The 72,089-nt window shown below is 32.5% G+C and overlaps 3 protein-coding genes across 3 annotated transcripts; 2 read left to right on the top strand and 1 right to left on the bottom strand.

The window, feature by feature from the left end:
• Positions 1-3,760: 3,760 nt before the first annotated feature.
• Positions 3,761-5,374, bottom strand: LOC133174677 (E3 ubiquitin-protein ligase TRIM45-like). Its single transcript, XM_061309766.1, has one exon. It carries the CDS (start codon positions 5,372-5,374, stop codon positions 3,761-3,763), a length of 1,614 nt encoding a protein of 537 aa, XP_061165750.1.
• A 37,614-nt stretch (positions 5,375-42,988) lies between these two features.
• LOC133174492 (toll-like receptor 4) lies at positions 42,989-45,286 on the top strand. Its single transcript, XM_061309609.1, has one exon. It carries the CDS (start codon positions 42,989-42,991, stop codon positions 45,242-45,244), a length of 2,256 nt encoding a protein of 751 aa, XP_061165593.1. The 3' UTR covers positions 45,245-45,286.
• Positions 45,287-64,068: 18,782 nt separating this feature from the next.
• Positions 64,069-65,892, top strand: LOC133174491 (uncharacterized). Its single transcript, XM_061309608.1, has 2 exons — positions 64,069-65,505; positions 65,719-65,892. The coding sequence occupies exons 1-2, from the start codon at positions 64,069-64,071 to the stop codon at positions 65,890-65,892; spliced, it is 1,611 nt and encodes a 536-aa protein (XP_061165592.1).
• Positions 65,893-72,089: the final 6,197 nt, after the last annotated feature.

The raw sequence follows: 72,089 nt of genomic DNA, 5'->3' as shown, positions 1-72,089 counted from the left end.
TACTTGACATTTAGATATCTCGACGACGTATTGTCAATTAACAATGGTTATTTCCATTCTTATGTCGACAAGATACATCCCGGTGAGCTTGAGATAAAAGATACCACAGAGTCTGATACATCTGTTTCATATTTGGATATTTTCTTAGAAAAAGACGTTAATGGTAGTCTAAAAACAAAGCTTTATGATAAACGTGATGACTTTAACTTTTTCAATCGTCAACTTCCCTTACTTATGCAGCAATATACCCTTATCACCTGCATATGGGGTTCATATCTCTCAGTTGATTCGACGTGTAAAGGTTAGTTTTCTTGTGACGGTTGAGTTTATTTATGTTCAAATTGTTAATATAACACGTCTCTTACGTATATTCAGACATGTTTTAGACAAGATGCTAGTTGAAGTGTAGGCCGTCACAGGTTCTACATTTCACACGTTTTCCAGAATCAAAACATGAAGGCTTGCGAAGAGAAGTGGATGTAGGCTAAAGCCTGTCCACTTCTCTACAGAGAATAAGAAATTCCCTTGCTCTTTCGATTCTAAACATTGTCCGCAAATGTAAACTAGCAGAACAATTGTAATACTATAAGATAAATGTACTTTACCTTATGATTTATGTAAGGCATTTATCAGAACATGTTTTTGAAGGATCCGGAAAACATTCGTGTGTATGAGTCTACTTCCGGTGTGGTCAGTTTGAAAGAGGGGTGTTGCTAAAACACGGAAAGAGAAAAAAGAACAGAAGTAAGGGCGGAACGGAAACGGAAAATACTATTCACTTGGCACAGGAAACAAATTCAACTAGTAGACTAATTGTTCTCGAACAATTAGAGGTCTTTCCACCTTCTTTAAATTTCTTTAATTTTTATATTTTACTCTTTAAAGTTAATTTTTATACAAAAAGAATCCAGAAATGGCTTGAAAAAATGAAAAAAATTTTAAAAAAAATTTGAAGTGACCTTGACCTTTGACCTTTACCACACATTAAAGGTCAAAGGTCAAGAATCACATTACAATTGGTTTCATGCTTCTAGGACTAATACTTTTAAAGTTATAAGGTCTTACTATTAAGGTCTTACTATTAAGCGCAAAGACATTAAAGGGCGATAACTCATATAAGGGGTCATCAGATCCTTTCGCACTGAATAGATTGAAGTTGTGTCTAAAGACCCTGAAGACATTATTGAAGGTTTGATGTCTCTACGGTCTACGGTTTCAGAGGAGTAGCGATAACAAGGTTTTTCGCACAAGGAGCAATAACTTTCAAAGGGATTAAGCTTAGGGGACAAGAATGAAATGCTTGAAATAGTTTTAGAAGGATATATTAAAGATGCAAAGACATATAGTATATGTTGAAAGACAAGAGAGTTATAAATATCTCATAGTTTAAATGACCTTGACCTTTGACTTTGACATAAATTTCAAGGTCAAAGGTCAAAGAATTCAATGCAGTTGGTTCATGTCTCTACGGCTTATAAATTTGAAAATTTTTAATTTTTCGTGAACATCAAAAACTTTCAGGGGCAATAACTCATTGAAGTGGTCAACGAATTCTTTCGCAATGAATAGATTGAAGAGTCCCCTCAATTAGTCGCAGACATTGGTGAAGGTTTCGTACCTCTACGGTTTACGGTTTCGAAGTAGTAGCAATAACAAGCTATTCTTGAGAAAGGGGCAATAACTTCGTAAGAGGTCGAAGTTAAAACATGGGGGGTCGTTTTTCGGAATAACTTTTAATATCCAGTATCATGAACTATAAAGTTTTTCGATAAGTCTTGCGGTTTCAAAAGTCCGGGAAGAAAAATAATAATAATAATAATAAACATAAGCATTTCAAGAGGTCTTTCCACAGAAAGGTGGAAAGACCTAAATATTAAACAGTATCTTTTAATTTATTATTCATAACTATACAAAAAATATCTTTACAATGTAATATATTCATTATCTTTTCTCAAAACAAGTATATACATGCAATGGCAAATAGAATTTTTAGAGAGCAGGAATAATACAGGCCCATTGGTTTGATTGCCAATCTCAATATTTTGTTAAATTTAATTTGAGAAATTATAGTATTAAGCGATAGAATGTCGTTCATTTGATGTGCTATTGATTTTGTTCATTTATATCTCTAAAACTTTTAAAACACTTTTTGAATGAATAATTTTGATATTAATACTAATTCTTGCATTCAGATTTTTATTTCTTTTTCTTTGATTCTTTCGGGAATTGGAATACAATTACTTCATAGATCGTCGCCCGCGTGGCGCAGTGGTTAGAGCTTTGCTCTAGAGTCGCGGAGTAAGGAGTTGATCCTTACGTCGCGGGTTCGAATCCCACTGTGGGACGTGGAGAGCGGTCCTTCGGATGAGACCGTATAAACCGAGGTCCCGTGTCGCAGTAGGTGCTGGCACGAAAAAGATCCCTCACTGCTTAATGGCCCTGAGTGCCGAGTACAGGTCAAAATTTGCAGCTCTCCACCGGCAAGTGGTGGCGTCTCCATATGAGTGAAAAATTCTCGAGAGGGACATTAAACAACAAACAAACAAAACAAAAACTTCATAGATCAAAATTCAAAGATCAAGGAATGTTACCCTTATACTTTTTTTGAAGATAAAAAGAATTCCATTATTCCATTCTGTTCTGTAATTATCTGGTTCTGCCGAAAATCCTCCGAGTTATCAAATCCCTATGGGTCTAAACACTAGATGTTTTGATTTTTAGTAAGTTTGAAACATATATATCCTTCATCGGGGGTACTTTTTTTATGAAGTGTGAGCTAACCATGTCCGAAGAAAAAAATTACTAAAGAGTGGAGTTTTACGAAAGTTATATTTACATCGTGGGTTCGAATTCACTGCGGGACGTGGCGACCGGTCCTTCGGATAAGACGGCATGAACTGAGGTCCCGTGTTGCAGAAGGTGTTGGCATGAAAAAGATCCTTCTCTGCTCAATAGCCCTAAGTGCCAAGTATGGGTATAAATTTGCAGCTCTCCACCGACAAGTTGTGGCGTCTCCATATGTGTGAAAAATTCTCGTGAGGGACGTTAAACAAAAAACAAACAAACAAAACAGAAGGTATATGCTTTCAATTGATCTTTTAATATCTGATCACTCACACTCTTTAGAAAAAATATGCAGGTTAAATACATGTACATGCCAGATTGTGTCAAGGAAGGGAAAAAATGTGCTTTATTTTTTTTTTTAATTTTTCTTTTTAACATGCTTTAACCTGAATCATTTAGCTTGAATTCTGAATAAAGGTTACTATAGACCCATTACCAATGAATATTCTGGTAACAGGGCAAGGATGGGGGGTGGGTATGCTCGTGACAACGGATATCAAATGGACGAATAGATTGATCTCTTAGGACTCCCGCAAAGTGGAGACCAAATAAAACAACTAATTCATGTGTAATTCAGATATAAAATTTAAACACAATTCAATATTGATCTTACAATCATGATTTGTATCTCTCAATTAAACACATTAATGTGCAAGTGATTATGTATCAAGCCTTTTCAGCAAAAAGCAAGGCATATGGCAACGATACATTTTTTGCCAAACTCAATTATAATACTCGAAAACTAGTTACTACATCTTGCAATAATTTATTTTTCACTAATCCTGATCACAAGAATGAAAATAGCAAAGGTTATAGCAAAAAACGGTGTAATGAAAGGCAAATTAATGCCGGGTTTTCAATAATCATAACTTTTTTTGGGCGTGCATGGTCGTCTGATTTTTATCCTAAAAACAAATTACTCTAAATATTTGATAAATTGAATTTTTCCACTTTTTCTATCACCAATAACTAAATTGTTGTCAGCATCAATACTTAGTCCTCCATTACAGGAATGCTCCAGATAACGGACAAAGTTGCCATTACAGTCAATGATGTGAACAATGTTATTTCTGCTGTCACCTATCAGAATCTGATGATTGACATCAGCTGCAATGTGCATTGGCAGGAATTGTGTGTACTTTGATTGGCTGGAGAGATTTCCGTCGTACTTAAATCGCAGTCCACCAAAAGAATCCAAAACAACAACCGCACTTCCTCCATAATCTGCCACACAAATGTCCCCATTACCATTCTCAGTTAAGAAAAGCACAAAGGAAACGTCACAGGAAAACAAAGGCTGTTTGGAGTTACCATATTGAATCATCTGAATTGCTGTAGAACCTGAAAATCTTACCACTCTACTTTGCTTCTCATCGTAAGAGCGCATGCTTACCAACATATTTCTGTTCCTCAGACAACAAAGACCCTTCAGTAACCAACCATCACAATTCAAATATTTCTCTACTTTGTTGTCTTTGACAATATAGACATTGGAGTCATCATTTACTGCAAATGTTAAAGATTTCCAGTTATCATGGTTATCAAATGAGAAGGCTACAGGGGTTTTTGTTGTGTTTATGGTCTGCAAAGGTGCCCCATGTCTGTCGATTTGCTTGATTGAGTTCTTTTCTCCACTTACCCACAGTGTATTATTTCCTACACACAATATTCTCCAAAGAGATTTGTTAGAACTCTGAAGTGTACATGAATGCAATATCTCAGGGGTCTCTTTCAAATGTAAATCTTGTTTGACTGCTTTGATCTCCTCACAGGACAAATTACCAAGCAAACGAACAATTTGATCATTTTCAATTTCACTACATACCAAATGTGGGTATACACACTTTTCGAGATTTAAATCTGTTTTGAAATCTTCTTTAATATTCTCATAGTTCAGTATATCCTGTATCCGTCGAGACTGTAAAATGTGGTTATTCTTTTCTATCACTTGTTTGATTCTGGATTCCAAATTAGAAATTTTTGACTGGTTTTCTGAAATGACAGCTGTATTCCGTTTCTTATTTAGAACAACATTATTCCTCATCTTCTCCGCCATATTGTGAACTGCGGTCTTGATTTGGTTTTCTCTTTGGGTTATCTCATCGATGACGTTATCAATAACAGCATTGCTTGAAGAATTAATTTCTTTCATGAGTATAATTCTACACAATGCATTTTCCTCTAAATCTTTTATATCAGATTCAATTCGTTTCCGTTGCATTTGAACTATTTCGTCTATTTCCATGACGTCATGTCCTTTGTGTGAACCTATAACGCATTTGATACATATGGAAGCTTTGCAATCACGACAATAGGTTTCGCATTTAATTTTGTGAGACTGACACTCGGGATTCTCCATTTTGTTCTTTCTGCTCTCAAATGCAACAACTTCATGATTCCTGGATTTATCCATCATGTGTCTCAAAACACAGCTGCTACATAAATCCGTACTACACAAATTGCAGTGAAAATCTACGGGTTCTGGACACAACTTGCAGCGTATCACATCTTGACCTTGTGCTGTTGCCATTGTATTGATATTTACAACCTGAAAGAAGAAAACATTCAACATGCTGCAAACGTATTTTATTTAGTTTTAATCATGTTTGAATGCATTGCTTCTTGCTTACTAATTCAAGTACGGGCCTACTGTGGCCCCACTCCACCCCCAGGGACATGAAATGAGCAAAATAGAATCTAAAATATATAAGGGACCACATACGTTTCAGCTTTTCTTGTGCGACGGTTCTTGAGAAGAAGAATTTAAAGATTTTCCAATATACATGTATATCAATGTAAAACTTTGATTACCTATTGTGGCCCCACCTTACCCCTGGAGGCAATGATTTGAACAATTTAGAATCTACACTACCTCAAAATGCTTCAAGTTTCAGCTTTTCTGTCCCAGAAGTTCTTGAGAAGAATGACCCAACCCTATTTTTGCATTTTCTTGATTATCTCCCCTCAGAAGGAGGCTTGGGTCTTCATTTTAACATTAACAAATCCCCTTTACCCATGATGTTTTGTATCAATTTTTGTTTAAAAATTGGTCCAGTGATTCTTGAGAAGAAGTTGAAAATGTTTACATATACTTGCTCCACCCCATCACTTGGGGCCATGATCTGAACAATTAACAATCTACACTACCTCAGAAAGCTTCCAAATTTCAGCTTTTCTAGTCCAGCGGTTCTTAAGAAGAAGATTTGAAAAGAATTTTCCGATACATTTCAATGTAAAACTGATTCTCTATTGATGTCCCACCCTACCCCTGGCAGGGATCACTTTGGGCTGCGCCCTTGCGCCACTGGTGCACAACATTTGTAAATGATGCACTAAAAATATAGATGGGGTCGGTCTTACAAATATGGCACTATAAGATGCAAAAGTGTGGGCCCAAATTTTTATCTTGGTACATTTTACGACCATTCGGTAAATCTTCTTTCAACCCCACTGATCGTATGATGTAACTAAACAAACTTTTATGTTCTTGGTGTCTCGTTCAACCAGACTCTTTCTAGTCGTGTATGTTCTTTACAACACCATAGCGTCTGGTTGATCGAGACTTAAATGCCTTAACAGGGAATCGTACACGGAATTTTTCCTTCGTTTAGATTATACAAGAATCTGTTTACCGAATACTGAATATAAAACGTCATTTATTGTATTTACACTGTAATGATATAATTATCAACATATTAAAAATATATTCTAATATGTAATAGTGAATTTAGAAAGCTTTTGATTATTAATTCCGAAACAAAAATTGTACAAGTTACTAATTTTGCATACACACGCTCGCTCATAATTCCTCCAAGTCCAAAGGCAAAGAGCGGACCAACTGACCTCAAACAACGGAAGCTTACATTTTTTACTTCAAATAAAATTTCGTAAACTCTTTCATCGCCAGAGCTAAAAGTAGATCCTTCTAAGAATGTAACTCAAACTGCTTAAAATTTAATGTTAGATATTTCAAAAGTTACTTGAATGATATTAATTTTACAAATTTCTCTAAATAAAATTTCTCTAATTTCAGTTATTTGCATATTTTTCTCAGTCTTCTTTGAATACGAAATAGTCCCTACCATTTGAACAAAATTTAATTTCTGAAACTGCTCCAGGTCTGAGAATTGATTTACGATATTTAAGCTGTTAAGTAGAGTATTTGCATCAAAGTTTGCATCCTTTAGCTCTGTATTAGCAACAACTTTCAATAATTAACCCCCCCCCCAAAAAAAAATATCAAAAGGGTAAGGAAATTAGTATCCTGTTTATCAATACTCTGTAGTATGAAGTCTTTTAAGAAATTCTCCAATGACATTTTTTAGAACTGTGTACTAGAGAATCCTAATGAAAATAAAAATATTTCTATTTTACATTTATATTATTTAAAAAAAAAAAAAAAACTGAAATTAGTTGTTTCAGAAATGGCAATTAAAAGCCCTCAGAGACCTATTAATTCACTTGAAATTCACCACAAAATAGAAATCAATTTTCCCCGGGGGGCTTCGCCCCCCTTGACCCCCTACTGGGGCATTGCCTTTGGACCCCAATGGGGGCCTTACACGGCTCCCATACCCCCTGGCAATTGTCCCATGGATTTTAATGCTGACGGGCCATTGGCCCATCAGCATTAAAATCCAGATTGATCCCTGCCCTGGGGACCTTGATATGATTTGATCAATTTAAAATCTACTCTAACTCAGGAAGCTTCAAAATCAGTTTCAGCTTTTCTGGTCCAGTTGTTCTTAGGAAGATTTAAAATGAATTTTCCAATATATTTCAATATTTAACAGATTCCTAATGTGCCCCCACCCTACCCCTGGAGGCCATAATATGAATGATTTAGAATCTACTCTACCTCAGGAAGCTTTAGAAGAAGGTGTTTTAATGACCCCACCATATTTTTTGCTTTCCTTGATTATCTTCCCTTGGAAGAGGACCTGTCCCTTCATTTTAACAACTTAGAAGAATCTTCTTTACCCAAGGATGCTTTGTGCCAACATTAGTTAAAATTGGCCCAGTGGTTCTTGAGAAGAAGTCAAAAATGTGAAAAGTTTACAGACAGATAGGCAGACTGTGAGACAGCTAGACAGACAGATGGATGCCTGACAATAGGTGATCAGAAAAGCTGACTTGAGCCTTTCAGCTCAGCTGAGCTTATAAATTTGAAACTACACTATGTCAGGAGGCTTTCATATATGTTTCATCTTTTCTGGCCCATTGGTTCTTGAGAAGATTTTCAAATGACCACACCCAAGGCCATCTTTAAAAAATTGTTTGGTTGCCCTCTCCCGACCTACTGGCTAAAAATGGCCCGACTCAAAACTTTTTTTAACCTCCAGGAAGCAATTTTTTTTTTTTTTATGCATTCCTGAAAAAAAATTTTGAAAATTCAGCATTGATTTTGAAATTTTCTTTGAAAAAAAAAAATTTTTCACTTACCTACCAACTCAATTCTTTTATCAAGAGTCGGGAGAGGGCAAGCAAACATTATTTTAAAGTTGGCCCAATATTTCTTACTTTTTCAATTATCTCCCCTTGGAAGAGGGTGTGACCCTTCATTTGAAAAAAAAGAAAAAAAGAAAAAAAAAAAACCTTGAATCTCCTTTATTCAAGGATAAGTTGTGCAAAGTTTGGTTGAAATTGACCCAGGGGTTCTGGACAAGAAGAATAAATTGTAACAAGAAGCCCATGGGCCATTATGCTCATTATGACCCTGCTGTTCTTCGTCAGCAGATTTCTTCTCCTATATATTCATGTGTAAAGCTTTGATTGCCTGTTCTAGGCATACCTTACTCCCAGGTGCCATGTTTTGAATGAAATTGAATCTTAAATTTCTGAGGATGCTTCTATATTCATATAACTAATCATGGCTTTGCTGTTTTTGAAAACAGAATTTTAAAGATGTCTGCCACCCTAACCCTGGGGGTGGGGTGGGGGGGGGGGTCATGATTTTATCAAACTTGAATCTACACTACATGAGGATGCTTCCATATCAATATTACTAATCATGGCTTTGTTGTTCTTGAGAGGAAGATTTTTAAAGATATTTCCTATATATGTTCTTGTCGCCCGCGTGGAGCAGTGGTTAGAGCGTCTGCTCTAGATTCGCGAAGTAAGGAGTTGATCCTTATGTTGCGGGTTCGAATCCCACTGTGGGATGTGGAGACTGGTCCTTCAGATGAGACTGTATAAAGCAAGGTCCTGTGTCGCAGTGGGTGCTGGCACGAAAAAGATCCCTCACTGCTCAATGGCCATAAGTGCCGAGTATAGGACAAAATTGCAGCTTTCCACCGGCAAGTGGTGGCATCTCCATATGACTGAAAAATTCTTGAGATGGACGTTAAACAAAATACAATCAATCAATCAATATATATATTCTTTTGTAAAACTTTGATCCCCCATTATGGCCCCACCATACTACAAGAGAATGCCTTGAACAAACTTGAATCTACACTACCTGGGGATGCTTCCATATTAATATGACTAATCATGGCTTTCCTGTCCTTGAAAACATTTTTAAAGATTTTTCCTATATATTCCTCCGTAAAACTTGATCCCCCCATTGTGGCCCCACCCTACCCCAATGGGTCATGATCTGTACAAACTTGAATCTACACTACCTGAAGATGATTCCATATCAATATGACTAATCGTGGCTTTGTTGTTCTTGAGAAAATGATTTTTAAAGATTTTTCCTATATATTCCTATGTAAAACTTTGATCCCCCATTGCGGCCCCACCCTATCCATGGGGGTCATAATTTGAACAAACTTGAATCTACACTACCTGAGGGTGATTCCAATACCAATATGACAAATTGTGGCTTTGGTGTTCTTGAGAAGAAGATTTTTAAAGATTTGTCCTCTATTCTTTGATCCCACATTGCGGCCCCACCCTACCCTTGGGGGTCATGATTTGAACAAACTTGAATCTACACCATGTAATGAAGGTTTCACATAAGTTTCTACTTTTCTGGTCCAATGGTTCTTGAAAAGAAGATATTTGAAAGATGACACCAAATTTTCACCAATTCTTAATAATCTCACCTTGGCAGAGGGTGTGGCCCTTCCTTTGAACAAACTTGAACCCCCTTCACCCAAAAATGTTTTGTGGCAAGTTTGGTTGAAATTGGTCCAGTGGTTCTGGAGAAGAAGTAAAAAAATGTGAAAAGTTTACAGACAGACGGATGGACAGACGGACTACAGACAAAATGTGATCAGAAATCTCACTTGAGCTTTCAGCTCAGGTGAGCTAAAAACAACGACAAAAACAATGACATCCACATACAATAAACAAATTTTGATCAGAAAAGCTCACTTGAGTCTTTGTCTCAGATGAGCTGAAAAGAATGCAGTTTTACTTGACTTGTACAAAGTTTAAGATTTTGGAAATTAATATGTTCTTGAAAGTAAATATTCTGTTCTCCACTAGGAAGAATATAAATAATATGACATTGACTGTTTGTATCTCCCCATCTCCCCTCAGAATCAAGGGGATGGTCATCCCCTTACACCCCAGATATGTGAGGGGGGTTGGGGGGTTGGTTGGTCATCTTTCTAAATAAAATTTAACATGTATATTTGCAGATGGTGTGTTTCTGGGCCTGAGGAAGGGACAAAGACACTTGTTTATGGAATAACACCCCCTCCCCTTTATCATTTTGAAACTATTAAAACTATTGGGGAAAACTTTTATTGTTGTCAGAAGTAATTTGTCGAGAATGTCGAAAATAATCTGTCCTAATCCACCTCCATCCCACCCCCAAAATAGAAGTTTTGAGTTTGGGGGCTTTGCTTTCTGAAATTTTTTATGTCTTTTTATTTCTTTTTTCATTTTTCCTTGTCAAACTTTTTTTTTACTGAAGAAGAAATTTAAAAAATCTGTCCTTGATCATGGTGAAAATAGTCTGTCCTGGACTGGCCTGAAGATAAATAATTAATCTGACACGAAAATTTTTGCCCCCCCCCCTCCTCCTTTCAGTCCTTTTATTGTTCAACAAATCTGCATCTCTGCTCTCTACCATACTTCAATATTATCAAACATAAATGACAAAGTATTTACGAGTCTGAGAGCACTTAAACCGTTAAAATTAAACATATAGACTCGAGCAAGTCATCTATTGTTTGCTGCACGGGCACTGGAAGTTATGTAAATATTCAGTATGTGCATGTATACATGCACATACTCAATATTTCATAAATTACAGCGCCCGTGGCCTGCGGGAAGTGATTCGACATGTTGCAATAATATGATTTGAATGGCATAATGTTCAAAATTCAACACACATTTCTATTAATTCATGTGATTAATCTGCAAAAAAAAATTGTAAGCGCTAAATATTAGCTAAATTTCATTTTGTAAACGCGCTGTATTCTTCTGTACCTTACCTCTTAGTTACAGCATGTACACGTGGGTCTTTCGGTGGCAAATCGAAAGTAGAAACTGTTGTTATTTAAATTGTTAAAAATTCCAGTTAAATACCTGACATTCATCAAAAACAATAGAAAAAGTGTAAACAAACTAACCTTCTACTTTGGTTTGCTATAGGCCGACAAATCTTGTCGCACAAATATCACGTGATACAATGTAAATATTTGCTCCCTCTCTCTAAAGGCGCGGATGCAGGATTTTGAGTAAAACTAATAGATCCCGAGCATAGGGACTTGTCTTCCGGATTGTTAAATGTAAAATAAATAAATAAAATTTTGAATCTACTTTAAATACACTTAAAAAGTTGTTTCAATAAAGAATTTAACAATTTCAGGCAAGAAATACCATGTTTAAGGAAACATCCGATTATCAGCTATAGTTTCCGTAAGTGTGTGCTTGATTTCATAAAGCTTGTTCTGTACTGTCTTTCCTTCAGTAACATTCATCTCTGGAGGTAGCCTCGGGAAATAGTTTCCTCCCTTGGGGAACCATAATAATTATAGCTTTACATAAATCATGTTCAATATACAGCTAAAAAAAAGTTGTATTTTAATTTCAGAATTATACAAATATATCATGTGTTTATTGTAGCAGCAGAGCTCATCTAGGCAAGAAAATTGTGTCAACTAAATTACCCCCCCCCCCCTTTCAAAGACATCGGATATGATATAGACACATATTATACAAACATGCAACATTTTAAACATGTTTGTTAGATAAAAATTAAGATATTGAACCGGGGGTGGGGGGTGGGGGAAGCTACCCCCACCCACCCCACTTTTATTTCCATAGACCTTTTTTACTATTTGAAATGTTAAGTGAAAGACCGGTTGCCCCACCCCCTTTTGTTGTAGTATAGTCAAATAAGGGTTTTGTAATAGTGTATGAATAACATTTGGTTCGAAAGAACTGAAAGAAGTTGGAACCTACCTCCCTACCCCCCACCCATCCCCCCACCCCTTACGAAATAGGATTTTCGAGTTTGGACAATTGCTTTTTTTTCAGGTAAGTTGATATTTTTTCTTTGCCTGCCCCCCCCCCCCTTTCAAAAAGGATGGTACATCCCTGACCTGTTGCTACGTGCCTCTTATTCAAAATCTAAATTTTGACTTATGTCTGTTCTCAGTTTATGGTAATGGGGAATTTTTACTTTTCTCCTTTTGTGTCATTTTATTGGCTAATATTATTATTTGAACATTATGTTCTAAACTTTAAAGGGAAGAAAATAATAAATAACACGAATAAACGAAAGCCCATATCACCAGGGATGTAGAAGGGAAACTTCGCTATTGATGGTTAAAGAAGAGGAGTTGTTATATATAGCCATTCTTCCCCACAGATGGAGACTTCTTTAGGAGGGAAGTCTCACTATGGGAGAAGTCTTACTTTGGGGAAAGTCTCATTATGGGTAAAGTCTCCCTATGGGGGAAGTCTCACTGTACGACACATGGCACGACGTCCGAAACCGCAATTGTCAGAACCAGTACATGTAAGGTACTTCTCGGTACAGGTACCTAATTTTAAATGACATATAATTACAAATACGTAAGAATCGGGAAAGATCTCCCATCACGTTAAGTTTGCCAACATGTGCTATATATAATGGGGGGTGTGGGGGTGTGGTTATTGTTGTGCCTCCTAAATGACAACCTCTGATAAACGCCCCCTTTCCCTTTATTGTTTTTCTATTTCTAATTTTTTTGCCCCCCCCCCCCTTAAAATAAGTTCTTAAAAATGTAACCCTTTTGTTGGTGTTTTTTTAAAAATTTAATTAATTTTTTTTAACATCTCGTTTTCAACTGATACATATGTACCAAACAGATTATGTATCAATCGAAAACGAATGAGATATTTAAAAACAGCTTATAGAGACAAAAGGGTAACCGTCACAATATCGATTACATGTAATTTATAAGAATATGAATAGGAATAAAATGTGTGTCGAGCCCAAATTTAAAAAGAAAAAAATAGGGAAGTGTGTGTTGTCCGTGCCAAAAGTGTATGAGGATTAAAAGAATATCATTAGAAAGGTAATCCTAATTCATTTGATGACAATTTATTGCTTTTTCAACTGAAAAGTGTCATTTTTTTTTTCTTTTTTTTTAAAGGAGGCGGGGGTGTCCATGCGCCAAATACCCGTGATTTCGTCATTTTTGACAACCATCATGTAATCAATGATTTAACCAACCAAGGTAATTTTGATTCAATCGATTACATATTTCTAAAGTAATCGAACCAATAGCTGACATCGACCAAACTACCATGGATGATGATGCATAAATGTTAAAGGGTAACACTTACAGATTTCCTTTGGATGCTGCGTCTGACATATATATATATATATATATATATATATATATATATATATATATATATATATATATATATATATATATATATATATATAGATGTATGCCAGATGAGTGACTTAAAAAAATTATACTAGATGTCTTGCTTTTGATGATGTAGTGCCTCGTGTTTAATGGAGGTCCTATATTAATGAGCACAGTGATATTAATTTGATTTAACTACTAGAATTCTTTCATTTATTTCTTTTTGAAACAAAGTAACAAAAAAGCTCAAAGAATATTTTTCATAAAAATATCAGGTAGCAAAGGAGATAAATGTTAATGATAAAATTAGAAATAAACATGTACATGTATATGTATTATATAACACTGAGTTTTAAAGATAAAATAATTATTCACATTAAAAGCACATATATACATTCACAGCAAGGAAATTACTGTCGCGTACTGTGTAATAACTGCACAAACTTGAAGCCAAAACTTTAAAACTCTTGACCAATAGCACAATTGATCTGATCAAAAAGTCTCATGAGCACAACACTCACTTCAGTAACCTGTTCTTATTGAGATTTTTTTTTTCAATTTCCCCTCTTCGTTACCATTAGAATTTAAAACTCAGTATTGTGGCCCATTGGGGTAGTTCAGTATCAATATGGATAAATAGCCTTACTTAGTTCTAGAAAAGATTTTTAAAGATTTTTCCTGTATATCATGTTTAATTTGATACTCGATTTAGACAAATCCTACCCACAAGATCGATATTTGTGTGTGTGTGTGGAGGGTTGGGGAGGGGGGGGGGGGGTTAGGGTGTTTTTTAATATCATTTATATATTTTTTTTTAACCTTTTATTCACTTGTTTAATTTAAGACGTCCTATTCTTGTTCCTTAATTATGCAATCCCCCAAGGATCCGATTTGAACAGAATGGAATTTACGCATTGTGGGGATGCCTGTTTCTTAATATGAATAATGTTGCCCTCCTGCTCTTTACCAGACAATTTTTAAAAGGATTTTTCAGGCATATTCTTATGTGCATTAATGGTCCTTATCTTCTACCCTACTCTACTCTTCGTTCAAGGCCATAATGCGAGCAAACTTTCATTGAATTCTTGCCTATTAAGAAAAAAATTAATATAGGCTATGCTGTTCTTGAAAAGAATATCCACGTAAATAATTTATCTCATATTAAGGCTCCACTCTTGACCCGTATAAAATTTTCATCTCTAAATACGGTCCTTCCCTATCTATCGCAAAAATCTATGTTTTAAACAGACTTCCACCAATAAACTATGTCAGAAACTTTACATATAGATCTGTTTCTCCTGCTTGTTCGAAGAAAATATTTTAGGACAGTGATCCTTCTTTGCATTTTCTTTATGATCTCTCTACTTTAGAGGAACATATGACATTTCTTTTGAACAAATTTGTATTCCTATTACCCAAAGATGCTTATTGTCTAGGTTGATTAAATTTGCTCTGCTAATTCTGGTGAAATATTAAAAACAATGTTAAAAAAAAAGTTTATAGACATATAGACAGACGGACAGACAACAGAAAAAAAAAAAACACTCAGAAGAGCTCACGAACCTTTGAACAAAAAATTAACAGCATTGTAGAAAAATGCACTATTTTTGCTAAATGAGTTCACTCTATTGTTCAAAGGCTATTAAAATGTTTATTTACTGTTTTTAATACGTATATGTTATAAATAATATTAATAAACATCGGCAGAATGAAAGCATTTCTTTCATAGATTTACCCTAGCTGTACACCTCTACAATACTGCATATACTAAAGTATCATTATCCATTTATCATTTACATTATATAAAGTCTTCTGTCGTTGGTACATGTAGCTGATGTTATGCAGAATCATTTTAATCAAGCTTTACATACGTAGTGCTATGTATTCTTTCTACTGAATAAGCTCTTTGCAACTTTTTAAATATTTTTTTTTTAAAAATATTTCATTCACGATATTTAATGATCTTAACAAGCCCAGTCTTAATATCTCCAACGACCAGATTTTGCGAATCTATGCTGAGAGCCCCAATACTTGAGTGTTCTATGTGGCGAATCAGGTTACCATCTCGACCTATTATGTGGATTAAATTGTTTCCAGTGTCAGCAACTAGTATGCTTTGATCGACATCGGTACAGATATCATATGGCTTGAAACATTTAAGTGCTGTTTGTTCTGAAACATTTCCAGTATATCGAAATTGCAGTTCTCCAAGATCATTGAACACCAGAACTGCCTCCCCACGGCAATCAGCAACACAAATATCTCCGTCACTATTCGTTGTAAGGAAGAGAACATCATCGTTGCACTGGGAGAAATCCCAGGTCTTTTGTGTGGAGAAGAATGGGTTTCCTTGTTTGTCGTATTGAATACTCTGCACTTCTGAATCTCCCGAGAACCTCGCAACTTTACTTTGTCTCATTCCTTTAGTGCGCATGCTAGCTAGTAGATCTCCATTTCTAGCTAAGCAAAAACCTTGAAATGTCCAATTATTTACATATAAGTACGGCTTTACTTCTGTATTATCAAACAAGTACACACTGGATTCATAGGAGAAGAATACATTTCCATTTGCATTGATTGTTAAGGCAGAACATTCACTAAAACCGTATAGAGTATCTAAAATATTCAAGATTATTCCAGTTTTGTCCATTTTATAGACATGGCGACATTTTCCACCCACCCATGTTTCATCTTTGCTAGTACATTGTATCCTACTTATTTTGTCATGTGGACTTTGAAATGTAGTCAATACCGATCTGTCTTCGTTTTTTTGAATCTATATCTGTGCATTGTTTGATATCTTCAGATGACAAGAAACCGAATGACCTCAATATTTGATCATCTAGAATTCCTCCGGCTACAAGCCTTGGAACGTGATTCTCTGGGAATAGAACATCCTTTCTAAAATTGTCCTTTACAGGGATGTAATTCATTAAATCCACCACATTTTTGGAATGCAAAATTTCTTCATTCTTCTTAACAGCATTCTGTAGTTGTTTTTCTGCATCAGATATTTTGCTTACATTTTCAGTATTTTCAGCTATTCTTTCTATTTTTCTTTTTAGCACATCTGATCTTTTTTCGGCAGCTTGGCGGACAGACTCGATCATTTTTTTCTTCCCTCTGAGATATTTCACTGAGGACATTATTAAATTCATTCTCACCAGAGACAATGGTATCTTTGAAACTTTGGCATTTCTGTAAGGTACTTTTCTTTTCTTCAATATTATGGGTTATCACTTTTCTTTGAAATTCAACTAGAACTTCTATGTCTTCGAAGTAATGTTCTTTGTGTGAACTGATTAAACATTTGATACATGCAGGTACTTTGCACTCAAGACAGTAAATCAGGCAAGTTTTTTCATGTGAACTGCAAGTGGGGAATACAAATGATTCGTGTTTGCTGCTGAAGTCAACAACCTGGTGCGTTTTTGCTTTGTCTTTCAGATGAATAAGAACGCAATTTTCACATAAATTAACACAGCAAAGAATACAATGGAATTCCTCCTCGGAGCCATAACAGAGTTGACAGAGCTGTCTTTGTTCTGTTTCCATCATTCTTAAATGAGGAAAATGAAATTCAGGACTAAGTTTACAGCTGATAATTTCTTGACCCTAAAAAGAAAAAAAAAAGGCATTACTTTTTAAGAAGGAACTTTATGTTTTCCTTGTTTGCGCAATATTAATAATATCCCTCTACCTTTACAGAAAAGAAAATATTTTGCCTTTCCTCCTTTATGTTCCGTGAATTTTTACCTATTTTATATGATACTTGATAAAAAAAAAAAATGCTTTTTTAAAGATTGCGTGAGCGAATTCTTTGAGAAGTTTAAAGTTAATATTCGAAGACGGCTTGGAATATGAAAGAAATTTTATTGCAGTTAACGTAGCATCAATTGTTTGTGCCCATTTTTAAGGATTAGCAAATATTACCTATCATTTTGGCTGACCAATTGTTAGAATTTTGTTTTTGTACTAAAGGATCAGTGCACTTAAGCTATGAGAGTTGGGTCCCGATGCTTTGCCAAAAATAAATTTCCGAAATTTATAAACTTTTTGAATCAGAATTATTAAACAATATCTTAAGAGCAGGAATTGATATATTTTATCACATGGACAATTATTGACAAACAAGTTGATGAAACAAGAATATCAGCTGTCTCGTTTAAAGTCATCATTTCGTAAGTTCTACGGTCGATACAATGACCTTGTCGGCAAGTACAATTTATCATTGAGTCATATGCTGACTGACATTTTTCATACAAATTGTTAGGCCATTATTTACACACTGAATTGTCGACGGATTTTTCCGTTATTTCCCGATCATGACAAGGAGCACACGGCGGGTGTGACCGGTCGGCAGGGGATGCTCACTCCTCCATGGCACCTGATCCCAGGTCTGATGTTTGGAGGTCCGTGTTTGCTCTGCTCCTATTTTATATTGTTTGATGGACTTTTGAGCCTGGATACTATTCGTTATCTTCATATATTTCATGGAAATATTAAATAATGCAGAGCGACACTGGTTTTTTGCGACGGGGGTCTAGCAGTTTTGTCACATTTCTATTGTTATTCATATGCATACCAGTTTTCAACGACATTGTTTACATCGAGCCGCAACTTGTCCATTCGTCTCATTTGCAGAGAATGTGTATTTTGATCTAAACTTATGCATATCCAAAGAGCAATGTTGGACAATTTGCGGCTCATATTTAAATTTTTGAAAAATTCTCCAAACTTCGGTCGAACTACTAAATTAACAGGTCACCGAGTGTCAACCTATTTTGACCCGTTTGATATTAAAATCACTTTACTCACGTGACATTCCACTGTTCGATATGCTTTCATTATGTCTGTCAATCGAGGGCTGTACACACGGATATGTATTTAAGTACAAAATGTTACTAAGTATAGACTTTTAATACAATGAATCATAAGATTTTTTGAATCTTCTAAAACTGTATGAAGAATAGGACAATGCTCTATTTCTTATACAAGTCTTAACTTACCTTTCATTTTTAAACCAATCGAAAGTACTCGCATTGGAGTCATCCTATTTTCATCATAACAAAATAAATGCACATTGCATTTTATTACAAATCTCGCCGTGTGTATCCGCTTAAAATATTGAAGAATTTTGCGAAAATTTTGTTAAGGTCTTAAAGTTTACATTGTCTTCTTTCACTGAATTGTGTTTTTCGTTTTGAATTTTGAAGGAAATTCTGGTATTGACAGTGCAAATCAGGTGCACAATTAGTAGGTAGCTGTGCTAGCAAATGTCGCCACTGTATTATGGTCTGCAGACATCTACAGACACATCCCTAAACACTATAGTATCATACCTGACAATATTTGGATTGCCGAAATGAAACAGGTATTGAAGACATAAGCGAGTCATTATCGACGTAGTAACGTTGTAGAATTTTCTTTGACCATAGTTTTTAATATCAAATAAACTTCTTCCGTCAATAAAATGTTAAATTACATTTATAGTTTCTTTATTGCATAATACACCCATATGGGTCAAACAATACAAAAAAAAACAAAAAACAAAAAACAAAAAAAAAACAAAAACAAAAAAAAACAACAACAACAGAGAACAATGAATGCTTGTAAACAATAGGCGCAATTAAGTAATTTACTCAATATATGTTATACCGATGTGGACCTTTTATTTCTTAATTCTAATGATTGTTTTATAAAAGTGCAAACAGCCGGTATAATTTTAAGTGTTGGACTAAGTCAATCTAATTAAAATTAGATCCTTTACGCTCCCGTAATTTGTTATGTCGCCTTTAATTTTAATTGGGACTAAGTATATATTCAAGTTTCTTTATGGGTGATCTGAGATAGAATGAGGAACTATAATTATCTAGCATGGTTTTTATAAGTATATTCCTTGCTTGTATATTACAATTACATATTGTAAAAAGAAATGAAATTCATCATCAATAGCATTACATGAAGTGCATAATCTTTACAGATAGTTTGTATTTCTAGGGATTTTCATGTTAATTTAGCAAATCAAATTTTTAGTTAATTTTTTTTATTTCATTTCCGAATGTTGTTTATCTATACATGCATATAATAAAATATGTATCACCGTGAGTACTACATACATGTTTACTTTAATTTTTTCACTACACGTTTGTATTACTACATACTACATGTACAGTGAATTACGATTAAATGTGTGACATCGAAGTCATGTAAATGTGAATCTTTCCTAAAACATATATTCATTCTTTGAATTGAAAAGCATTCAGCATATAAAACGCAAAATGATAAAGCTAAAGTTTAAAAAAAAGGGGGGGGGGCATTTTTTATACATATATATATACGAAAACTTTAAGATTGAGCTGATTCGGTGCTAGGCAGCAAACATATGGACACGAATCATGAAAATGATCAATATGTATGGCCATGAATCATTTATTATTTGTGTGAATCATGAAACTACACAATCTCTCTCTCCTTCATTTAAATTCATACTGTGGAATCAATCTTGAAAGAAAGTGCAAATGTTTACATTCCACCTCAATGCGATTTAAATATATCCGCCCTTTTGCGGGGTACCTTAAATTTGAAATTGGTCCAGTTCAAATTTCCGGAATATAAGGCTTATACATGTTCTTTTCAATGACGTTGTGTGGAATTATAGAAATATGTTTAACAAAAAATTCGAAGTATAAATATCAAAAGCATATGTATGCACAATAATCATAAATTAACTCAGTAATATGGTCTAATTCAAGGCTTAAAATGGGTGTCCGAAAAGGTTCCAAGTGACACTCTAAAGTGCAATCATTCTTTTCATTCGGAATGTTCCATCTACTTGATAAATACATAGGGCTCACGGCAGGTGTAACCAGTCAAAATGCCTACGGATGCTTACTTCTCCTAGGTACCTGATCCCACCCCTGGAATTTCTAGGGGTCTGTGTTTTTGTCCTGTTCACAGATTTGTATTGTTTGAAGTTTTTATGAGATCGATCACTGTCGTTATTTTCACCCTTTTTCATTATTACCAATTTTCATTCTCACTTTTCACGTTTCATGCCATGTAACAACGACCACACGAAAAAAAATATTACTGCAATTTTCCATTGTTAGTGATTTGCCTAGGTTTTTTAATCCAACAAGTGACCTTTTCTATCGCCTTGACAGTAATAAGTTGGATAAAAACCATATCCAATTGTAAAGCATGGTTGATTAAAAAAAAAAGTTTAGCTAATTTAATGGTGATTTCAAATATTTCTTTTCACCGAGAACGTCCACAATATATAACACCTGTAAAAATAATGCGACAATGAAATAAGGACAAACGCATTTTTGGAAAGTATCACTTGTTTCTTCAACAATGCTATTAGAATTCTGATTCGATCTTCCATTTTTATTTACGAACACACATGAAATTGTTTATATTACATAATTCCAATGATAATCTAATCCAGATAATCCGAATAAAAACGATAAGTAACCTTTTTCTGTTATCCCAGTCTTGCCAATGATAACAAATTTTCAACATGCTCAGATTTGCTAATTAAAACGGTTGATTATGCTCGCTATAGCTTTGTACATTTTATGCTAATGTATTTAATTTTAAACTGAAAATATTTTGAAGTTAATTTTCCTACAAAAATAAATGCATTACATTCAGCACTAATTTTTTTTTTAATATTTCATTTCAGTGTTTATTGAATTCAACTAAATGCTTAAATCAATGCATTAAAAAGAGAGTTTTTTTAAACATCTCTTCCATCTTGTAAACTAATCAGCTTTGAAAGTCCTCAACTTGTATACAATTCAAGCTTATATTTTCTGAGATCTTGTTCGAGAGTATGGTTTTAATTCTATTTTGTATTTTAAAATACAGTTAAGAGTTTGGTGTTTTACTGACTGTAGATGATAAAGACAAACTATCACCTAAACTGTATGGCAAACGATGAGCTTTTCCATCCTCAACATTATTTATGTAGTAATATCCCGCTATCACCTGTATATTATGTTTATGTCTCCCAACTTGTTTAATACTCAAGGGCATGTTCTTATTACGATCAAGTTTTAAACAGGGACAGGCTACATACATATAAACTGATGTTACAGGAATTTCAACAACCTAATTTAAAGTCAGCATTTCATAAATTCTATGGTCGTTATAATTATCTTGTAAAGGAATAAAACCTTTTATTGGGTCTTATTATGACTGACATACGTACAATTATTTCATAACAATTTTTAAGCCTCTGTTTTTATAGTTTTTATATTAAATTTGAGTACGGAAAACGCTGTCTACCTGACCAATACAACGCGCTCATGGAGGATGTGTCAGGTAAGCACCTGATCTCACCTCAGGAAATTCGATAGGTCCCTGTTTTATGCCCTGTTTACAGATTGTATTAATTGTAGGTGTTTTGAGATGGATCACTGTTCGTTATCTTCACATTTTTTTCATAAAGGTAAATGAAAAAAATCCACTTTCTGAATGGATTCCGGAGTAGCGTTGATGAAATCTAATTCTTTTTACCATCGTGCACAAAAAATCTGAAATTTCGGATAAGAATGTAGCTCTGCAGGTAGGTTCTTATAGTAATGGATTAATTGTAACTTCATAGTTACATATAATCTTAATAGCCATTTTTTTAAAATTTTCTTTTGAATTCTTGATGTTTTCTTAACTTGTACCATGTTTTATATTGAAATTTGAATGTCTGGAATTGTTAAATGAATTCGTACCGAAAACAGTTGTTTCTTACAAAAACCACTGATCGTCATTATACCACTTTTAAATGCCCCACTTTTAATCTTATTCCATCTGGAACTCGGCTTACAAATAACAGAAGTTGATTTGCTATTTAAACGTATGCTATTAGGGTATTAAAATAAATCGTAAATCTGCATTAATGTATATTCTAGACATGTCATCACAAGAAGCGTAAACTTTTATAGATTTGTTATGCAAAAATTGACTTCGTAAGTCTAGAATTTAGATTGTTGAAAGGAAAGAGGAGATCATCAAAGGTAATTTTGCTATGTGAACAAAAGATTTTATTTCAATTTTTAGTCGTGAAGAAGGGTGGTGACCTCATTTTTGCTAAAAATGAATATACCAAGGATTCCAGATCTTCCGTTGGATCTGCTCATACCTTGTACTCTGTTCTAAGTCTCCATGTTTAATATGTTTCCTATTAGCCATAATTTTTCATTATCTATGTTTTTTGTTTTTTTTTGTTTTTTTTTTCTCGGTCGAAGAAGGACTACCTTCTTAGATACCAAGATAAAGACATGGCTTTTCATAATAACAATACTACATGTATACACTTTCCATTATGTCTATATTTTACATGATTCCTTTTGAAATATGTTGTGAGCGTCCAATTCCATCCGGAAGTTCAATAATGAGTTTTGCAGATTTGATGTTAATGCCTTAAGTGGTTTTATATAACAATAATACAGAGTGAAGTGAAACAAAGCTCACTATTACTTTCCTGTCCATATTATATTCATGATACATTCTAATTGCGACTTATTTGTATTATCATTCAAGACAAAAAAATTTAAAAACAAACATTAACATGAAACATACCTTTTGGTTTCAGTGAGCATTTTATCAGACGTCACAGAAGATCTTTTCTGACAGCATTGAGAGAAGTAGACTGCCCTATTCAGAGCATACAACTTTGCAATCATTGGCAATGAACCAATACAAAAAAGATGAGCCATGTGGTGACATACGATAAGACATTTAAAAGGCAGGACCAAATTATTACAAGTTTCAAAACCATTGACAAGTCTTAAGAGCAAAATCGATGTTTCATTTACCTGTGTAAGGAGAGGCAGGTTGTTTAAATGCCCAATTTCAACCATGAATTTTGCAATCAAAAGTCCCACATTTCAGCGCTCAATATTTTGAGATAACAGGAAAATTTTGATCACTAATCAAAGCAATAGTGCATTTTCACAAACTTTCAGATATCAGGGAGAGGTGATTTTAATTTTCAAGAGTAGAATATATTTATATAAACGACAACGCTGATTGAACGCTTGTATTTACATACCATGATTGCTGTATTGTATTTTTATTACAAACCTCTATGCTTAAGTGTCCACATGTAAAATGCATTGCACCCTGAAGAATTCTGTAGATGAATAAATTAGCTGAAAGTCATAGTGATTTCAAAATGACCGTTGCAATTTTTTTTTCTTACAATTTTTCCCATTACAAGAATTAATAATTTCAAAAAAGTTTTTAAATTTGATAAATTATTCACTGCAAATGAAGTATTGTAAGTAAAAAAAGGTCTTAAGTTACTATGTATTTTTGGCTAGTTTAAAGGAAATTTGAAAGAGATTCATTGAGTCATTGAGATTTTTTATGAAGTAGTGTATGTTAAAGAATGTCAAAAACCGACAATATCAAATTTCTCAAAACCAATGAAGTTGAAAAGAAAAAATCCTGTTTTATTGTAACATTTTACATATAATATGTTTATGTGCATGTTCTGTGATTAAGCACCCTATTTAAAATTAAACTGGCTTAGAAAGTAATAAATGCAAAATGATACTAGTAAAGTTCGAAATTAAGAAATTTTATAATGAACTTAACAAAAATAATAACAACAGTTATGAAATAAATTTTCCAGAAAAGAAAAAAATTAAGTTTCAAAAAAAAAAAAAAATCATCGAACGTTTTTGTAAACCATTAGAAACATAGAAAAAAAATACGTAGGATCTTGTTAGTTAAATTTGGTGTTTTACTCTATATTTCTGTAAGACATGTTATGACAACGTCCTGTACATTTAAAGTGGTATGGTCCGTTAGTTTGAAGATATATCAATATAAAAAAAACAAAACTATACACACCATTTTTTTTTCGAAGACAAAATGATGGCGATTCCTGCTAATGTGGTAAAGCAAAACTGTAGTAGCTTTCAAAACTCTGGTCATATACAATTCATGAATCAAAATATTGCGTGAGAAAAAGCATTAAAGAAATAGTTTGTTAGGAATAGAATATCATTGGACTGATAGGAAAACATTGTTTCTGATTCATTGGATTTTTTAGACTTCTGCATTAAAATAAATTTCACTGACTAAAATAAGAAAAATTACATATTTTTAAGTTGTTTTCCTGCATTAAAAATGTTAGATACGTTTTTTGGTTATTTTCTACTTCGTTTGCTTTCAAAGTACCCCCCCCCCCTCTCTGTTAAGAATTGTGTATCTTAAGCGAAAAAAAGATATTATACTCGTTAAATTCTCGTTAAATGCGGTTTTTAAGGTTACCAGGGTGAATAACTGAACTGAAGAAAGGGTTTTGAAACTTACCAAAACGAAAAAAAATGCCATAAACTCGAAATGCAGGCATCGAGATAACAGATTCATATTTTAGAGTGTTTTAAGTTTCAAAAAATCAGTAGGGAACTCTGAAAAATTTACAGCCAGTTGAAAAGCAACTACAGAGTAAGACATCTTCATACAATTGAAATTTTTTGATTTGACAACACCTCTGTCAATTAAAATGAAACTAGCATTTTTTTTATATATTGTCACTGGTCATGATAGTTAAATATATAACACAGAAACGGTTTAACTACTAGGTTTCCTAGCTTTATACATAAAAAGAGATGAAAGAAAAAAACATCCTTTTACTACAGGTTTGGTTGTACATGCATTATTATTATTATTTTTTTTTTTCATATTTTGTATCGGCTCAGTTTCTAGATATTTAAGTGACAGGAAAAATTAAAACTCTAAGAAATATTAGTAATCAGACATCTTAGAAAAAAATGTTGAAATAACGAAAAGATGTTAAAATATCAAACATGTATGTACATGTATATGCATATATTTGTACAGTTGAACACTTAGCCATATGTAAAAGATGGTTCGTTATTTTAGATAAAAACACACACACACACACACACATACACATATAGTGTTACTGGCAAGGTTAATACTGTGTACTGTATATAACAGGAATTAAGAAAAAAACCTTCTGTAAATTGGTACACAAATAATAAAATCATTTAAAAATATATATATAAAAAATACAGTGTATGAAGAATAATGAAATTAATTAGGAGAAAAAGTCATGAGCCACGAAGCACAACTGCGTCACTTAGCTCTGCTGTTCTTCAGAAAAAAAGAAAGATTTTTCCCTATGAAAAAATATCAAACTTACACAGAGGCCCCAACTTAGCTTGAAAGATTAATGATTTGACCAAATTTGAAACCACCCACCATTTATAAACTTTTGGATGCGTCATTATAATCATGATGTGGTCGTGTTCTAAAAAAATAGTTTTAATTTCTTTTCTTATATACATGTAATATGAAAATGTGATCCGCTAGTCTAGCTCCATCCTAGCCCAAGCTTAAGGGTTCATGATTTGAATTAAAAAAATCCCCACGAGTAATTTCTTAGTACAACTTTGATCTTTCATTGTGACCATACCCGACCCTTATGGGCCATAGTTTGAACAAACATTAATCTTCAAAACTTGAGGATTCTTGAATATGTTAATTAATTTAACTTCTTTTGACCTGTTTTCGAGCAAAAATTTTCTTATACATGTACATAAATGAACTTTGTTGTGGTACCAGCCTACCGCTGTTGTCCATGATTTAACAAACTTGTATTTGCATAATGTCATAAAGCAATAATATATAATTTAGCTTTTTGGGGTTGCAAATTTTTTTTTTTTGAAAAAAGCACAAGCTCTCCTTTTGCTTTCTATTTTCTATTTTCTTCTAGTTTAAGAGGGCATGCCCTTTTGTTTGAACAAATTTTAATTCCTTTTGCCAAAATATATTTTAGGTCAAATTTAACTGTAATTGGTATAGCAATTTTGGAAAAGTATAAGATAAGGAAATTTAATTGACAGACGGACTCACATAGACGGATTCTAACATTTTTTCTTCTATTAATGATATGCACTTTTAGCGTTTTCAAATTAATTTTCATGAGAGCAAATGGCATCCTTGAATGTTTGACACTTCTTTGATATGCACTGAAACCTGTCTAATCCGACATGCACTGGGAGACAAATTTTGTGTCGGAATAGACAGGGTGTCGGATTGCACAGTGTGAAAAACATGGAAAATAGTTAAATGGGAACGACATCTAACGTCGGAATTCACAGTGTGACGGATTACACAGGTGTCAGATTAGACAGTTTTCACTGTATTCCTTTCTTGTTCTGTTCTCGTAGGTTTTCAGTAACAGTTTCGATGTCTTCGAAATTGTGATTTTTTATGTAATCTGGTTAAACATGTTGGCTTTTTGCAGGAACGACAAAACGTTTTGCAAGTGCTGCCATGTATATTGCAGAATGAATGTACTAGAGATTCATTTTAGCTGCTGAATACTGGTGCTTTTTTTTTACTTGGTCTTTTATTTTAATGAGAACGCAGTTCTCTCATAAAACAACACAAGGAATGCAACGAAATTCTATGGATTTAGATCAGAGTTGACATCTGATAATATCCTGACTTTGTGTCGTTTCCATGCTTCCTGAAATTTATAGAGTATATCGTTATCAATTGACAACATTGATGTAGGTTTCAGTATTTCTGGTTTGTAGTACTATTAAATTTCCTTTCTTTTTTTATTTTTTTTTAAACAAATAGTTGTACTTTAGCGTTGCCTGATTCTACTCAATGAATTTCTGCGTCAATAAAATTAAACTAGCCCTAAGAAAAGATTGTTAAGATTGCGTTAGCTACTTAGAATTAAACATTAGTGCTTCAGATGGGATGGGATTTTTGCAGGATAAACGTGCAGTAAAACTAGGTGAATTCATCTAGGATTGATTGATTGTATGTTTTTAACGTTCTTCTCGAGAATTTTTCACTCATATGGAGACGCCACCACTTGCCGGTAGAGAGCTGCAAATTTTGTTCTATGCTCGGCACTTACGGCCATTGAGCAGTGAGGGATCTTTTTCGTGCCAGCACCTACTACTCGGTTTATACGGTCTCATCCGAAGGACCTGTCTCCAAGTCCCACAGAAGTATTCGAACCCGCGACGTAAGGATCAACTCCTTACTTCGCGGCTCTAGAGCAGACGCTCTAACCACTGCGCCACGCGGGCGACGAATTCATCTTGGAAGCTTTCATCTCATCCAAACAAACATTTTCATTTTTTTGACTCGAACTTGTCATATCAAAAACTACAATAATGGAATACTCTTGTTTGAAATTGAAATAATATGACTCTTCCCAGGAAACTGTACAAACATTTGTACATAATGCCTCACAACTATGGTATTTGATTATGAAAGTCTTCACTGCATAATTACATGTAATACCTTTCTTGATTATGTGTGAAGCAGCACAGACAAATCTGGTATCATACACATATACAAAAAATGTCCTGCAGTTCTGTGAAGTACATTTATAACAATGGTTTTCATACATGTTTACATCATGGTTGTTTCTTTAATTAACAAAAACATTTTACTAATATTTTTTTAAGGAAGCTTGGGGGTCAACAAATTAACCATCAGATATACTTTAATTTATTAGATATGATATCTTAAGCTGTCAACTATCATTTGGCAAACAAAAATTCATACATTTTATATTTAAAATTTGATCATTTTTATATATCTTTACATGGAACTCTTCTTCTAAAGGAGATCAATATAGTCTAAAAATGGCCACAACCACCCAGCCCTCTTAATCATCTTATTTTTCTAACACCATATATTACAAACATTTCGGCATTTCTTCTTTAATTGTGCATATAAAGACTTACAGGAGAGAGAGGGTGGTTACAAAAAAGTCGGTTCTACCTTTCCACTGATTGCCAATTTTTTTTTCTTTTTCACTATTTTTAAGCCTATATGATTTAAATTTGTTATGTATTGTAAAATCTACTCAAGTATGAAATCGCAGAATGCACATTTTTAGGTTTTGCAGTGCATCTTGAAGTATTCATATAACATTTTAACCATAGGGGTAAGATAATAACTATTTCATTATTTTTCCACCAATACCTTTAATAAATGATTTTTGTTATGATTAACTGGAGGTTTTTCTACTAGAGAAGATATTAGAAGTTTTTAAGGAGTGACTGTACAGATTCACATTCCAACAAAATATGTTCAATTGTCTCTTCTTCTCTTTTATAAAACTTAAACTACTTAGAAGTTACCTTTCTGATTTTGAATAAGAAAGATTTAGTAGCTAATATTTATTTAAAATCCTCTGCTGAAACCACTGAATTTTTAAGTTTTTTTGTAACTTTGAACTTTGAATTTTATGAAATTTGCATTCCCATCACCACCTGTGATAATGGCGCCATCGATTGATTACCGATAAAATATTGCTAAACATATTAAATTGTTTTCTCTTAATCAAAAAAGGCTTAAAGCTTTTATTGTATTTAACTTAAAGTTTTAAAAAGACAATATTCAAATCTGAATGTAAGCTCGAACGAAAGCACTCAATTTCCGGAGAAAATATGCAAGTGTTCACAAACTTCCAAATCTGCTCATAAGGGCGCCAAATGAAGTTTGGATTTCAATCAATAAGCATTTGAATTTAATTATTTTGTTGTATTTTTTAATTAAAGAAGATGGAAAGGTCAAGCATATGACTTTCACTTTAAATTTCTATTTGAACAAAGTGTCTTACACGACTAGAGATAGCTTTTCTGCATCGTAAACAATGCAAACACGATACTAAGTTGTATGAAATAGAGAGGGAAGAACGATATAAAGTGTTATTGATACATTCAAAAAATGTAGGAAATAAATTTTAGTAAATCAGTGGAAGGACTATATATCATACAGATCATGCATCACTTATTTTACTTCCTCTTGAAAAGTGGTAGTGGGGTGGGGTGGGGGGGGGGGGGTGTGTGCATGTATGCATGTACATTAAAGAGATTGGGTTATCTAGCTATTAGTATATCCTTCCGTATATCCGTTCATCTTATCCATATAAATCAGTATTTCCGTTACCCTCGGGGTGGACATCCCTTATCCGCAATTCCTCTTGCAAATTTATGCTATTTAATATAGAATTTTTAGTACAAAGTGCCTTATAATAAGCACCTGTTAATATACCTTTCCATCGGAATGATGTTTAGGATTTCCCAGTATCCATCTCTTATTCTGAATCCTCCTATGCAACTGAATAAAATTTAATTAGATTTTCAGATAATCTTTATTCTAAAACGTTGTGTTGTGCAGTCTTGATACGAAAGATATTTTGGATTTCTTATATCAAAACATGGACTTTGCCATTATTCAGGCAACGCAGTTCCTTTTTAGACTCTGAATGAATATCGGTGGTATTTTTAAAGAATCACCTTAAACTCCTATTGCAGCAGGAATATCATTTTGTGCGCTCAATGCTCACAGTCCTAGTACCTCTACTTTTCTTTTGAAAACATGTATGACTGCATGCAGATCATTCAATTTGTATATTGCGACGGAGAAACATTTTGCACTGTTTAATGACATCATTTTTAAAGTCGGCTATCATAAATCTTGGCTCTACTACAAAGTTTCTACTCTGCTTTTCAAATAAAACATATCCTTGTACAGTGATGTAATAATGAACAAGATAGAGAAATTACAGCTCTAATAACTGCATATCGTCATTAATTTAAACAATGCTTTATTTGTCCAGTTTCATAGAATACATGTAGCTACTATATCACCAATACAAATCTTTCAGCTCCTAAGTCCTCACAAAAGACGGGTATAATTTACGATTTCGAAATCTCATCAGATTATCTTGTACAATAGGACAGGCGGTAAATTTAGATTTTACTTTGATGTTGCTGTGGTGTATTTGCCAGAAGAATCACAGTTTTTTTTTAAGTCACGACCACCTTTTGGCATCAAGACACACTGTGACAAGACCTAACTGTAAATTTCCAGACCTAGGCAATGGCTGATGAATGAATTAAGTCAACATTTTTAATTTAAAAAATACTATTATTAGCTTGTCGATGTTCGCTTCATAAATGTTTCTCTATGTTTTCTCCGCATATCCTAAATCAGTAAATGATACGTTCTTCTCGAATTCTCGTCATTCTCTTTCCCGTCTCCAAATACAGAAAGCAATTTCACAACAGAAGTCCCCGCACTTTTTTTACTTCCAATACCATTTCAAACTTTCAAACTTTCATTTAAATGTCAAAAATCATGTCATGGTTTCTGTACGTCGATTGCCATATAGAAAAATTTCTTAAATTTATGCAATAAAAAATATTCCGCATTAAAACTTAAAAACACCTGCACAAAAAGAATTTTTTATGTTTCATGGAGTGCTCACTTTCTAGTATTTTTTAAAAACTTAGTGATTGGCCAATTATTTTTACGAACAACATTGATTAATGTATAGGTTCTTTATGCTTATCTCAGGAATCTATTGATAACAGACAAAGAAACAAGGCAATTGTACCATTGCAGTACCTAATCTTGATCACCAAGGCAACAAAATCAAAAAATTAAATCCAAGTTTTTCCATTAAGGTTTGTTTTAATTTTTTAATAATCTTAATCAACTACACAATAAAAAAAAAACTCTTATACTGGTATGAACAGTTTACATTAAAAAACGAAAATAAAATATTCAAGATTAGTAAGATAAGCCATAAGTATACAATTATAGAGGAAAAATCAAGCCAGAGAGACACATATGCTCTAAAAAAGAAATTCAAGCAATCACTAAACAAACTTAATTAAGCATTGAATTATTATTTTTTGAGAGATGGACTTTAATAACTGCAACTGTGTATGCAAACACGTTTTCATAGCGTTAAGGTAGTGCAATCCTCAATTTGTTTGCACACGCCATTGCAGTTTTGAGACTACATCTTTCAAGAAATAATTTATTAGTGCCTGTTTTTTTTTTTTTTTTTTTTTTTTTTTTTTTTTTTTTTTTTTTTAATCAAAGTCTTGTCTGTAAATATGATTTATATTCCAAAATCCATATTTTATCCTCGGGTAAGTTACAATCAATGGAAGAGCCATTCAAGCATCTACAACCGTTTAACGCTCAATGTTAGCCTGAATTTTTAATTTTTTTTTTATTATGGTGTTGCACTTGTATGACATTAAAAGTTTGTGACGTCAAAATAAAAATCATGAATTAACCTTTTGACCTCCCTGTCCGTGTTATGTTTTAATGCCGAAGCTTTCTATACATTTCATAAGCAAAATGCTTGTGGAATGTAAATAAATTGCAAAATAAATGTACAAAATATGATGAAAAGTATTTCATATATGTATCTCATTGATTTAATATATAAATTTCAAATACCTATATTTAGTTGATAACAAGGAGTTAAGTGTAATACATAAACGGTTTAACTAGTTTTCCTAGCTTTATAGATCCATAAGTATATTGAAAGAAAAGAAAGCATCTACATGTATGATTTTTGTTTCAGCTCCGTTTCTAAAAATGTATAAAAGTAACACAAAAAATAAATCTCCAAGAAATATTAATAACCAGATAGCGTAGGGGAAAAATGTTGAAATAACAAAAACAGATGTAAATAAAATGTATATATGTACATTTTTATGCATATATTTGTACAATTGAACATACTTAACCATATATAAAAGACGATTGATTTTTTTTTAAGAAAAAAAAAAAAAAAAACATACACCAAAAGTGTTAATAACAAGGTTAAAACGGTATACAGATATTTTGATACATGAAACCATTTTTTAAACTCTTAAGTAAATTGTCAAGGCAACTTTCCAAGAATGGATACTAAGATTAAGGCCATGCTTTTATAATTTTTTCATTACAGCTTAATTAACACAGGGTTCTCCATGAGCTGTTTTACTATGTCGGCCCCGACACAGTAAGTTTTTTTTCCGACACAGTAACGATTCAAATTTTATGCATGCGACACAGTAAAATTTTGCAACACAGTAAGATTTGTGTAACCAGAAAATCAGAACATTAATTCTCTCTAACTTAAACTTTAATCAAACAAATCTACTGTCTTTCAATTTTTAAGGCAGAACACTTAATTATCTCTTAATTAGGGCACTTTGTTATGCTTCACCTTGCATAATCAATTATCTCCTAGACCCTCGCTTGACTTTACGCATGAAGGAACAAAAACAAAAAAAATTGCTTTCACACTTCAAAGTTACCGTATAACTGCTAGTTGCATTTTTAAATGTTATTGAGAAATTAAAACATTATTATAAATATATGTCTCTATACTTCAGAACAACTTCTCTAGAATTATGTTGGCACTGTGAGTCAAACATCGTTACGGTACCGTAATCATTTCATTGATGTAAATGTATTGTTGAAGAAATTAAAGACACTCCCTAAAAGTATATTTCTATTCTAAAGTTTGTTTGTTTTTTTAATTCGTCAATTCGATCAACTGACAAAAGTCACGGCAAATTCCCTTTTAAAGTGGGTAAGTAGATCGATGTTTTCGACCAGAATTTCCTCTGCTCTTCAGAGCATGTGTAAAATATGAAGTTAAATAAATTATATACATTGTATATACAAAAACATTAAGATTTAATATACGCGTACAACTTGTAGACAGTGATACAAGCATATTATATGTTTAAGTTTTTTTTTTTTTAATTCGTACTTATTTTTTTAAGTTGTGTGTAAGGGGGGGGGGGGGGGGTACAGTTGGTTTGTCTTATAGTACATTGTATGTTCGTTATTATATGGAAAAATTCTAATTGTTTGAAATATCCATTCCATTAATTTACTTTTTTATTAATATGCACGATCATACCGTTTGTATAATGAAATGGTGATTTAAAAAAGTTGTGTGTGTTTGTGTGTGTGTGCTATTGTAATTATAATGAACAGTGGTTCGGTTGCGAATTTGATCGCAAAAATACCGCGAATATCAGTGGTTTACGTAAAGTCTGCAACACAGTAAAATTTCAAATGATGGAGAACCCTGTTAGCATGTAGCAATAAGACTTCTTTTTTTTATTTCATTGTAAAAAAATATATTACAGATCAAGATAAAAGATATTCTTTTCATCAAAAAGTATCGTGAATACAACCTAGAAACTTTTCTCCAGATTTCTCTAAGAAACATATATGCATATGGTCAAAATATTTCAATCCTTTTTAAAGATATCAAATTGTTTGTTTCTATTAAAAAGATTCGTATTTGGAACTTTTTTTGTCTGAATAAATCAGTCACGATATTTAATTATTTTAATAAGTCCAGTCTCAATGTCTCCAACAACCAGATTTTTATTTGAGTCAATACAAATTCCTCCAACACTTAAACGATTTATTTGTCGGATCATGTTACCATCAAGGTCAATTATGTGAATTAAATGGTTTTCAGTGTCTGCAATGAATATATTTTTATTGTCATCGGCACAAATATCGTACGGCTTGAAGCATTTAATTACAGACTGTTCTGAGACGTTTCCATGATACCAAAATCGGACTTTTCCTATAGCGTTAAACACCACAACTGCCTCCCCAGCCCAATCAGCGACACAGATATCTCCATCACTATTTGTAGTCAGGAAGAGAACCTCATTGTTATCTATCGATAGTAATGAGCGCCCATACCTGTCGTGTTGAATTGTCTGCACTTCTCTACATCCGGAGTATCGTGTTACTTTGCTTTTTCTCCTTCCTGCAGACCGCATGCTAACTATAAGATCTCCATTTTTAGCAAAGCAAAGACCTTTAAAATTCCACATATTTTCATTTATGTAGTTTCTAACGCATGTGTCTTCAAACAGGTATACGGTAGAAGACATTGAAAAAAAGATATTTCCTTCTGCATCTATTACTAATGCAGTAACGTCACTGTAGTTAAAATTAATACCAGAATCTAAAATATTAAAGATTATTCCAGTATACTCCATTTTATAGAAATGGCGGCTGCTTTTTCCATACACCCATATGACATCTTTTTCAGTGCATTGTATCCCAATTAATGTATTGAGTTGACTTTGGAATGTTTTCAATACCAAACTGTTTGCATTTATTGAATCAACATTTTCGTATTACCTGAAATCTTTAAATAATAAGGAGCCCATTTGACACAGTGTCTGTTCATCCAGTGCACCTCCGGATACAAATGTCGGAACTGGATTTTCTGGAAAAAGAACATCTTCCTTAAAGTGTTCTCTAACGGAGTGGTAATTTATAAAATCCATTACATTTTTGGAAAGTAATATTTTCTCATTTTTTAAAATAGCTTGCTGTAATTGTTTTTCTGCATCAGAAATATTAGATGCAATTTTTTTATTCCTTGCTATTGTTTCTTTTTTTCTTTTGCTGCACATCTGATCTTCTTTTTTTTCCGCAGCTTGACGGACAGAGTCCAACATTCTTTCTTCTATTAGTGATATATCACTAATTGCGCTATCAAATTCGTTTTCATGAGAGGTAATGGTATCCTTGAACTGCTGAAATTTCTTTAAGATATTTCTTTCTTCTTCTGTGTCAGAGGTTATCTGTTCTCTTTTGTATTTAATAATAGTTTCGATGTCTTCGAAATCATGTTGTTTATGGAACATTATTAAACACCTGATACATGTAGGTTTATTACAGGAACGACAGTACGTTTCGCAAGTATTGTCATGTCTATTGCAGAATGGATATACAGGAGATTCATTTTTGCTGCCGATTTCAACTAACTGGTGCGTTTTTGCTCTGTCTTTCATATGAATGAGAACACAGTTCTCACATAAATCAACACGACAAGAAATGCAATGAAATTCCACGGATTTAGAACAGAGTTGACATCTGATAATATCCTGACTTTCTGCCAGTTCCATTGTTCCTGAAATTTATGTATACCGTCATCAATTGACAACATTAATGTAGGTTTCAGTATTTCTGGTTTGTATTCATATTTTTTTCTTTTGAAAAAAAAAAAAATCGCTCTTTAGCCTTGCCTGATTTTACTCCGTGAATGTTTGTGTCATTAATATAAGACTTGCTCACAGAAAAGATTGTTAAGATTGCGTTAGCTATTATGAACTAAAGGTTTGTGCTTTAGAGTGGAAGGAATTTTGGAGGATAAACTTGCAATAAAACTAGGTAAATTCGGCTTGGAAGCTTTGATCTCAATACAATTTTTTTTTTTTTTTTTACTTTTTTGACTCGAACTTGTCATATCAAAAACTACTGTAATGGAACACTCTTGTTCGAAAAGGAAATAATATGACTTTTCCCGGGAAACTGTAAAAACATTTGTATTTAATGCCTCACGATTATGATATTTGATTATGCAAGTCTTTACTGCATAATAACACATGTTACATGTAATACTTTTCTTGATTCTGTGTGAAGTAGCACGGACAAATCTGGTATCATACACACATGTAAAATATGTACTGTAGTTCTGTGAAGTACGATAACAATTGTTTTCATACATTTAATTATCTTATTTTCTAACACAATGTGTTACAAACAACCCAGTATTTCTTCTTTAATTATGCACATTTAGACTTGCAGGAGAGGGGGGGGGGTCACAAAAATAGTCGGTTCTATGTGTTCCATTGATTGCCAAATTTCCCTTTTTTTTTTTTTTTTTTTTTTTTACACTTTTTAGTCCTATAAGATAAATATGTTTGTGTTCTATAAAAACGACTTAAGTATGAAATCGCAGAGTGCACATTGGCTAAAAATCTGTGCAAAAAAATTTAAGAAAAAATATATGAAGACAAAGAATCTCCGTGTCTGTTTGAATATCAGTTACTTTATAAAAATCACCACCTTGATTAACCGTGGCCTTAATCAGTGTAGAAAAGAGTAACCCATTTTCTGTTAATAATGTAAGTTCCACGAAAGTGAGTCAAAAGCTTTCTCATAATCGATCAGTAATTAATATTAAAAAAAAAAAAAAAAAAAAAAAAAAAAAAAAAAAAAAAAAACCTGGAAAATCTTCTTCTTCATTAAAGTGCATTATATCTGTATCAGTCATATGTTTTCTTCAATATATCTGTTGGAGATAAAACCAGTTTGGTCAGGGTAGATTATGTTACATGTATCTATATATTTGATAAATCAGTTTGCAATAGAAAGAGGCGATATTTTATATACATGTGCAGTATTGAACAGTGTAATAGGGTGCTAGTTTTTACGGAATTGTCTTGGCCTCTCATCTTTAGGTACATGTAATCATGCTATAACTTTATGTCTTTGTGTAATAGACATGATATCATTCCTGTAACCATAGTTAATAGATCCTAAAACAAAAGGTCCAATATATTTCCAAAACATTTCAAAAAACTCTATGGAAGAAAGATCCTGGAGATTTGTTAGCCATCGTATTATAAAGAGTATTAGAGGCTTTTAACAGGGTAATTTCACCCTCTAAATGGTTTGATTCTTCAAATGAAAGTTTGAGAACATCAGTATATTGCAACTCATTATCCAAATTCAAGTCTGTGTTCCCTTCTTAAATGGTATACAAATTTTCATAAAATGATTTCATTTTTTTAAATCTTTGACTTTCATGAATAACATCACCATGATCGTTAATAATTATTAATCGAAACGTTAAAAACGTTCTACTTACACTTACCAAGAAATGTATTTCTTTTTATCAGATTTAAAACAGCCACATATTGAATAATGAGTTCTGCCTTAAATTACTTATATCATGGTGCTGCGTTGCATGACATTAACTATTTTACAAAAATCCAAAAACTAGGATAAAGAGTAAAATATCAATTTTCATTTCCATTCCCTAATCTGCCCAATGCATGTATATTCATCATACATTCTAACAACATGCATACACGTTTATGAAACATACCTTAAAAGATTCCAATGAGAGAAAGCAATATCCATCAAATTTCATAAAGTTTACTAAAGGATCACATCATATCCACGTGAACTGGACTTTATCCAATTTGCAGTGTATATGTTCGTTATCAGTCCCTATAATTAATCTACAGTGTAGTTTTAAAAGTACGTGATGTGGCTTGACAAGCGATTACATGAATTAAACAATTCGGACATATTAATGTTGATTTAAAAAGAGATAAACCTGAAAGAGTAAACCTTATTTTTTTATTTATTTATTTTTATTTCTATTTTATTTTATTTTTTTATTTTATTTTTTTTTTTTTTTTGCCTAAGTGAGTAGATGCAGGTTGTTAAAATTTCTTTAAACAAAAAAGTTTTGTCCGATACTTCAGCACTATTTGAGATAAAATGTTTTTTTTGGGTTTTTTTTCATTTATATAAAAACATACAGTATCAAGTACAAACCTTTTCTTTTTTCACATTACCATTTGCTCACACTTTCTCACTCACTCTAATCCATTTTGATATGTTGAAGCATACTTATTAATATATTTTAACAGAAAGAGAGAGAAAATATACATCATTATTAACTACAATAAGAAAAGTTTCACATATTGTAACAGATTTTAACTTATTGGTATTGAAAAATAAACATTTCCATTTCTGCCAGCTATTATTAAACTTTTGTATTCTATTTCCGAATTCTGGCTTGCAGTATTTGTTTAACCCTATATTAAATAGAATATCAAAGAGGCTTTTAGACACGAAAAAATATAATGCTTTGTATATAAGACAAAAAAAATTACAACTCTCTTGCCTTTAGACAAAGGAAGTTCACCTAATAAAATGTTAATTACATTAATACATTAAAGATGTTTGTTAAAAATACATGCTAAGATCACTCCATATTGGGGATACCTTGTCACAATTAATAAAAATATGTTGAGTTGTCTCAACCTGATGTTTACAGAAAGAATAGCAATCCGATGATATAGCGTTTATTTGTTTTTTCAAGAAATGATTATCAGGTAAAATTCAATAGAAAGGGATTTCTGTAATGTACCCATTGGATTGAAAAGTCTTTGGTAGTCTTAAAACAACCAGTAAAATCATCATTAACATATATCTCTATACCATAATAGACCAACTCTAAATTCCAGTCATGTACAGAAGTAGGAATAATAATAAACTGAAAATTAGTTTTTGGCACATAAAACGAAGATTTTTACAAAATATTTCATTTCAAGGTGGGATAATTTTATATTTTATATAATGTTTTGTTTGTATTCTATATTTTCCATTTGTATTGTAGAAAAAATCATTTGAATTGTATAATTTTTTATTTGCATTCTATACTTTTCATTTACATTGTATTATTTCTTATTTGTATTGTAAAATTTGTTGTTTATATGCGATAACTTTTCATTTGTATTGTATCCGTGGATTGTTTATTTGTTTCGTTAGGAAGAATTTCATTGGTCAGGTTTTAGCCTTATCGCCGTTGAAAACGATCGAGGTGTTTCTGGTATTCAGAGCAAACTGGGCTCCAATGTGTATTTGCGTGCATGTTAAAGGACGGTCATTTGATTTTGAAAGGGGAGCGCTGGCAGATGGCAAATAAATAATCTAATAAGTCCTTAAGGATGATGACATAGAAAATAATTTGATCTTGACAGGTGGTGACTAACCCCACCCCACCCCCACCTCCCACCCCCACCCCACAAAGAAGCATAGTTTTCCTGTTTGGGCAAATTTTCTTCTTTGCCTTGTCTCTGGTCATCTAGGAAATACATAATCTCTCCTGCAAAAGCATGAAAATAAGTAATCTGATTCGACAAAATTTGCCCCCCACCTTGAGAATATAATGACCGACCTTAGCATGCTTGCAAATAGAAGAGCTCAGTTTGTGTCCGGCACCCGAAACATCTCGCTTGCTTTGAACACTATACTACAAAAAGACTAAAACTTAACCAATGAAATCCTTAGTAACGAAATAAAGAAACAATCCCTCAGAAACAAACAAATGAAAAATTGTCACATACAAATAAAAAATTATAGAATACACATAACAGATTATACAATGAAAATGGAAAATATAGAATAAAATTAAAAAAAAAACAATATAAATGAATTGAAATTTTTTACAATACAAATAGAAAATATAGAACACAAATCAATGTTACACAATCTAAATGGAAAGTTATAGAATGCAAATAAAAATTATACAATACAAATGGAAAAAATTGAATTTTGCAGTTTGACATACCATACATTTGGCATCTATTAAGGAGCATAAATCTTTTCCATATCTATAAAAGCAAAAAAGAGGCTATAAGAAAACAAAATTTGTAACTATTAAATGATATCGAAAGCATGTTATATTTAGAGGGAAAAGAAAAGAAAATTACAAAACTAAAACCAAATCATGTTACATAAACATAACCTATGACCGACAGAAAAGAGAAGACTGTATGATTTTGGACATTTTGGAATACAAATGCCAATCTCTGTCAACTATTTATGCACGGGTAGTATATACTACATACTAATACTACGATTTTCTGTAATAGAGCAATTTCTTTAGAAGTTACTTAATAAAGGAGGTTTATATATAATGCTGGTGTTCTTATTTCTCCCTTTATTCATCTGTTCAGAGATATATGTGAAAAACAAATGCTATTTGAAATACTTATCTAACGATGCATTATCAAGTGCAATTAAATTTAAAAAAGAGCAGAAAATGATATCGAATTCGTTAAACTTCCCTTTATCCATAATTGATAATGTTCGAATTCCCCAGACTCTAAGTAAAGCATAATTCGATGCATATTCGAATAGTATGATTTTCCTCCACTCGTGTAACTTAATGTCCTTAAACCACCTGAGCACTCCATCTTATACATATTAATACATAACACAGAAAGAAAAGTTTATGTTGCACTTTGCCACCACTGTGACTTTATTAATTATCCCAAATTTAGATTACATATAATTACGTAGATCACATTAAATGGTTATGTAATAATAACCTTATTAAAAATTGATATACAATTATAAATATTTGATTATCTACCAAATTAATATTTTAAATCAATATTAATCAATAATTCCCATTAAATATCTAATTAATGATGTGATTACAAAATTTCCAAAACATCTATTCCTTGTGGTCTGAAACCGCAATATAGAAACAAATTGATATGGTTTATCCATAATAAAAGGAAGGTGGAGGGGTGGAGGTGGATTAAAATCGCTTAAAAATTTTCCGTGTATAAAATCGCCGGCGTCCTGTAAGAAAGTGAAAACCAACGCTACATCTAAAAAGACGCACCCACAGTTTTCCCGCGAAACGATTCCATTGGTTCTGCCTTGCGACACTGCCTTAACTGACCATATAAGAAGATGCCGGCGTAAATTGCAAGCGCGATAACTCCAGCAAATGTGACCAAATAAATTATCAATATACATAAAGTATTTTAAGAAACCTTAAAATTCTTTTTCTTAAGTACAGTAAATTAAAACATTTCTTTCAAATGCAAGTCTTGATAAGATAAAAAAAAAAATAAACAGTGTAAGAATATATTGGTAAGTATTCAATAGTTCAATTGTCATATTCAGTTTCTATTATGCTTGATATTATTTTAATTACGATTAAATGGCACGAATCCAGCAATTAAAAAATGCAACCTGATATTTAAGTCTTTATCATACATTGAAGGTCTCCTTAGTTTATCTGATGAACCAAAAAAAAATCCACATTTTACCTAAGTAGCACACTAGCAATGTGCGCGTCAAATTTCCTGAACAACAAAGAAAGAACAGGGGTAAGAAATCAATATTGATTCCATCATCCATGTTAACTTGCCGTGACCTCCATCGTAAATTAAATGGGTGATTCAGATCGACCCTACCTTTTTGTGGAGCTTTAAATGCGTAGTTTGTTATTGTTCCTATCTCCATTTTGTTACGGGAAAAATTGTGCAATTTTAAGAAAATTGTGTGGCAAGCAATTGGTAAGTTATCTTACTATTTTTTTTAAATTTAAAATAGCTAGGTTTTTCTGTATATTCGCAATAAAAATATAGCTAAGAGATCACATCCGTATAAAATACTTAGAAGATTGCAATACAAACCGGAAGATTTTTTTTAAAATGCGTACACAAATCTATTAATGCATTATGATGCGCATATTTCTTAGAGCATTAAGCCTCTAGGTAATAAATTTGACTTGAGACATGCATCACTAGAGAGAGAGAGAGAAAGATTTAATCATTACTTTTTCAATTGAAGGATTTAATTCCATATAGAAGTAAAAGCATACAGCCTGTATAGAATCACAGAAAGATTTTCAACACTGTTTTTAACATTCACAAGCACTCGTTATAGGCTTCGTAGGTAATTATAAGCTCTTCTCTCATACTTGAATTCATTAATATAAATTAAAATAATTTTTAAATTGAATGCGCAATAAATTTTTTTATAAAATCATTTTTTTGCATTGCTTTAAATAAAGTGTCTAATCTTAAAGGTATGTTTGTTTTATGTTCATGATTATTGTATTTATAGAAAAGAAAAACTGTTCCTAGTAATTGTTAAATAAGCTTTATGGAGAAAAATCAACATTTTAACTCAGCAATAGATATTTTTGAATTAGGGGAAAAAATAGTCTTAATATAACATCCAAGATCACATAATATACACCTGTCAATATTTCCATTTATATAGTCAAAATCCTTTAAAAAAATATACCAAAGCAATAAGCTTTAAAAGAATGTGCCTGATAAAGAAAAGTCCCTGTTGTAAGAAAAAGTACATGTATTATGAAAGTTACAAATCATAACGTTTCTATTATGAAAGTTTTCTCTTTAACAATAATTCCTCAAAATCCCTTTGTTCAGACGTTTCTTCCGGAAGTGAATTAGATGTACCTGAATTATCATTTTCAATCCCATCTTTTTGTTAAAAATTTTTTTTAGCAATGCAAGGAAGTGCCATTTAAGTGAAAGCAAATGTATTGTACTTTGCCGTATGAGAGACAAAAATAATCACCCTTCCTGTACATAATATATTTATGCCTTACTGATTTCAGTCATATTAAGTATAAAAACTAGATGGATAAACTTTAAATCTTTCCAGCTATCCATTTCCTGCTACAAAGGTAAATACATGCAATTATATTTTAACTGTTTAAAACTCATTCATCCCATTTAGTTTAAATGCTTTGGCCTTGACGTTCTTAAGTTTTCCGGTGTTAGTTTATTCATGGAAGTTTTTATATATATATAACGAGAAAAGAAACTCTTTTTTAAAATTATCTCGACATGGCCCTTGTATAATCACTTTCTAATATAAGCTTTTCAAAAAAAATATCAGTTGTTTTTCAATTATCTCAATATGATCCATGTTTGACTAAATGAATATATTTTAAAAATCGAGATTATTGTCTTCATTTATCTTTTTTTCTAACAGAGAGAGTAAATTGTACCTGAAAAGATTTCATTTAGAGGTATGTATTCTCTTAAAAATAATAATGCAGAAAAAGAATTGCCATCACTGTTTTATTATCTAATGCATATACTAATTTTATCCAATCTGCTTGTAGAAATTCGGAATATTCAAACGCCATGTTTGGACTTCTTTGCTTTTTTGTTTTACTTGCAACACATTTCAAAGTAGAATCTCTTGAATGTTCGTCAGACAAAAGATGTAGATGTCAGACCTATCGAGGAAAACTGTGGGCAAATTGTGAAAACCTTAACCTTACAACAGCGCCATTTTTCAACGATGACGTCACAGGGATAAATCTAGCAAGAAACAGTATTGCGAATTTCCCAGAAAGCCATCCCAGGGGAATACTATATTTAGACGTCTCGGAGAACATACTGCAAAAAATTGATATGACGTCATTGAGCAAATATAAAGACTTGAGAAATTTGACTGTTTCTAACAATAAACTTAGGACTATTGAGCTTGGTACTTTTGAGAACTCCTCAAAACTGCTACATCTTGATATTTCAAATAATCGGGAATTAACTATAGAAGTTCTTGTTAATGTATCGAGAGATTTGCGAAATTCTTCTTCGATCCGAGTTTTAAATTTTGAAAAATTACAATGTACATATGGAGTCAGTTTCAATCTCATGAAATATCACACTGCTTTTCTTAGGCATACAAAGCTGGAGGAACTAAACTTAGCGTCAAATCGCATCAACAGTCTAGAAACAGGAGTTCTAACAGAATTACCTAAGTCCCTCAAACGTCTGAATTTGGCTAATAACATTCTGAGTTTTGGATTTTATTTGGCGGAGTTTGGCGATTTGCCCAATATAATCAGTCTAAATGTAAGCTTTCAAGCTTCTTTCCGTCAGTTGCTTACCAAAGAATTTTTGATAAAATGTAACGATACCCGAGCAGTCGGCACTAGATTCACAGAACATCCCGATATCTGGAGGAGGAACCCTAAATTATCATCATCCTTGAAAGGAAATGTTAATATAAGTATATACTTGCCACGAAATCTGAAAACGCTTTATTTTCACGACAATTTGTACAAGTTTACTCTACAGGATTATGTTTTCAAGTCTGTCCATAAACAAATGTTGACACATCTCTATATGCAAAACAATATCATCTACGAATTAAATGGCCCTATTGTAGGATTTGAAAGTGTTGAACATATAGATTTCTCCAATAATTTTTGCGGCCACATCTCATCAAATTTCTTTCAATATTTTAGAAATTTATCTTACCTCAATCTGTCCCATAATGCATTAGGCGAAACTTTAGAAAGGGATAAAAATGGAGATATTTTTCAATATCTTCGTATGTTGACCAGTTTGGACTTAAAGCGGAACAGAGTTGTTTCCCTTCCGAATAAAATATTCCGCAATCTGAATAAATTGGAAAATCTTGATGTCAGTTATAATTCTTTGAATGAGTTTTCGATACCTATAAATCATATGACAAATCTCTTAAATTTGGACCTCTCAAATAACCAGTTATCGTCTTTAGATGAGGAAACGAGAAAAGCACTAGATTCGATATCACAAGACAAAGAAATCTCAGTGAATTTAAAGGGAAACAGATTAAGATGCGATTGTGAAAACTTAGATTTTATAAAATGGATGCACACTTCTAGAAAGGTGAAATTTTTACATTTCCATAGTTATTCGTGTATTTTCTCAAATTCATCAAAGATTCATTTTTCTGACATTGAAAATTTACTACAGACTTTGGAGAAACAGTGTTTTTCTTATATTCTTCTTATCGTGGTTATGACGTCATTAATAATCGTCGCCTTAACAACCGCTCTCAGTCGCATTCTCTATAGATACAGGTGGAAATTGAGATATATGTACTATGTCGCTAGAGAAAAGTACAAAGATAACAAATTATATAGCCACAAAACTCATGGAAAACAATATCATTTTGATGCATTCATGTCTTATGCTGACAGTGACAGACAATTTGTTATTTCCCTTGTGAAATTTCTGGAAGATAAAAGCAGCTTAAGGCTGTGTATACATCATCGTGATTTCATCCCAGGGACAGGTATTGAAGACAACATTACAAATGCCATTCATAACAGCAGACAAACTGTTTGTATTATGACGTCACATTTTTTAGAATCATACTGGTGTATGTTTGAATTGAACATGGCTCGAATGGAATCTATTTATTCGCGAAATGGTGAAAATGTTCTTTTTCTCGTGGCTTTAGAGGAAAATGCCATGAAAAAACTGCCGTTTTCTCTGATGGATCTGATAGAATCAAAATCGTATGTAGAATTTCCAGAGGGAGGAGACGAAGAGGAAGTATCAGCTTTCAGATCGAATTTGAAGAGACACTTAAATCGTGTGACAATGTCTTCAGACACTTAAAGGGTACTGCTCATAAAAATTGGGGGGAAAAGTCCAAACGACAAGAATGGAAATAAAAGTAGAACAAAATTTAATGATTCTCTTATTTATTTGAGTCACATTCATGCATTCTTTAAATGATATTATCCTAAAGATCAAGTGGCGGGGAAATGACTATATATGATGAGTCAATTTTGCCCCCCCCCCCCCCAAATCAATATTTTAGAATGTAATTCAGATATGTATAACTGATTTTTTTATTTTGTAGAAGAGATTATATTGGAAATATTTCCAATACATTTTCACATTTATATACACTCACAGACTGTAAATGACGTCAGAGATGATGCTATTTTTGCAATCCAATCAAAATAAGACAAAAATGGCCTTTTTCTTGACGTTTTTCGTATGGAAAACATAGAGAGAAGCTTTGAACATGCAAAATATTCCTGTCAGTATTTAGTCTTGGATAGATACATTTTTGGTAAAAAGTCTGCGCTCAATATTTTCTGGAAGAAAAACTGCTTGAAAACAAGCAGTTTTATACAAAATATGCTAAAATGGCGGGAAAATGTGAACTTCATGATGTCATACTTCTAAATTAATGGCATTTTGAACAAATTGAAAATTACGAATAAAGGTCACTGTATAGCTGTCATCTAAAAAAATCATCCAAACAGACAAATGGTTATAAATTACAGTTAAGGAAGCTCTAAATCCCACATACTTGAGTTCTAATCGTAGGGTAGTTTTATGCAGTAAGGTTTGCCCTTAGAAGTACGATAGAATAAATGGGGATCTTGTTATAATGACACAATTTGTAATGTTAAAATTTATTTTCAAATATCGGTAAACAACAATGACTTCTGTTCACAAATAGTTCACTTTCTATGAACAATTTTCCTAGGGAAATTAGGCAGGTACCCTGTGTTGAAATTGAACTTGATACAGTCAGTATGTACAACTTTAAATATTTTTTTTCCTTGAAGGATATACGCAACGTAGTTTGAACTTTATTGTCTTTTTCCCTGGAGTTGAAGAGTTCCAATACTTAAAGGAACTGTGTGCTACATTTTAATGTCCATTTATGCTGATGTACACTTCTTCTAAAACAAGTTTGGATAAATAAAACATCTAGAATATATGTTTAGTATTTTTTGTATATTTTTCTTTGAATTATACATGAATTTTCATCAATTGATATCTTTTCAAAACCCCTGGTAATGCATGCTGATTTTTTGTCTACGAACATCTAATGGCACTATAATCTTAAATTAAGAATATCTTGAAAAATTATCAGTAGGTAAGGTACGTTGCGTATGTCCTTAAGTCCAAAAAAGAATTTTTCATTAGTGTTTAGAGCTTCCATCGAACACACTTATTATGAATGGAAGTTTTATATGCGAGTTTTATTCCCTGTTGTTTTTAAACAAATCATGAACTAAACAGATTTATTAATTTTACAACAAATCAAAACTGTTCGTCCTGGACACTTCGCTATAATTAAGCGTATTTGACTAGTTATAATGCCATGAACATGGGCTGCGATATCACATCCATTATAGGCACGAAAAATCCAATCGGATCTGGTTAGCATCTTTTCAAAGAAGAAAATAATCCTTTTTCTTTTAAATATTTATTTTACGTTTGGTCTGTTTACAGACTCATTATTTGAAACAAAATAAATTAAAACTAAAAATATATGCATTTCATATATATATATATATATATATATATATATATATATATATATATATATATATATATATATATATATATATATATATATATATATATATATATATATATATATATATATATATATATATATATAAAGGCATCTTTCATTAAATTAAATATACAAATAATATACATTCCCTCCAAGGTAAGTAAATGCAGTTAAAAATACACTTCTATCGTTACTTTGCATAATGTTAAACATAGTCCATAATTTACACATTGAACATAAATTAACCCCCCCCCCCAAAAAAAAAAAAAAAAATTAAGGAAACATATTTTCTACAAACGTATTCAACATTGAAGAACTCTTCTTTGTAAAAAGGATGGATCCTTTTGAATAAGCCTACGTACAGAAACAGTAATAATAACTGCCACATGAATAGATGATGCATATGCAACTGCAGTAGAGTATATGTAAAATGTCACCAAGTTTTAAGAAGGGCAACCTGTGCTTTTTATGGATCAAGACATGGATGCAGAGAAAATGTAGAAATTATTCTAGCTTAGGTTAGATTTATGACATGACCGCAATACTATCCAATAAAAGGGTTGATTAACCTCTGGAATTCACGCAGCGGAAGAGTAAACAGTAAAGTGATGAGAAACTGATCACCTAAATTTTTTTTTTCTCGCAACCACCCATTGATAAATTCACTCATTTTCCTTGAAAGCAATGTGTCCGTTTCCCTGTAATATACACTACATGGTTAATAGTGAGTTGGGAATTTAAATATTATTGGCCGTATTGATATGGCCGGCGTTCATTTGCCTTGTTCCCTGGCTCATCCACGCCAAAGGTCACACAGAACACTAAGCAAATTAGGGAAAGGAAACCAATCTAGATGACCTTTCAGTTTTGTGGACGCAAGTACTTCAAGAATGTTTAAAAAGTGTACTTTTATGGACGATTCGATACAAAAGAGACTGCTTTGTACTGGAACTGAACTACAAATTTAAGTCCAAATCTTGAACAAACAAGGTAAATATACAATTTTATATATGTATTTTTTAGGCAGTATCTGCAGTTGAATTCGTTCCTGATCTACAATTCCATTTCGCAGCATAAGGATTTTGGAACCTGGTTGCTTTCTTTATTACGTGAAATAATTGAAGCTGAAATGTTAAACTTTAAGGTTGCAGTAAAACTGTCTGCATATGCTATCAGTTACCTCTCTCACTTCCCCTTAAAAAACGTCCATAATGGACCTAGAGGGCATCAGTAATACATGTACAATACAAATACAATACTATAGTAAGTCCATTTAACTTTTTTTGATTATCTTATGTAGACCCATATCACGAATGAGCATTATTCTCAGAAACATGTATAAATGGATGTGTGTATATGAGTGTGTGTTGGGGGGGGGATCTTTAGAAGAATGCCATTTCCATGCAATATAAACAGAAAGACTGTTTTACAAAAATTCGGGAGCAGGCACCTGCTGATCTACTCTAGTGTGCAATATTAAACCAGTCAAATCTGTCATGAAATCATATATAAATGTCTATGGCTTTGGAAAATTGAAATTTATGAGTCTTAAAATTTTCATCCATAGGTCGACTATGGATTGGATCAGAATATGGTTGCCAGATTTCCTTTGGAAAATGCACTCTACAATCTGTCTATTGTATCAGCCAAGAGAAAAGCATAGTATTGGAACTTCGGTCAAAGATATTAAAGGAGGACACTGTTTAAATAAAGAAAATGTAACGGGACACAAAGAAATCTTATACCTTTAACAGAGAAAGAAAGATGTCAGAGGTTTTTTTTATGTTTTTGTATGTTTTTCTATGTTCAGAAGGTTTAATATTATGTTAACTTTAATATTTAGCTTTTCCAGCTTGCATGATATTAAGATAAAGGTATCGTTTGTAATATAAAAATAATATATTATTGATATTCTTTGATATGAAATTTACCCCGAGTCTTTTTGTCATCAAGATGTAATGTATGCTTTTTCTGTAAACAATATATACAGAATTAGTTTATTTTATGAGAGGAAATTTACCTTGAAAAGTTCTGCTTTTTTCAAAAAGTAATATTTGTTTTATTCTGTTATATTCTTTGTGTGGGTGTGTGTGGGTGTGTGTGTGGGGGGTGGGGGGGTGGGGTGGGGTGGGGGGTTATCCCGTAAAGTCTTGCTATCATCGAGTTGCAGTGGTTGTTCATGCTTTGAATAATATATACTGTACTATTGATACTCATTGGGACGGAGGGATTTACCCCTTACATACTTGCTATTTTCAAAATTTAATGTTTCTTTTTTTAAAGTATGATGTTAACTGTATCAGTAATATTTTTCAGAGGAAATTTACCCGTAAATTCTGTATCAGTGATATTCTTGCGGGGGGGGGGGGGGGGTTACCCCGTAAAGTCTTGCTGTCTTAAAGATGGGTGTTTCTGCTTTGAAATACTGTATATAAACTGTATCAATGTCATTTTTAATAGAAAAATTACCTTATAGATTGTAACCATCTTATAGATGTTTGCGAATCAAAGATACTGTTTCAGTGATTTTCTTTGGGGGGAAATTTGCCCCTTAAAGTCTTGCTATCATCAAGATGGTTGCCTTTGCTTTCAACACTGTATATAAACTGAATCAATGTCATTTTTGAGAGGAAATTTACCCTGTAGAGTTCTGCGATTTTCAAAGTGTACTGTTCGCTTTTGATACGAGTAATGAATACTGTATCAGTGATACCTTCTTTTGAGGGGGGGGGGGAAATTTACCCCGTAAAGTCTTACTTTCTAAAACATTGGTGCTTTTGCTTTGAATTAATATATGGAAACTGTATCGATGTTATTTTTGAGAGGCAGTTTACCCCGAAGATTTTTGCTATCTTTAAGATGTTGTGAATCATAAAAACTATATCAGTTATTTTCTTTGGGGGAAAATTTACCCCGTAAAGTCTTGCTATCTAAACGATGGGTGTTTTTGCTTTTAATACTTTATATAAACTGTATCAATCTCTGAGAGGAAATTTACCCTGTAGAGTTCAACGATTTTTCAAAGTGTAATGTTCGCCTTTTCTACGTATAAGATAAACTGTATCAATAATTATTTTAAGTGGAAATTTACATTGTAGATTTTTGTTACCGCCAAGATAATGTGAAGCATAAATTCTGTATGAGTGATATTCTTTGAGGGGAAATTTACCCCGTAAAGTTTTGCTATCTAAAATATGGTTGTTTTTGCTTGAAATACCGTGTATAAACTGCATCACTGTCATTTTTTAGAGAAAAATTACCCCGTAGATTGTTGCCATCTTCACGATGTTTGCGAATCATAAATACTGTATTAGTGACTTTCTTTGGGGGGAAATTTACCCCGTAAAGTCTTGTTATCATCAAGATGGTTGCTTTTGCTTTCAAACACTGTATATAAACTAAATCAATGTCATTTTTGAGAGGAAATTTACCCTGTAGAGTTCTGCAATTTTCAAAGTGTAATGTTTGCTTTTATAAGACTAGTGAATACTGTATCAGCTAGAGATATTCTTTGGGGGGAATTTTACCCCGTAAAATCTTGCTTTCTACAAGATTGGTGTTTTGCTTAGAAATACTGCACTAGTGTATAAAATGTATCAATATCATTTTTGAGAGAAAAATTACTATGTAGATTGTTGCCATCTTCACGATGATTGCGAATCATAAATACTGTATTAGTGATTTTCTTTGGGGGGAAATTTACCCCGTTAATCTTGCTATCATCAAGATAGTTGCTTTTGCTTTCAAACACTGTACATAAACTGAATCAATGTCATATTTACCCTGTAGAGTTCTGCGATTTTCAAAGTGTAATGTTCGCTTTTTATAAGAGTAGGGAATACTTTATCAATGATATTCTTTGGGGGAAATTTACCCCGTAAAGTCTTGCCATCTAAAAGATGGTTGCTTTTGTTTTGAATTACTGTAGGTACACTGTTTCAATGTCATTTTTGAGAGGAAATTTACCCTGTAGTTTTTTGCTATCTTTAAGATGTGAATCAGTGATTTTCTTTCGGGGGAAATTTACCCCGTAAAGTCTTGCTAAATTGTCAATAGTTCCTCCAAATATTTACATTTTAGCTTATTTGTGACAGTAGATCGTGTTTCTATTAGAAAAACGCTGATTTTTCACAATCTTATGAATAAATATCTTATAAAACTGTGTTTTTTTGGTTAGATTTTGTCAATGCCTGAGGGCAAAATGCCTAAAACAGAAAAAAAGATTTTCTGGTTTGATTTTGGAATATGCAGTTTTTTTCTGGTGAAAATTGGAGTAAATTAAAAGTCGAAAATCTTGGATATGGGGAAACCCATATCTTTTCTTGTTACAATGACCGTCAATGCATCCATAGACGAGTTCACTGGTTTCTCTGAAAGGTGGCACATGTTAACCTTTCGTTAACATTTTCTACATTGATCTGCCTACTTTGAGTGATTTACTTTCATGCAAAATTGTTAAATTTTATCCCGAATTGTATGGCCTATAGTTTGTCATTTTAAAAAATCGGGCTATTTCGATACATGTAAGATTTATACGGAATATATTCTATCATTAAAAAGACGATTCTTGTGTAGCACTGATCCGTAGTACGCAGAATTTATTTTTATTATTTTTTATTTTTTATGTTTCTCCCTCTCCCCCACATGGAAAAACTTTGCTACAGGCATTTATCAAGCTATATTTGGATTGCTGTCTATCAAATTATTTTGCGAACCTTAATGAACAAACTAATGCCAGTAAACATGGTAAAGACTATCTTTTAAAACCTAATAGTTGAGTTCAGTTTTTTCAAGCTGTTCAGCTATCTATATAAGTTCTTCCTACTTATTTAAAATACTTGTACCATTGAGTTTAGTTTGTATATACGGATATATGTATGAAAGAGAAAATCGGATCTTGGTAACACCAAAGAATACATAAATACGATGTACAGATTTTAGAGCCAGGTTTGCCAAGGATTGGCATATTCTTATTCGAAAAGGGCGAATTGTTCCAAGGGGCAAGTTGTCTAAGAGGCGAACTCTCTAGCATTCTCGCGGATCTAGGGGGGGGGGACGATCGAGGGGGGTTCTTTAAGAAGGGCGGGCGGGACCTCGGACGATCGGCGGACACCCCCCTCCCCCCGTGGATTTGTAGAATTATTAAATGTATACATGTATATTGAAGTAAATAAAAATGGCAATATGGATATAAAAACTTGATTGCCTATTCTTTGATATATGTTTAGAAGATTCTTTTTATATATAGACTATTTATCACACTGTAATAATGATTTTATGAGTTTGTACACGCCAGACGTCATTAGTTTTTCATATCATATTTTCAATATTATCATATAGTAAATCAAAAACAAAACAACAAAAAGAAAAGAAAAAAAAATACATTTAAAATAAAAAAAAGGGATCGTCCAAGATTTGAACCCGGGACCTCTCACTTGCTAAGCAAGAATCACAGAGACATTTGATTGTACATCAAATTAAATGCAAACATTAGATCACATACAATGTTTATATTCACGTTCGATATTGTGAAAATTTTACACAGTACATGGTGTCTAATTAAGCCTTTACTAAACAGTTCTTAAAGATGTAATTAGAATATAAAGTCCGCCGACAACCTGTATTATATGTAATAACTCTCCAGATGCCCCTGTGCTAAAAATAGTGCTTTGAGAGGGGCAAGAGAGGCCATAGGGAGTTATGGCATAATTTTTTTTTTTTTTTGCAAAAACTGAATAGCTTCTTGAGATATCACTTGAAAACGAAAGAGTTAAACACAGACATAATGTATGAATTTACCACCTTGAACTTTGACCTTTTGACCTCGAAATCAGGAGGGTCTTCCTTAAACAACAGGGAGTTGCTATGTAACATTTCATTGCAAAATCTTCCTTGAACTTTGACCTCTTGACCTCGAAATCAAGAGGGTCTTCCTTAAACCACAGGGAGTTGCTATGTAAAATTTCATTGCAAAAGCTTCAAGGATTCCCGAGATATCGCGCGGAAACGAAAGCGTTAAAACAGACAGAATTTATGAATTTTTTACCTTGACCTTAGACCTTTTGACCTCAAAAATCAATAACGTTCTTCTTTAGGCCATAGGGAGTTGCTATGCAAAATTTCATTGCTAAAACTCAAAGGGTTGTCGAGATATCGCGCGGAAACGAAAGTGTTACAGACAGACAAAAGTACAGACGGACGGACGGACGGACAGACCCAAATATATATCCCCCACTTTCAGTGAAAGCGGGGGACAAAAATAAGTATTTAATTCATATAAGTAACATTAAGTTCATCAAGACCAAGAAACACCTAGTCACTACTAACTACAGCATCATAAGTATAGCTATTGCTTAGCAGTTCCTAGTACTTTCAACACTTTGAATTTTTTTTTTAAATTCACTCGCGTATCTCGGTCAGATGCAGCATCCTGAAGAAAACTTTCAATGTGCATCCATTTATTTTGGTTGTTTCAATCAATAATTACATGATGGCTGTCAACACATTCAATGTTTACATGAACCTGTCAACATTGATTAAGATGGAATGCAACACCAAAATTTTATTTCATGGATCTTTAAGACATCCCTGTTTAGTTATGGTTTTAGCATTGAAAGGACGGTATTAGCTCTCAATTATTTTATATGAATTTCTTTGCATTTTTTCCATAGAAAATGAGAAAAATGATTTATTTGCAAGTAAGATATCTTAGAGTTAAAAATTTGCTATTAATGAATGCATCATTTGAATATCTAATAAAATATTAAAAGAAAAGCCATATAGACATTTAATTTTTTTAGATAAAAATTACTTATGAAATAAAACACATTATTAACATTTTCAAAACCTATGGATAATATATTCAAAGAAAAGTCACAGCTCAAAGGATATGTTAGATAATCATATTTTATAAAAGAAATTGAAGTGAAATTGCGACATTTTACAGAAATTATTTTTTTTTTATTTTGGCCAATCATAACCGGAATTTTATAATTAATGGAAATTTTATATATATATATATATATATATATATATATATATATATATATATATATATATATATATATATATATATATATATATATATATATATATATATATATATATATATATATATATATATAAAACTAGTTTGATAAGGTGTAATATGGAATAAAGAATTATTGAACTTGACAATCAAATATTAGATTTCTTAGTGGTAAATACATACAAATGTAAAGAGGGCAATAAATTATGCTTTATTCATTTTGAGTAAATTGATCGGTGTTGGTCCAAATATTTAAAAAATATATTTTTCCGAAATTTTCGCAGTTTCATTTCAATTTCTTTTTAAAATATGATTTACTAACATTTTCGCCATAGTTGTTTCTAGTTTTAGAAATATTTTAACATAGGTTTAAAAAATATTCACAAATAATATGTTTTATTTAAATAAAAAAAAATTATTTTAAAAAATAAAATGTCTTTCCAACCCTTCGTTCCATATTATATTAGACATTCATATTATATATTTATGAACAGCAAATGTTTAACCATAAACCACCTTATTTGCGAATAAAACATTTTTTTTTTCATTTTCTCTGAAAAAATGGAAAAAAAAAATTTATAAAATAATCAAAAGTCAATATTGGTCTTTCAATGCCGAAACCATAGTTTAAAAGGTATTTCTTAACGATCAATGATAAAATTCTGGTGTGGCATTCCTTCTTAAATCCCATGCATTTCGGACATTTGTTTCTCCGCGTCTTTTTTTTAAATAATTTTTTAGTTGAAAAAACAAAACCAAAAAAAAAAAATTATCACATGAACTGTGATTACGTTTTCAATGATAATTTTTTTTTTATTCACAGACACTTAGATCATGGCCTGCCACACCCTTCTATTTTTTTTAATCTTGGATCGAACAATTTTTTTTTTCTACTGATATTCTTATAACTGGTATACATAACATGCAATCGATATTGTAACTTTTTTGTCTTTCTGAGCTGTTTTAAATATCTCGTATCGATAAATGAAAAGTATTTTTATCTTTAAAGTTGACCCCGCCCCCGAAATAAAAGTATCATTCTTATGACGATATTATTTCAGTTTGGAGGGGGTAACAAAAATAAGAAAAAAAAGATAACAATTAATGGAAAGGGGAATTTTATCAGACTTCCCTCCGAAAAACTAGATATACAGCAAGTCTAACCCTGTGAGGAAGAGTGGCTATATATGGCGACTCTTATCCGGGCCCCCTCCCAACCAATAATAGTGAGGCTTCCATTCAAACTAGATTTCGCTGTTGTGTCATTTATTATTTTTCCCCTCTTGCTTCAAAACAATGTTTAAACAATAATACTAGATTAAAAAAGGGGAAAAGTAAACCTTTAAAGTGACACCGTGAAGGGAAAATGCGAAAAGCGACAAAAGTAGAATTTATGCATGATACATGCAAATTTTGTTCAGTTATTGAAAGTGTTAGATTTCAGAAAGTTACAAGTTTCAGAACCTAAAAATATACTTTAATGGAGAAAAATAAAAGTAAAAAAAATCTTTGCATAACCAAAACAAAAATACTGCTTCACTTCTTCCTCTTTGTTGTACGCATGCGCTGAAAGTTGAAGAATTTACCATGGTTTCAATTCCATAGATATAAATGTCGGATGACCGAGAATTTTTATACAATCTTCAAGAAATATGATCAGAACTTATTTCTCACTTCTATTTGCTCCAATTTAATGCTTTTTACAAGTTTCACGCAAAAAATAAAGGACGCGTGACCTTGTGGACATTGCCGATAAAAACAAAGCGATAGATATAAAACATTTGTTTTTCCGGCACTTACATTTTGCAGCTTTTTTCTTGCAGTTGAGTTACCAAAAACTTCGCTTTCTTCATATTTCACATAAATGTTTTGTTTTGTGATACAACTTTCTGAAAAGAAACACATGATTTTGACTCATTATGTAACTTTAAAGAGACACTATGACGGACAAACGGGGAAATTTACAAAAGTAGAACTTTTTGCAAGGCACATGCAAATTTTATTCAATTCTTGAAAGTATTAGGTTTCAAAAAATTACAGATTTCAGAACCTAAAAAATCTACTCTTATGGAGAAAAATACAAGTAAAAATGATTTTAGTTTGCCCCAACACGAAAATTTTCCTTCACTTCTTCCTCTTTAAGGTACGCATGCGCAGAAAAGTTGAAGTTACCATGGTGTCTATTCCATAGATTTAAATGTTGGATGACCGAGGATTTTGATATAATCTTCAAAAAGTGATCAAAACTTATTCCTCACTTTTAATTTCTCTAATTCAATGTTGTTTACAAGTTCCACGCTAAAAATAAAAGTCACATGAACATGACATTGTTGACATTGACGATAACAACCACGCCATAGATACAACTTTTCATTTACCGGCACTTACATTTTGCAGTCTTTTCTTGCTTAATTTTACCGTGCAGTTGATATCTCAAAACTCATTTCTCATAAATATTTAGCTTTATGATACAATTATCTTAAAATAAACACATGGTATTGACTCACTGTGTAACTTTAATAAAACCTGATTTCTATAATAATGATTGGGCCAATACAATACCGCTTTCGAACAGAGGTCTTTGTGGGAAAAAAGGGCGGGGGGCAAGTTGACACAAGTTAGTTACGTAGTTGAGGCAAATATTTGCCAGACGAAAACGATTGTATTCCGAAAATAAACTAAACAAGATATATTTGCATGTAATTTTGAAATTAAAGCATAACTTTTTGTACATGACGTACATGTATGTAAAAAATATGGTGTCCGGATAGGGCCATTTGCAAAAGCTCAACAGCGCGTTCAGAAAAACACTCCATCGCGCTAACACACATCACGCCATCACGCTATCACAATTATACAAAACACGTCATCGCGCTTATACACAACACGCCGAACTTTACACAACACGCCGTCGCGCTAACGCAACTTTACACAACACGCTGTCGCGCTGTCACACAACTCGCTAACACAACTTTGTGATAGCGCGACGGCGAGTTGTGTGTTAGCGCGACGGCGTATAGTGTGTTAGCGTAACGGCGTGTTGTTCAATTATGTGTTAGCGTGATGGCTCGTTGTGTGTTAGCACAGCGGCGTGTTTTTCTGAACACGCTGTTGAGCTTTTGCATATTATGGCCCTATCCGGACTCCATAAAAAGTTATATTTCACACGTTATATTTGTCCCCCTTACAAGGCTATCTCAGGAGATGAATGAAAGCACAGAGAGCGAAATTGAGATAATTGGAATTATATAAGTTTGCCCCATCCTCGAAATCCTGCATCCGTGCCTTTAGAGGGAGAGAGAGAGGGAGCGAGCAAACATTCAGATCACGTGATTTGTGCGACATATGCATGATTTGTCGGCCTACGATTTGCAAACCATAATCGAAGATTAGTTTGCTTACACCCTTTCTTAAAGAAACTTTTCTCTGTGGTTTTTGATGATTATCAGGTATTTAGCTGGAATTTTAACAATTGAAATAACAAGAGCTTCTACTTTCTACCTAATATTTAGCGCTTGTAAGTTTTTGCAGAGTAATTACAGTATTTAGTAGAAATGAATGTTGAATTTTGAACATTATGCTATTCAATTGTAACATGTCCAATCTCTTCCACAAGGACCAAGGGTACTGGAAGTTAATGAAAGTATTGAGTATGGACATGATTACATACATGTACCTGTGCACACACATATCCGTACATTTGTAATAAATATTGAAATGCACTTTAAGTGCTTCTGTTGCGGGCAAAAGATGACTTGCTCAAGTCTCTATGTTTAATTTTTAAAGCTCTCAGACTCTTAAATAATGTGATCTGTGTTTGATCTAACAGTTTAAGGTTTAAAGCTGAACACATCTTCGCAAGCCTTTTACCCTCATAACGAATCGGACACTTGGCTAGCGAAGATGAGCTGAACACGACTCGTAAATAGACATACGCCATTTTCGATAAGTACTACTAGCTACGATATCAGCACCGGGGTATACTCTTAGCATTCGTTACACCTAACTGCTTTATTGTCACGATCGAATATCGACGTGGAATGGCGACACGTGTTCTTGCTGATTATCTTACATTACCTTGGTTTACATTTTATTGCAGTTAAAGGTGCTTAGACACAGATTTGAAGTTAATATTTACTCAAATTTTCTGTATAATTTCATGACTTATATGTTGCTATAGCATTTCATACGAAAATTTGATAAAAATCTTATTTTATCTGGAAGTTATTGAAACTTCGGATTTCTGGACGCGTTTGATAGACACATCCTTGCACTTTCACAAATTTTATCTTTATCCTTATTACTTTAGAAACGTAGCAATGATGTTGTTTATTAATGAAAAATATTAAAACTATAATACAGAAATTTCAGAGTAGAAATATAGAAAGCAAAATCCTCTCACCAGTATTGTCAGTCCGTGCTCAGTGGGTTGTGCAGAGTTTAACAATTGAACACCCCCAGTGAAACGTAAACATTAACAACAACAGAGCTCGTGCCTTGTTTACAAAAACAGTTTACGTTTCACGGGTGCATTCAATTTGTTAAACTCTGTACACAACTACACAACACTGAGCACGGGCTGACAAAAATTAAGTGAGTGGGTTTTGCTTTGCACATTTTTACTCTGAATTTTCTGGATTATAGATGTAATATTATTCATTAATACATAACAAAATTGCTGCTTTTCTTAAGTATTAAGTATAAAGTTAAAAATTGTGAAAGTGCAAGGATGTGTTAATCAAACGCCTCCCGAAATTCGTAGTTTCAATAATTTCCAGATTAAATAAGTTTTTAATTTTATTTTCGTGTGAAATGCTATAGCAACATATAAGTTGTTATATTATACAGAAAATTTGAGAAAATATAAACTTCAAATCTGTGTCTATGCACTTTTAAGTGTATTTGCCCTGACCCAAACTGTTGTAAGTTTCTTTGGTATTCTTACTCTCCTGCATTAGAAGAAGTATACACAGTTATGCATTGTCGCAACCGAGTGCTGTGTAGCATGCGTCCGTCTAGACAGGTGGCGATTGATTACACTGAACAGCTGAACAGTTACCGCCAGAGAGGGAATATCGCTCTCTAGCGAGATGATCTCTCTACAGGGGAATTGTTCCCAACCTGTTGAAGGCTTCAATGCAGCGTTCTCCCGGATTTTTAAAAAGCACGAGATTTTTGATTATTTTGTAATCAAAACAACAAAACACCTGTTTATGGTAATGTTTATTCTTCCGCTAGAGAGGGAATATCGCTCTCTAGCGAGATGGTCTCTCTACAGGGGAATTGTTCCCGACCTGTATGAAACCGCTGACTTGGTAACATTACCATAAACAGGTGTTTTATTGTTTTGATAACAAAATAATCAATAGTCTCGTGATTTTTAAAAAATACGAGAGAAGGCTGCATTGAAGCTTGAATTTCCTACATAAAACTGACAGCCTCTGCTAGAAATTTAAGACAATGAATGTGAGAATAGGAGGCGAAAATTAAGTGTAAATCGTGTATTTTTGCAAAGGTTTTAAAATTTACAGCTATATATGTTTATGAAGCAATATGAAATATGAATAGATATCCAAATTACATTCGTTAAGGTTTTAGCTTTCACTTCTTGCACAGAAGGTGATAATTACGTTCTTCAGAAACCCATGACCATTGCTGAAATATTTGATCTTTGGTGGACTATAAGAAGTACGGAAGCGCAACAGGGTTGTAACATTTGTTTAAAAGTTATAATGAGAAAAAACTATCAATGACATATATACAAGCTGGATACCCGATTAAATAATTAAATATATTTGAAAACAAATCAATTAAAAAAGTTTAAATTAAGTCTAACCGATATTGACATAGTACATAATGTTGATAAATGGAAACCTTGGAATTGCATTAAGGCGTGATATTCTCGACGCAAAATAACTGTCTGTCAAATGGTGATCTAGATTTTTATTTGTTGTCTTAGCTCATCAATATTCATAGGAGCATAGTCAAGCCTAACCGATAAACGACACATAACAGCTTAGTATGAATTAATTTTTTATAACACAAATAGAGAAAACAAAAATGCGAAATTGTTGAGGGATCATTGCTTTCCACGTGTTGTGTTAGTTTGAGGAAGTAGGCCCTAAGTGTTTGTATTTCAATAACATAAATTCTTAAGGGTTTTTTTTCCCGGTGGCAATGAACAATTCCACGTTTGAGAACACTTGCACTGGGATCCTGCATAACAATGCAAGTGTATCTTTTAATAGTTCACAGATCCTTTCCAATACAGAGGTTGCATAGGAGAACCCAGGCCGGAAGAATTTTTTTTTTTAAAAGGATTGGGGGGGGGGGGGGGGGGTTGACGTCCAAAAAATTTGACCAAAATAATAAATTAAAAAGTGACAAGGAAATAAACGCTTTTAAAGGTATGCATATATTTAGAAAGAAGATTTACCAACACTATGTGAAATTCTTCGTAATTAACATTTTATAATTCCTACAATAAAAAAATTAATTATATTTTTATTAAGTTAACAAGGGGACCGTCACGCATAAGCGATGATTTGCAGGTTATAAATGGCTTCCTGTAAGTCGAGTCATACTTGAAGGTCACCCATAAGACTATTTAAATTAGATTTACTGTGAATTGAAGATGTGTAATGTTGATAGCTTTTACCATGCATCTGTTTTTGAACTTCGGTATAATCTAAAGAAATCTAGTCACATAATCTACCTCCTGTATTTGTTCCTTGCAATTGTCATCCCTCCCCATCTACCGTCTCGCGCCTCCGAAAACTTGTGATTTTTCCAAAATAACATGTACAGTCATATTCTGAGAGCAATACATGTGCAATAGTATGATCTATTTTTTTTTAATTGAGTTATTTATGTCGGACAAGTAACTGAAATTTACATTGGTTTTTTTTTTTTTTTTTTTTTTAATTGAATCATTTATGTAGGACGAGAAACTGAAATTTACACTTTTTTTCATTCACGGGTAAAATATACAAAAGAATAAATATATAGAAGATCCTGCAAACATTGACGAGTGTAACAATGAGCTCACGAAATGATACTCCTGCTCCCACATGTGTATAATGATTAAGTCCATTTGTTGATATAGGAAAGTCCAAATATATGTCCGATAAAAAGATAAATTAGGAAGTCACAATTTAAACTACATTTTATTTTATAGTATAAGAGGAGTTGCTGATAAGAGATGGGTATCCGAAATCGTAATGGACTGACGGACAACTTTACAGACAGACTAACTGACGGACACCTCACCACTATATACCCCCCGCTTTTCAAACGGGGTTATTAAAAAATAAGGCGAAAGATATACGTACATCTGCAATAATCAAGTTTACTCGTACTAATATTTATCTACCTCTGGTCCTCCGTAGAAAGTCTATACAATTGTGCATGATCTTGATCAAATTTCCAAAATATGCAGCAGTAGAGGCAATATTTTAAAGCAAATATATTGAGATGAGACAATAAATATTTAACAAATGGGTTGACATGCATCCGGATTTTCCTTTTACGGTAGTTAACACGTTTACAGATGGAATCGGAATGTAAATTTCGGGTTTCCGAGATGTATTTTTTTCCCGCTAGAGAGAGATAATTCTACAGGGGAATTGTTTCCAACCTGTCATATAAGGACCATCAGATATTGTGAGAAACCAGTCGAATATGGCGGACAGATTCCTTTTACGAACCGTGTTCATCTTTAAGTATGACATAGAAAAGAATTGCATATTTGCTTATAAACACAATAAAAAAATGAACATTAAGGGGACGACTTTTTTATTCTGAAATGGGGGTGGGTTGGGGTTGGTACAATTTTTGAGTCAGATTACAGTCAAGGCTAGATTAATCATTTTTAACATGATCAAGGGCAGATTATATTTTTCACTGAAAAAGTTTGACAAAATAAATAAATAATAAATAGATAAGCAAAACGCCTAAACTAAAGAAAACCTGTCAGGAATAATTATTTATTTTCTTGCTGGAGGACAAGCAACTAACCATTTAAAACATTCACAAGAAGATACTATTTTTAAAATCTACTTACTTCAAAAACATATAGTCATATCCTAAATAAATTAAAAATAAAACAGCAATATCTGCAGCCCCCTCCCCTTGAACCAAATGGTTCTTCCGCAAGCTTAATTCAGCTTTGTGATAACCCGATATCTTGAATTTGTCTGTTGTTGTATCCGTCTAATCATCTGTCAGTCTATCCATCAGTCTGTTATATGAAATATTATCTAAAATTCTTACTTAGAACCCCCTGGCCTATTTAAAAAAAAATGAATTAACCAACATAAAATTGAAATTGTTCAAGTTATGGGCCTGGGTTGATGATAAAAGTTTAATTTTTCATAGAATGATACCAAAAAAAGAAGAAAAAAAAAACACATTTAAAATCTTCTCAAGAACAGTAGGACAGTAATTAATCATAACAATACCCAATATCCACAGGTATTGCAAAATCAGTTTTGTTCCAAAAATGCTCCCTGGTTGTAAGATTGGAGTCGCAACAGAGGAACAAAGAATTAGGAAATCTTTTAAAATCATCTTCCCTAGAATAGTAGGTCCAACTGTCAAATTCACATGCCATTTGACTCAAATACTGCAGATTCAAGGGTTTTTTTTTTTCCTATTCTGTTCCCTTGGGTAGGCTTGAACCACAAAAATCATTGTCAAGAACAAAAGGACCATTTGGTAATATTATTTTATCCTAGCGGTATGCAAGCAACTTGAGGTAGTGTAAAAATCAATGGCCTTGGGATAATGTTTAAATAAGATAGGGGATGAAAGTTTTACAACAGGAATACATTAGAAAACATCGCAAAGCAAGGTAAATGTAAGCTTTTTTAGGAAGTGCAGATTAAATTTGTTTAAGAGGGCTGGGTGGTTGTGGCCATTTTTAGACTATATTGATCTCCTTTAGAAGAAGAGCTCCATATAAAGATATACAAAAATGATCAAATTTTAAAACTAAATGTATGAATTTTTTTCTTTGCCAAATGATAGTTGACAGCTTAAGATATCATATCTAAAAAATAAGTTATATTTGATGGTTAATTTGTTGGCCTCCCAGCCTCCTTAAATCATGGCCTACAGGACTATGGCTGGGCACAATGGGGAATCAAAGTTAAACCATGGAAAATATATGAAAAATGTTTAAAAATTTTCTTCCAAAAAGCAACCAAAGTAAGTGATGATTTTACGTAAGCAGCCTCAGTCAATGCAGATTCTATTTGTTTAAAACATGGCCCTCTAGGAGAAGTTTTGGCCACAAGCGGGAATGATATTTTTAACTAAAATTGCTGTATGAATGTGTCGATGAAATTTTTCCTCAAGAAAAGCTAGAATTATATTTGGTGATATTTATATATGAACAAATTGAGAAAAAAAAAATAAAAAAAAAAAAACACAAGAAAAAAAATAAAGGTCCACATGCATTCACACAGTATTTATTAGAATTCTTCTTTAGGCTCAAGAGGGCTATTTAAACTGTGTTTTTTTTTTTTTCAATGCTTTGCTGTAAATTTGTAATACATGTAAAAAGAATATCTTGAGACTACAAGAACAATAAAACTTTGATTTGATAGCTTATTTTAAATATACGGAGATATAGTCAATAAACTGTTGCATTTATTTGAGCGCAGTAAACATTTTTTTTTTTCAGTGGATGACACTGTAGCTTTTTAATTGTCCATTCCAAATCTTTCTAACTAGCGAGATACAGATATGCACTTTAGTAAAAATGTTGAAAGTTAAGGTCTAATTTTTATAACTTTTTCGGTAATTTTCTAATGATACTAAGTATACATACCGTTAGAATACATTTTAGCACCTTAAACTTAGTGCAATCTACCTCTTCAATTGCTCAATGAAACAATAAATCTGTGCTTATGGATGAGAGAAAATATGCATTTGTTTTTATCAAACATAAACTCGTATTTTAATTAGTGAATAAGAATCAGTCCACAGAGCGCGAAAATATGATTACTACTAAATAAAGTTCACATGTACGTTCACAACATGTTCAATTGTCTTCTTACAGGTCGTAGAAATCAAAATACATGTATAATGGCGACTGCACAAGGTCAAGATGTGATACGGAGCAGTTTATGTCCAGAGCCTGCAGAATTTCACTGCAATTTGTGCAGTACGGATATATGTAGCAGCTGCGTTTTGAGACACATGATGGATAAATCGAAAAATCACGAGGTTGTTGCATTTGAGAGCAAAAAGAAAAAAATAGAGAACCCCGAGAGTCAGTCTCACAAAATAAAATGCGAGACATATTGTCATAATTGCAAGGCGTCCATATGTATCAAATGCCTCATCGGTTCACACAAAGGGCATGATGTTACGGAAATAGACGAAATAGTTCAAATGCAGCGAAAACGTATTGAGTCTGATACAGAGGCATTAGAAGGAAATGTATTGCTAAAAATTACCCTTATGAAAGAAAATGTTTCCTCAAGCAATGTTATGGTTGATAATGTCATCTATGAGCTGACTCAAAGAGAAAACCAAATTAAGGCTGCGGTTCACAACGAAGCAGAGAAGATAAGGAAAGATGTTGTTCTTGTTAAGGAACGAAATAGAGATGTCATTTCAGAAAATCAGTCAAAAGTTTCTGAATTGGAAAGCAAACTAAAGCAAGCGATAGAAAAGAATAGACAGATTTTACAGTCCCGACAGATTCAGGATATATTGAATTATGAGTGTATCAACGAAAAGTTCAAAACAGATTTAAATCTCCAAAAGTGTGTTCATCCACGTTTTGTATGCAGTGAAATTGAAAACGATCAAATCATTCGTTTGCTAGGTCATATATCCTGTGAAGAGGCCAAAACAGTCAAACAAGATTTACATTCAAAAGAAAGCCCGGAGATAATGTTTTCATGTACAATTCAGGGTTCTAACAAACCTCTTTGGAGAATAATGTGTGTAGGAAATAATAAACTGTTAATAAGTGGCGAGATAAACTCCATTAAGGAAATAGACAGGAAGGGGGCATCTTTACAGACTTTTAACACTTTAAAATCCCATGTAGCTTTCTCGTTTGATAACTGGAAATCTTTAACATTTGCAGTAAATGATGACTCCAAAATCTATATTGTCAATTGCAACAAAGTAGAGAAATATTTGAATTGTGATGGTTGGTTACCAAAGGGTCTTTGTCATCTGAAGAACGGAAGCCTGTTAGTAAGCATGCGCTCTTACGATGAGAAGCAAAGCAGAGTGATAAGATACTTAGGGACGGAAGGTATACAGAAGATTCAGTATGGTATCCGGAAACAGCCTTTGTTTTTCTGTGAAGTTTCCTTTATGCTTTTGCTAACTGAGAATGGTAATGGGGACATCTGTGTGGCAGACTATGGAGGAAGCGCAGTTGTGGTTTTGGATTCTTTTGGTGAACTACGTTTTAAATATGAAGGAAACATTTCCAATCAGTCAAAATACAAACAATTCCTGCCGATGCACATTGCTGCTGATGTTAACCATCAGGGGCCTGTTTTACAAAAGAACTTACGACTAAGACCAAAAATTAATTCTGCTAATAACTTTTTAATTTACATTAAATAGAAAACGGTGTTAATATTTTTAAAAAATGTGTAGAAAGATACTTTTACACTAGTAATTTTAAACAGAATAATTTTGCAAAATTTTACAATCAACTGAAGTTTTTGATCTTAGTCGTAAGTTCTTTTGTAATACGGTCCCCAGATTTTGATAGGTGATAGTAGATATAACATTGTCCATATCATTGACTGTGATGGCAACTTTGTCCGTTATATAGAACATCCTTGTAATGGGGGACTTAGTGTTGATACTGACAACAATTTAGTTGTTGGTGATAGAAAAAGTGGAAAAATTCAATTCATCAAATATTTGGAGTAATTCATTTTTTTGTAGTGAACGTACTAGACATTTGACTTAATCTTTACTTCCATAATTTGCTGAAATGACTGAAACACTGCAACATTTAAGTCCGGACACGCCAAAGTCCAGACTTTCAGCTACCCTTTTTGAAAGACATAATTTAGAAAATTTCCTGGATTTTGGTGGGATTTTTTATTATGATCACATCATGTCAACCTTAACTTTCACAGTGTAGTTGTTTTCTCGACAAAATCTTCCAAACATAAGAATCCCATGAGAGAATGAGGCGGGGGGGGGGGGGGGGGGGTTGTCATCCCACCATAAATCCCACAGGAGAAATAATCCTGTGGGATAATTTGTCCCATGTGGAAAAAAAAAATCCCTTGACCGTTGTAATTGGGATTATTTCTCTCATAGAACAAGAAATCCCACTAAATGAAGAAACCAGGATTAAATATCCTACACCTTTGCCCAATATAGGAGAAATTATCCTGTAATCACTCATTTTTAGAGGCATTTGTTCAATAACATTAAAGTAATACGAAGATGTACCACGCTACATTGATGGTATCATTTAGATTCCAATTTGCTCCTAAAACTAACTCGTACTATGAGTGAAACAATATTTGTATTGGAAACATGTATACCCACCATGTGGTATTATAAAAAATGAAACAACTTTAAATTCTGTATGTCTATAATAATAGAGAAAACAATTGTCATTAACTAGTCAGGGGAAAACAAGGGTAGCTAAAAGTCCGGCCTTTGTCGTGTCCGGACTTAAATATCGCAGTGTGCTGATATATTTCATATAGAAATAGAACAGTCAAACCATAGAGGTATGTTTGTTGTCCAGAAATGGTAAAATAAGAATGATCTCCAGCATATGCACATGCATTTTGCTCTGACTGGCTGATACACACACACACACACACACGCACGTGCGCGCGCGCGTACACACAATAGGAAAACCTCCCTTGTTTCTTGAAAAAATAAATACTTTGGAATTTTAATCATAGGTATACATTATAAGTTTTTTTTAATAAATTCTATTATAGAAATTCGTAAAAGCACGCCCATGCCAGTTTGTTGCGATTCGGTTAGTTGAAACTTTAAATGGCTACAACTTCTTTAGGTTTCAATAAAACGGAACGAAATTTAGAATATAGATACATGTAGGTATAATGGGTCCCAGAATTATGCTTCTATCAAAGATGATGCAGGGACTTGCTTGCTGAAAGTCAGGCTAATACTTTAAATGCTATATCTCTTTTACGATTCAATTAAATACTTTGAACTTTAAGACGTGTATATATTATGTATATATTATAAAGCACTATAAAATATATCCTGACATATTGTATTTTCGACCTATTTAGATGTTTTTTTTAAACTTTTAAAAGAATGAAAAATAAGGGCTTATAAAGATTACAAACGTTACTGTTAATAAAATAGTACAACTTAAATTGCAGTTTTGTGTTCACTTTATATATTTCCATAAAATAAGGAGGGTGAAGTTTTCTTTGCAAAAATGTAACACCCCCCCCCCCCCAATAAGTATTGACGTCCAGACAGTTTTTGCTGAAAATATCTTTAGGAAATTCTACGGAATAAAAATATGGTCGTTTGTCTTTCAAAAAAAAAAAAAAAAAGAAGGAAAGAAAAACATAAAACAAGCTGTATATTTTGGTTGCAGATAATTTAATTTACTGGTTGTGCCCTCGCGTTAGTAGCAGTGCACTTCTTAAAAACAAATGAAATTACGCTACATTCACTGAAAACATAAATTATTCACGTTGACCAAATTTGAAGTCATTTTCTTTCGTTCAGGTAGTCAAAACATAATTCGGCTATTTGAATCCTAGCCGAAGTTAACTTTGGCCATATGATGGTCATTTTGACTCAATTGTTTGGCGGGAAGAAACAATAGCGTCGGTCACTATTTTCCTCCCAACGAAACACGAAGTGATGGTAGGTAATTTTTTTGGGGGGGGTGGGGGGTGGGGGGGTTCTTGTTTTTGATAAATGATTCGAAAACAAACTTATTCAAAAAATTTTCTACAGAGAAATAATGTTGTAATTAACAAAGTCCTCAATATTTCCCCCTTTATTGTATTTTACATTATTATGATGGGTAGGAGATGGTTAATTGTGTTCAAGTAGATTTTTGCAGATTCAACTTATGCAAACAGTTCAAAGCGGACCTAGTCCAAAATGCAGCGTTAAATATATACGTATTTCTTTTCTTATAACTCACAATATGGCATGGACTATCAACTACCAATGGACAAAACAAAGCAAAAGACACACTGTTAAGAATAATATACAATTGACAAAATGAAAACTACAAAATGAACAAGGAAGTTACCATGAATAGAAGAAATAAGGTGGAATTACACGTACTGATAGCTTGTATTTTAATTATAATGGTACTTAACACAGTATACTTATGTTAACATCAACTTTTTTTTTATTTTATGAAAAAATACGAAAACACTAAGTCCCTGATGTTTATGTACTGACTCTCTACTAACTATAGGCCTATAATAGAGTGTTATGCATCCCCAAGTAGTATATATATCCTTTTGGCCTTCCATATATTTTGTTCATAATGTATGATTAAGGCATTTAAAATAAAATTGCAATGTTTTGTAGTTAACCCATTTCTGTCAAACAAGGATATAAAACAGAACTGATGATGTTTGTATTCCCCTGTGTCATGTTCGCCAAAGTATATGTAACTTTTTTGTTCATTTTAATTGTATTTAATGTATGTAACTACTAATATTATGACACCTGTTATTTTCTTCTGAAAACTGCATATAGGTCTATATTTGTATTTTGATTTTTCTTTTAATAGTTTTGTTTCCTCCAAACTAAAATGATGTAATTTTTGTACGTACTTTAGCTATCTAACAACTGCATAAATTATAAAGACTATTATTCATTGCAGGACCTGAAAAAAAAAGAATTAGGAATGGTAGGAGAAGAAAACAAATAGTTATTCCTGAGAATGAGGTAGGAAAATAACCACTGAAAGGGCGCAACGAGAGACGGTTACCTGAAACTGTTTCTTTGATTGATAAGAAATAATTAACAAACAGTAAAATTAATTTGCTTGGAAATAAATAAATAGAGAATAATACGTACCCTTTTCCATCCTTTATCAGCCCGAGACACCAATATCATCCACAGGGCCGAAGGCTGATATTGGTCGAGGGCTGTTACAGGACGTGTTGTGGTACAGGGTATGTTTAATTATGTTGATTACATATAATTAGTAATAAAATAAAGCACACATCAACTTGAGAAAAATACATATAATTACTCATGCACTGGTTTCTCATGGTGATTTTAATTGCCATATTATGCAACCACGTAAATTTCTTTGCCACGTATCGTCACCAATTTTGATGAAACTTTGAAAATTATTACTGCTTGAAAACAGAAACATATCAAATTGCTTTGTGTCTTGGTTTCCATGGCAACAGCTGGAAAATTTTGGAAAATTGACATTTTCAGCAATTTGAAAGATTAGGAAAAACAACCAAACCATTCTCTCAAAACATTACACCTTGTTGAAACCTATCCTTTAAAGAAACTGATATATATATATATATATATATATATATATATATATATATATATATATATATATATATATATATCGAAATTTGAAACATTCACAGTGTCCGGTTTTAATATAGATAAAATTAAAAAAAAAAGAAAGGCAACACAGGTTAAAAAGTTAGCGCTTTCATTATCATCTTCTGATGTTTTACAAATACATAATAACGTTTTCTTGACTGTAATATCTAACAAAACTATTCAGATTCTTCATTCTGATAGTAGAATATAATTTCTCAAGAAGCTGCTCTAATTTATCTCATTTTTATCGTTAAAGATATATATTCCATACGTTAACTTGCTTCGATTGATTCCATTCTGAATGCTATGTTTTCCGAATTTAGAAAATTTTTACTGCAGAAATTATAGATTCTATACACGATACTACTGTATACAGGGTTATTTTCGCCCCTTGTTATTTTCGCCCTTTCACATTTGCAAACATTTTTTTCCCGTTTTAAATCCGTACAGTCACAATTCTGTTTAATAAATAATGCTGTGTTCTTCGAATTCGCCCCGTTCTAAATTTGCCCAAGTGTGAGTAGGGCGAAAGGGACAAAAATAAAAAGGGGGCAAAAATTTCCCTGTACACAGTTATCCTTTTTTATTATTGCAATTGGCATTTCTTAACGAGCCTAAATCTTTTCCATATCTATAAAAGCAAATAACAGTGAAAAAGAGTCCATTTTAAAACAAAATTTTTAATTATTGAAAGATATCGGAGGCATGTTATGTTTAGAGAGAAAATATAAGAAAATTACAAAAAAAAAAAAAAAAAAAAAAACAGAAGCACATCATGTTACACAAACATAACCTATGACCTATGAGGAGTGATGACTGAATGATTTTGGACATTTTGGAATATAAATGCAAATTAATCTCTATCAACCATTTATGCTCGGGTGGTACATACCACATACTATTGATAAGATTTTCTGTTTGTAATAGAGCAATTTCTTAAAATTTACTTAACAAAGGAGGTTTATATATATATAATATTGGTATTTTTATTTTTTATTCCTTTTTTTCATCTGTTCAGATATATGTGAAAATCAAATGCTATTTGAAATACTTATCTAAGGATGTATTATCAAAAGCAATTTAATTAAAAAGAAGAGCAGGAAATGAAAACTTCCTTTTCTAAAGTAGAGTAAATTAATACATTTTTTTTTAAATGCAAGTCCTGATAAGATTAAAAAAAAATCAATTGTGTAATACACCATGGTAAGTATTTAATAGTTCAATTGATATTATCAGTCACTGTTATCTTTGACATTGTTTAATTAAGATTAAATTCACGAATCCAGCAATTTAAAAAAAATGCAATCTGAAATTTAAGTCATTATCATACGCTGAAAGGTCTCCTTAGTTTATCTGATGAACCAAAAAAAAAAAAAAAACCATTTTACCTAGGTATCACGTTAGCTTTGTGTGCATTAAATTTCCCGAACAACAAAGAACAGAGGCAAAAAATAAAAATTGATTCTATCATTCATGTTAACCTGTCGTGACCTCTATCGTAAATTCAATGGCGTGATTCAGATCGACCCAACTTTCTTTATGGATCTTTAAATGCGTAGTTTGATATTGTTCTTATCTCCATTTTGTAAGGATAAATATTGTGCAATTTAAAAAAAAAAGAAAATTGTGTGGCAAGCAATTGGTAAGTTATCTTACTATTTTTTTTTAATTTTAAATAGCTAGGTTTTTCTGTATATTCGCAATAAAAATATAGCTAAGAGATCACATCCGTATGAAATACTTAGAAGATTGCAATACAACCCGGAAGGTTTAAAAAAAAAAACAAAAAAACAAAACACAAATCTATTTAATGCATGATGATGCGCATATTTCTTAGAGGATTAAGCCTTTAGGTAACAAATTTGACTTGAGACATGCATCGCTAGAGAACTAGAGAGAGAGAGAGAAAGATTTAATCATTACTTTTTCAATTGAAGGATTTACTTCCATATAGAAGTAAAAGCATACAGCCTGTATACAATCGCAGAAAGTTTTTCAAAACTGTTTTTAACATTCACAAGCACTCGTTATAGGCTTCGTAGGTAATTATAAGCTCTTCTCTCATACTTGAATTCATTAGTATAAATTAAAATAATTTTTAAATTGAATGCGCAATTACTTTTTTATATAAAAATTATTTTTTGCATTGCTTTAAGTAAAGTGTTTAATCTTAAAGGTATGTTTGTTTTATGTTTGTTTTGTGTATTTATAGAAAGGAAAAACTGTTCCTAGTAACTCTCAGATAAGCTCTATGAAGAAAAATTAACTATTTAACTCAGCAATCGATATTTTTGAATCAGGGAAAAATATTCTTAATATAGCATCCAAGATCATTATATAAACCTGTGAATATTTTCATTTACGTAGTCGGAATCCTTTAAAAAAATATACCAAAAGCAATAGGTTTTAAATGAATGTGTCTCATAAAGAAAATTCCCTGTGGTAAGAAAAAGTACATGGATTATGAAAGTTACAAATCATAACGTTTCTATTATGAAACTTTTCTCTTTAACAATAATTCCGCAAAATCTTCTTTTTTCGACTTTTCCTCCGGAAGTGCATTTGAT

The sequence above is a fragment of the Saccostrea echinata genome, unplaced genomic scaffold, assembly GCF_033153115.1.
Source record: "Saccostrea echinata isolate AGI-Se365-2 ecotype Australia unplaced genomic scaffold, CSIRO_AGI_Sech_v1 ptg000058l, whole genome shotgun sequence".
In the NCBI taxonomy this organism is placed as follows: Eukaryota; Metazoa; Mollusca; class Bivalvia; order Ostreida; family Ostreidae; genus Saccostrea; species Saccostrea echinata.
Note: the sequence above shows the minus strand (reverse complement) of the source record. Positions and strands in the feature narration are given on the sequence as shown.

Coding starts and splice junctions, on each gene's coding strand:
- LOC133174491 (XM_061309608.1), top strand. CDS start 64,069: ATGGCGACTGCACAAGGTCAAGATGTGATACGGAGCAGTTTATGTCCA. Junction 65,506..65,718: donor ATGTTAACCATCAGGGGCCT/GTTTTACAAAAG, acceptor TACGGTCCCCAG/ATTTTGATAGGTGATAGTAG.
- LOC133174677 (XM_061309766.1), bottom strand. CDS start 5,374: ATGGCAACAGCACAAGGTCAAGATGTGATACGCTGCAAGTTGTGTCCA.
- LOC133174492 (XM_061309609.1), top strand. CDS start 42,989: ATGTTTGGACTTCTTTGCTTTTTTGTTTTACTTGCAACACATTTCAAA.